Raw genomic sequence first — 72089 nt, forward strand, 5'->3', positions numbered from 1 at the left:
AAACGTGGGTAGTTAATATAATACACGAAATGAAATAAAACTACAACAAGTAAGGGCATTAGTGCTATGTAATCTGTGTGAAGTATACATGTTTGTAGTGTTGTAGGATTAGAGAAAACAAACAATTAAATTCATTTTAAATTAAAACTCGTTTATTCGCACTGTCCTCCTTGACATATAGACGGGACACCATATATCTATGTTTTAACAAGTGTTTGAAAGATAAAAACAAAAATAAATTAAAATGTGTTGCATTCATGAATTTTCCCCGTGGCTAATTCCGTTGGTGGCGTTGGTTCGCTGCCGTCGATTCGAATTTGCTAGAGGCACAAGGGGGTTTGACTCCTTTTGTTTTTGTACGTTCTTATGCGTCGTAAGTGTTTTGAGTTTTAAATTAGATAGATTATTTTATTGTTTTGCGTACAACAAAAGAACGCCCTTGTTTTGTTCGATGTATGGATTTACTTTTTCTCTCTTATATTCCACACGATTGTAAATAATGGCTACGTTTGAGTGGTTTACTGCATAAATTATGCTTATAATATGTAGCCATACAGTCGGCTCTACATAGACAAGATGCTAATATTACCTTTTTAAGTTATTTGAAGTAGTGCCCTGTGTATTGTTTTTCTTTGTTAATACAATTGAATGAACATTGTGTTATGTGTAAGGCATTCGTTCCTTTTGTTATGATTTTTCATTATTTTTTTTTAACAATTCAAAGACTATATAAAAATATTATCTTTCTTTCATGTTTTATGGTACTGCCAGGACTATGCACTACAAATGTATTTAAGGAAATACATTTTGAAAAGTCCGAATTTTGACATAAAAAGAATTTTAGAAATTCAAGCTTTTTGGTACTAGCAGTTAGCAACTAGTGAAACCATGCTAACCATTCACACAATACGCACTTCCATAGCGTTCGCTTTTGTCTGTTGGCTAACTGCCCCGTCTCGTAACCCGTCCATTAAAATTCAAAACGTAAAAAAAAGCAAACCACATATCTTTTCCCATTGCTATACAGTGCGCGGCAATCGATCTTTTATGATTAATACTTTTCTGTACGGCAAGGTATGCCAGTGCTGCCTTATCCTGCGTATTCCTACACCATGCGGTAAAAGCTAAAAAAAAAACCAGTCGATAAATCATACGTTTTTCAATACGCTGTGCGTTAATCATCAAAGTGTAGGTGTTATGTAGGTGTGTTTTATCAGCAGGAACAGGAACTATATTGTACAAAAAAAAAAAACGTAAGCAACCCTCTTACAAGGAGAGAAACACGGTTAGATATAAGTTACATAGTACGCTAGTGATGGGCAGGATTAGCTGCAGGCGATCCGTTTGAAGACGTGTGTAAAGATTTGTTTTGTAAGGTAGCAATAGTAAATAAGCTGTAAAGCGGGCGGCGCACTAAGGCGTAGCAAGTGCAGCGGTGGTAGTAATCATGATCTCCAGGAGGTACAGCAGGGTAACCGTGACGAAATCGAAATGGACGGCAGAGGAAAAATCAACAAAAGTCGCATCACATCGTCATCAACGAATGAACGAGGCGCGAACAATACATGACCAGTTGAGAAAATGACGAACCACAGCTTCGGTTGTAACTACATCGATCCGAAATTAGCTACGGAAAAAACATATTATTGAACATTACCATGCCATGAATCTCTATTAATTAATCTTAAATTGTACATGAATTTCATGATGTTACGCATTTCTTAGTTTCTGCAAAAAAACTTTGCATAACATTTAAAAATACTGAAAAATTATGCATCTGCTAAGTTTATGAATATTTAGATGAAGGTCAAGAGTCATGAATCTTCAAAATAGATAGGCTCATCCAATTTCATGGATCTGACTCAGATCTGCATCTGGTCAATCACTATCATGAATCATTATTAATGTTTCATTCGCTGGAGTCTCTGTTGATCGGCAGAAGAATAGCAACGTAATGAGATAACACCAATTCCCATCCGCCATTCCGACAGCTGTCCGCCATTAAAATTATTTCAACATTAAACACCTGTTGCTTATGAGCATCAAAACCATTTTATCAGTTGTTTCTCAAGCTGTTAGTAGCGAATTGTACTAATGGCCAATATTAGATGATCTTCTATCACAATGGCGGCAGATATTTTTGAAAAATACTATTTTCTTGAGGACTTTATCTCAACCAATGGTGATATGAATGACAGTTCCTTGCAACAGTATCGACCAATGTGATGTGTTTGGTAATAATATATTTTTAGTTATTTGCATTAGTAATTCATTAAGAGTCGAAATCAACGACTGAGGCAACGATGTGTGAGTTAGCGTATTGACGAAGTGAAACTTTCGCTAAACTTTCGAGTTCTTAAGCTAGTTCCGTACCATATAACACAATGAGCAAAATGGTCCCATTATAGCGATTATTATGGGGTAATTGAGGGTGAATAGGCATAGTAATTATTCCGCTTTAGTCCTCCAAAAGGTGATCCTCTGAGGGGCATAATGGCACTCTGTCCTGTGAAGTGCAGCATAGTAACGTTCAGCCGATCGCGAACCCCAGCGATTTTTGAATACAAAATCGGCGGCCATTCTCTTGAACGCTTGCAGTGCGTTTAGGATCTCGGAGTTCTATAGGACTCTAGGCTATCCTTTAAGGATCATCTTGAGCACGTTGTCGTCAGGGCCAATCGTCTGGTTGGCCTGATTGTCAATCTTACCCGTGAGCTCCGTGATCCTCTCTGCGCTAAGATACTATAATGCACTTTTGTCCACTCGGTGCTCGAGTACGTCAATGTCACTCGGCCACTCGCAGAACTTGAGTTCATCCTGCGGAAGTTTACTCGCTTCACTCTGCACTCCTGGAATCACCACCAGGATTATAGGACGAGATGTTTGCTGTTTGGAGCAACATCTCTCGAGGAAAGGGTACTTAACGAAAGGCGATTGTTCGTGGCGGGGCTTTTAAATGTTCACATAGAGTCTTCGGCACTACTCTCAGCCTTCAACTTTTACGTTCCTGTCCATAACCTGCGTGTGCGGTCCTCGCGGTGCATGATCGGCGAACTCCGTTTGGATCGCCCGACCCGTTCTTGCTTATGTGGCGGAACTTCCATGAGGTCTACATCGTGTTCTAGCCTGGTATGTCGAACTCGGTATTTGTCAACCACATAAATGTACTTCGTGCGTCGTCTTCAGAGATGTAAAGTTTCCTGTATGTCTGTTCGTTGTTCGCCAAAGGACTCGGGGAATACATGAATCTTTTTGAGAGTCGATTCTCGATTTGATTGACTCCTCACTAAAGAGTCTTCAGAAAGACTCTCCCCAAAAGATTGATTAAGCACAACACTAATGATAAAGTAAGGTAAAACAAGATATCAAAATAGTCAAAACGAAGTAACGCACCAAGTTCCAAAGGTTGGATTCAAAGACACACTGGAAGGAGTCTCACTATACAGGACAGTTTGGATTATAAATTCTTCAAGGTTTTAAGGAATAGTGGGTTTTCTCTTAAGCTTTTACTGCAGACCGTTTGCACCTGTAAGAAGAGGCAACCAAATGGCCGATGCCCTCCCGGGGTCAGAGGACGCTTCATTATGGAACAACATATTTTAAGATGTATCTGAATGCGCTGAAGGGAGCGATACATTATTGGGGGGAGTGTACCAGCGCGACGGAAGAATATAATTGGAAACATAATACAGTGATTGACACGCTAATGATTGGTTCAAGGTCTGGCAGCAGGGGGGGTGGAGGGAGGGGGCGTGAAGACATTGCCTTGAAACATGGTGCCCAGACCCGTAGACGCAATGACGTAGCAAAGGGAATTCGGTGCTCTGGTGATCGGTGTTTTGTTCCACATCCCGGCCAGCCGAAATGGGGACCGCACACCATGGGTTCGACAATTGCGACAGGCGTGGAAGCGGACGATATGGGTGGGGGTTTTTGGAGCTCCTCAACAGAGCGTAATCCGATACGGGGAGTCCCAAAACGACTGGGATGTCATCATTTGCTCGGTAGGAGGTGAGGAGTGAAGAAGCATTTTGCTCCTTGAGACGTAGCCGATTCCGTCTCGTAGTGTCCGTTCGTACGTCGGCGAGACACTCTATGGTGCTTTGATGTTAATGAACGATAGCTCATAAAGTAATTATTTAATAATTCCCTCCCAAAAAGTCTTTACTTGGGTGTTTGGAACGGTGTGATGGTACACAACAAGTAGCGGGCAGATTGACCGCGCCTAGCCTAGCACACCATTGAAGTATTTACTTTAAAAAAAAAACGATTATAGGGTAGTGTATTATACATCCACTAACCTAAAGTGAGATGAAAAAACGGATGTAGTTAGTGGTCCCTTTCGTTGCATGCTTCCCGTCCCATTTTGTTGGTTCCTTACTTAACCTCTTCTCATGTGTTTTTTCTTCTCTCTCTCTAGTCATTACACACCTTCTACTTACATGTTACATGCTTTTTTTTATCTCATTTTAGAACCCATCCGGCGCGTATGTTTGCCATGCTGCAATGATGAGAAGACAGGGCCAGGCCCAGAAACGACCGTGACCATGTGCGTGTTTTAATGAGCTTGGAATTATTTATGAACTGCCCCGTGCGCGGGAAGAGACGACCGTTGGCTCAACGACCGTTTGGCAAGCGTTCGGGCCCGTGCCGTCTCCCGGTGTAGGAGATTTACGAGTTCATCACAACCGTGCTGGACGTGTACGCTTAATGCACTTCGCTTCATTTTGCCGGTTTTGGGGAAATTGGAAAGCTTTCCATGAATGAAATTAATGTGTACCATCAACAGCTGCTAGCGCGGCGCCTGTCGGAGACAATCAACCGGGTCCGCAAAGTGAGTAATTAAATTTTATCAAAAGTGAGTAATCAAACTAAATGTTTAAATCAAAACTTTTCTTTGGATCAGCTCCGCAACTCAATGTCACAAACGCTCAACGATGGAACTAATTAATTACAGTAGCGCCACGTGTGAGGAATGTTTAATTTGTCCTTTTTGTTTTGATGTGTCGCCCCGTTGTGATTAATGCGATTGATAACCGGGCATCGATAAACGGCCACGATAATGAACTGTGGCACCCGGTTTAATGGTGCCGGGTAATGTATTTGTTAGTTTTTCTTTCATTGTTTTATGGGAACTACGTCCGTTTTCCAGAGCAAGCGCTTATTTCTCTGTTCGTGGAAAATTACTTGTGTAAATGTTTTGTTTTGGATGTTTTACATATTGCTCTCTGTTTGTTTTAATGTCATATTATTAGTATGTTTTGTTTATTATATTACGATTGTGTTTCTCTTTATCTTCGTTGTTTCAGTATTTCTCTCTATTCTTTAACTTTCATTTCTTTTATATTCTTTCTTCGAATTTATTACTATTTTTTGTCTTTTAGTTTTATTCATTTTGCGATGATTTTGCATATCATCGTTATTATGTTATTTATTTAGTTATTTTCATTACTTTCATTGGTTTTATTCCGTTCTTAGAATATTGTTTCAAATGTTTATTTTGTTTTTGTATTCTCTCTTTTGTTTACAAACTGTTACAATTTTTAACTCTTTTACTTTTAATATTTACATATTGTCGTGTTTGTTATTATTACTTATTAATATTATACTATTTTACTGTTATTATTATTCCTCGATTGACTTTCTTATTTTATTAAATACAATAATGCTTTACACGAAGAAATCAGTTATTTGTCTAACATTTGTTTCAGCGTCCTGCTCACCTGCCACGGCCTTTGCAAATAGGTGGCGATAACAAATAATTTAATATCAGTGCCCAAGCACAAAAACCCGTGTCAACCGTGTGGAACGCAACCCGGGTCAGAGGATTATCCGGAACAAATATAGATTCGAATGTCACTCCGGCTGACATCTCTCACCTGCATTCCCACGCGCACGTTCGGCTGAAGCTTAGGCCAGTGTGTGTGTGTGCGGGTGTATGTGTGTAACCGTTAGTACGGAAACCGACCCGGTTTTGCTGATAGTCTTAGCAAACTTGTCGGTACGTTTGAAAATGCCATTTTCACCGGATCACTTGCAGCAAATGTTTCATCTCTTTGTGGCGTAAGTTTTCCTTCTCTTCTGTGTGTGTGTGTGTATGGCTGTGTTTTGTTTCTAATGCTCTTTATTTCATTATTTCTATATCTTTTCATTTCCCCCCGGTCACTTGCTGCTTGCTGTCAATTGAGGTTGAAGGAGCGACACCGTTCGTGGTTGTTTTTTGTCGCAATCCAGCTGGTTTACAGTTCCTGGACATGTTGTTCACGCCGGTTTTTTTTGTACTATCCCAGCGTGAGTTTCGTTTCCACTGGGCCATCGGGCGATTAGGTTTGCTCTATGAACCTGCCACAGTTCCAGTTGACACTATCCCTGTGCCCTGCTGTAATGTTCAACCACTAATCGACACACCTACCCTGCTGGAAAAATACTTCAACAGCTGCACGTTTGAGGATAAAAGATTGCAAAAAAAAACCAACGAACACAGCAGGAGACCCTGCCAGTTCATACTAACCTGCTGAAGTGGTAAAATTGCCTTTGTTTTGTTCCGCTTTGCACCAACCAGCCGTTGCTGATCTTGGTGGCTGCTGGTGTTTTGGCTTTCATCTTGAAAAATGTCACAAAAAGATACACGCCACACGCGGAGAAGGAGGGAGGAGAGGGATGGAACTCAGCACGCGATCTGGTCAACACCAATGTAAAGCGTTTAGCACTGCAGAGAAAGGGAGAACTCGTGACGAGAGCCATCCGTCGTCACCGTTTTCGGGGTCGTGGTGCTCCCGACCGTATGACCACAGCACGTGACCATGGTGCATGAATGTGCTTAATGTTGTGCAGCAAAACGGAGAAACAGACCACCGGGGAGGGATAGTGCGTTATGTATAAATAGCTTAATTATTTTTTGCCGAAGCAAATTGTGGGCAGGAAGAAACGAATACTGCCGTGGTTGTAGCCGTGTTTAAGATGTTAGATGCCTGTCCCGGTTCGACCACCCTAGGATTCAATTAGGCGTTCCGAGCTTGGTTGGGGTTTGGTGCGTGTGCACTTTAAGGGAAGACTTCCACGTACAACTCAATTGAAAATCGCTCCAAGCGTGTGATGACGATGGCCGTATCCGACCAATCGGTTATTCGGTTTGCCAGTGTGTGCCAATGTTAGATTATTTTCTGCGGAACAAAGGATTTTCCTTCCGGGTGAGCGAATTAGAGACAATGCAAAGAGGCACCCTGTGTACATGCGATAGAGTTTAGAGTTGATAAAAAGCCTTGAAAAGGAGTAGATGGATGAAAAGGGATTCCTCTACCCGTGGATGTACCATTGAGTAAAATTACATTCGTTTGAGGCATTTTCCAGGTTTTAGCACACTTTGTTTTATAATTATATAATTGAAGAACATTTTACTTACGTCAGATGTGTAAAACAAAAACAAAAGACCAAAAAAAAAAACATTGTGATTTTGAGTCTTACATTATGAGGGATTTATGTGTACAAAGTTCCTATTGGGGTTTGTTCTAGTGTGGTGCAGTTGTTGAGGCTTTGTAGTGCCAACGAGGTTAAGTTCACTCAAGCCAAGTTTTGCGAAGTACGGTTCAGATCTGGGTGACTACTATTTTTATCCCCCGATATCTTAATTGCTCACATCGATTTATTCATAGGAATGCCATTTTTTCCGAATACTTTCCATCGGAAAATACCGTTAAATTGAAGGTACCTGAATGTTTACAACACTGCATGCAGCAAATCGAGATATTAAAGGGTGTTACGAGCTTTGCAAGTTATAAAAATGTGTTTTTTTTTTTGGTTAAACAATTCTTTGTCGTAGAGTGTCCATTTTATCCTTTACACCCTGTTCCAAAGCTACCGACCAAAAAGCGAAACAGAGTCGCAGCACCGAGTTTTGTAAGGTTGAAGGACATTCTAAGTCGTAAAAACGTTTCATTCAATTTGAACAAAACTTTAAAAGTTGATAATTCTAATGATCTTCGGTGGAAGCTTTTCTGTCCATTTTTCCTCATGAAAACCTGATTCTATTTTATAAAAACTTGTCATTTTTTTATTTTACTTTATATTACTGAAAAATTCTACGTATGATGATAGAAAATGTATCGTGCATTGAGTAAAAAATGTGGATTTTGTAGTTGCTTTCACGGTGCGACCTCTATCATGTCCGCCGATCTGCCGGTTTCCTGCAGAGGTATTACGATGCACCTGGTGTAGCGAACGAAACAGATTGCCCAATGCAGATAACAAAAAAAAACATTGATAATTACCAAACTCTCCATTAATTGAAGCCATTATGAATCAAAATATGAAAACAGTATTATTTTCATAATAATTTTACAACAATATTTTTGACACCAATGGTTAGTAGGAATCGCAACAGACTCGATCCTTTTTAAAGCTACAACGCATCCTTTCCACAACAGAAATAGGTTGATGCATCGTTAGCAGAAAGAAGAGCAGTAAAAGAAGTAAAATGCGAAAAAAAAACCATAAAATACTTGCAAGTATGCTCAGCCCTTTTGCTTTCTCAACCTTTTTACCGCCATAAGTATAGTGCATATCCTCTCGCGGATAATGGCACCGCATCATCATCTCGTATGTATAACACGATTAAAAATCTGCAAAGTTTTCTGCTTCCATCCGTTTCGTTCCTCAAGCGGTTCGGTAAGGTAACGTGGCTGTGACGTAGATTCTGTGCCGGCGAAAGTATGCAAACCATCCTGTGAGGCTGAGTTACGCCCGCGTCTATCACGGAAGCAACGGAAAGCCCACGATGCCATTCACAATTAGATTGATTGATGGAGTTGGGAAGTGTTTTATAGGCCGTATGCACTGCGCAAAGCGCAAGCACAAGATCCATCGAAAAAGGAAATGTTTGGCATAAGAATGAACATCTTCTCCATATGGATCACTATCAAAACGTATCGCTTCTCTGGAATCTTTCTAAGTTATAAATAATACCACCAAAATCGTGTCCGATCACGAACGAATAACGATCATCCGCAAATCAAGCACAGCCGAAGTTCTCACTTGTAGCGAGAGCCTTGCATTTGTGCAGCTCCCTTTAATAGGACGGCCACCTTAATGTGTTGCATGTGCAGGGCATCCAGGCTTATCAAACCGGTGCTCCCGAAAGGCCCGAAAGGCATTTTGAAGACGAACTGTTGCACGCCGCCATTCGGGCAACAAACGGATACTATGTGCGATACTTTATCGCTAACGTCCAGCCGAACCTGTCCCGGCCGTACTACCACGACCCCCATCCCAGCGTTGCGCGCCCAGGCATCCAGGATGGTGCTCGCAAAACGGACGGGGCAAGTGCTTTATGTGAACCGTATGGAACGGTTTCGTATGCGGTGCCTCCGATAAACGCCAAACCGTGCACTATGCTATCCGCATGTGTTTAATATACAAATTGTGCAAAAGGTTTACCAAATTACGTTCCAATGTCTGAACAAGATTGTTGGTTGCTTTCATTAAATGCATCTCATGGCCAGCCATGTTATTTTTTTTTTTTCGTTCTCCAAAGCATTTTGGTGTGTGCGTGTCCCTCTGAACCAGTAGTATCGTAGTAGGATGGGCGAAATAGAGGATGGAAAAAAGCACAGTATCAAAACACAGCCACTGCCCGGCTAGATACAGTGTAGTGTACCCGATAAACGCCATGCATAGTGTGAAAAGAACGCGCACGCGGTGCGTTATCTCGGGTGTTAGGCGTTCGGTTTTTGGCGTTCGGCTACAGTTCGGCTGCCTCCGGACCGACGGTTCGGTGCGGAAGATGAACGACCGGGATAGCGGGATGGCAACGGGATGACACAAGTGAGCGTGGCCGAGGTTGTACAAGTTCCGTCTCCACCCCCTCCAAAACTAGACCAGAGCGAGATGGGGCGCTTTGCAAATGGCAACGCGAACTCGTCGGCAAAGGGACGCCGCCCAGTTGTGCACGGGACGGTGCGATAGGCTATATATAAGAATGCCGCCACCGTGCTGATGTCCCATCATTTCGCACTCGGAAACGGTGGCATTCGGAAGTGGTTTTTGCTGGTGCTGCTGGTTTGGGTACGAACAACCCGAAAAACAGGTTCGCGACGACGACGAGCTGTTTTAAAGGCGGCGTGCAGCCTACTTGGGGTCCGTGTCCGTGTGTTTGGTGTAGTTTTTTTTTTAATATAAATTAACGGAAAATTCAAACGATCGAAGTGAGACGAAGCGACCGTATCAAAACCATAGCAAGCGGTGTGATTCAGACAGCCCGGAAGTCAGTAAAAGAGACGAACGGTGCGCCATTCAAAGCGGTGCTGCCGTACGTATACGTGCAGGAAAGGTGCGGTCGAAACCGGTTGCTAACTGATCGTACGGTCGCGTGCCGGTAAATACTGCTGGCGAAAGCAATCCAGTGCAGCGGTGGACGGCACAAGATGAACAAGTGTACGGTGGGAAGACTGTTGATCTGCCTGCTGGTTGCGTTCATTGCGGGAGCGCACGGTGCCAGCAACTATCTGTACGAGTCTGACGAGCGGTACCCGGTACCGTCCAACCTGCTCGAAGGTAAGTGATCCTCAACGCGCGTACGTGTTTCGTTGCCTCGTGAACGGTTTGCAGAACGGGACGCGACCGTACACGGAGCTCATTTATCTTGAAGAACTTCCCGTCCGACAGTGCACGGTTCCCCATTCCCTTACATTTTGGCCGTACCATATGGTGGCCTTTTTATGTGCAAAGTGGTGCGGTAAAATGAAAACCAACGAGAACGCGCTTTTGGGGGACCCGTCGGGGATCAAAAAAAAAAAAAACCTCCCCGGGAAAAAACGCCTGTTGCACACCTCTTTTGGCAGGTGCCCGACGATATTCCCCTATAAAGTCTTTGCCTTTCCATGGTGGTGGTGATGGTGGTGGTGTTTGTGTGTCACATTTTAGGAGCAAACTGTTGAATGCCTTCCAGGCATAGCGTGGTGGCAGAAGTAGCGTGTTCGCACACTCAACCAAAAAAGAAAAAAGAAAGAGCGGTCCTACAGGCAGGAAATTCTAATAAATGGGAGTGGTCGGGGTTGGAACGTTCGTGGGGTGGAGTGGGGTTGTGTGGAATGGTGGGCAACAATTTCCGGCCTGCTTTTCGCTTTTCGTGAAGGGGGCGAGTTTTTTTTGTTGCGTTGTGTCAGATGTTTCAGATTGGTTTTGTTAGCTTGCCATGAACGATAATTTGTTTCGGGGAGTTCTTTACACGGGAAATTTGCGTCAAAAGTGTATTTCACGTGCTCATCGGAATATTGAAGATCCTTCTCTAGTACAGATACTCATCCATCCGCACTAAATTGTGGTTTAAAACTCACCAAGCGTCGAGTAATTACGCCTTCACGCCGCTTCACGATATGGCAGTACACAACCATCAACGATAAGCTGCATGATACCACTAAACAAGCTAAATGATTTTCAACACTTCCCTCTCCACTGCTCGTTATCGGTCGACAACATGCAGCCAGACAGGCGCAAATGCTTTGCGTGCATCGTTCACGCTCGATGAAATCTGATGGAGGCGCCTGGTCACCGACGGCCGCAATGGAGGCGCCTGGTCCGTTGTAAAATCTCAGCGTACCGTGTGTGTGCGGCGCACCACGCGCTGCATGCGATGGAATTTTATGAATGGCATTAATGTTGTGGAAGGTACATCACATGCTGCCTGTTGGCGCTGGAATGCTGCGGCTGTACTATATCTATACAGTTTGCCTAACGATGAGAGTATGAATTGGTAAATGGTGTAGCGCCATCCCTTGAAGGGCGCGGGGGTTGGAGGCGCAGTACACCGAGCAGTGCAGTGGTACATTTCGCGCAAATATTTATCCTTTTCACCGAAGGAACACGTGTGTCTGTGTCGCTCAAACTAAGCGGAACGTCTCCAAGGCAAGCACCACGGTTAAGCTGCATGTACACGAACAGCGTTTGCATGAGTTAAAGTGTTAAAGTGGTTTCGGTTGGATGGCGCGTGTATGCGGAGCGTGCCCGAATTTAAGCACCCAAAACGCAAACGTGTTTTGCGTGTTAAGGTTGAAGGGAAATGGTTTGGTACTCGCCAAGAAAAAAACACATTTCTACAAATTGGGAATATTGAAACTGATGCCATCAGAAGCAACGTTTTGTATTGAGTTAAAGTTCCGTGTGCAATTTGCATATTGTATATCGATCGTTTCTATCAGCTTTTATAGGACTTTTTTCAAATATAACAAGTATGTGGTATACCAGTGGGCGGATAAGTAGACGAGAAAAGGAAGAATCTCGTATTGAAATTTAAATCCATTCAATAACACAATCCATTGCGGTAGAATGTTGCAAGTAGAGCTTATTCCACCTCATTTACTTCTCTTTTCATTTGTTCTTTAACTTGCTTTAAAAACAAATTTGGTGGCTGCTGGTCACCACAATTCAGCGCGTATGCAGCAGTACCAGAAGCTTCACTCAGTGGTTCTATTCTGAAACAGTTGCACAAAAGTTTGTGAACAATTGTGGTTTGTGGAAAGTTTGAATGAAATATTCGTGCTCGGGGGTGTCAGGGAAGGCAAGCTACTCGAAAGCTTCCGGTTCCGTTCGTTCCAACAAATGGTCTCCCTACATCCGCCACCCTTTCTCAACCATTCGTTTATCGATTATATTAACTGTGAAACAAACCCAGACCAGACCCAGGCAGACGAAAAAAAAAAGTATCTAAAACATTGATGTAAAATTTATTGTCGATGGGGTGTGACTGGAGATGGGAAAAGTTTGTGCCCCAGTTCCTCGGTTTGCAACCAGCTCAAGAAGATGTGTCTTCACCCGAAGGAGCCTTAATGGAAGTAATGGAAAGTGATGGTGACACAAAAGAAACAAAAAAAAAACCCCTCGTGACAGTCAAACAAGACAGATAGCAAGACAGTCGCAGAGCCGTGCTCCGTGCGAAGACAATCGGATAATGTCTCAAGTCAATGTTTGACTTGTCAGCAGAACGGGCATGCGGGTGAAAGTTATAATGCGAACAAATTACACGAATTCGGAAAAGCTTGTTTGTACAGCCACGGGGAAGGGGTGCGCTAGAAGGTGCCGGCTGCCGCAAACTGTCGACGTCCTTCCGTTGGCGCCAAATATCCTGAAGCATTGTAAATTTGTTGAATCCGTAGTAAAACGGTGAGCGATGAATGGATGGGCGGTTGTGCATGGTTTGCAGCAATTGATACCGGGTGGATGTGGGACCGTACGTAGCCTGATTTGCTGTAGCGAATTTCTCATTATTTTCGCTTTTCACCCAGCATTCCAGCTGTTTGTAATGTCAAATGACAAATAATTCACGCATGCCCTCACTTTGTGCGGCTACGATCAGCTTTGTACGGCAGCAATCCTTAAAGCAACACTGTTTCACCCTCAAAAATGATGATCTCAAATAAGATTGCGATTAATCATTGGGTAGTCCGATCTCTTCTCGCGGACACGACGGAATTGTAATGCGATCTGCTGCTGACTCATCTTATTAGCAAATTGTGCACTCCAACTGTCTCTCCATACCCGTGATCATTCATTTTTAATTGAGTTTTTTTTGGTTTTGCGAACATAGACTCTCAACGCCGTAGACAGGTATCCTTACCACAGCCACCATCGTGTTAATTAATGTTTGACAGAAGTGTTCGGATTGGACTCTGTTTTACCAGTAGTGTGGGACAGCGTATAAGGTAGCGTTCAACCTTCGTCAAAAAACTTTTTCAACAAAAAGAAGGAAAAAAAAAACATTCCAAAACTTCCCGTACACAGCAGACAAAGCAGTGAAGGCAAGCGGAGCACAAGCGTTCATACGTCAAAGCAAATGTCAATGTGAAGAATTTGTGTTCCTCTCTGCTGGAACCGGGATTCGTCTGGTACTGAACGGTGCCGCAGCGTAAAATAATGCGCCCGCACGTCGTGCTGCGCTCGTTTACCCACAAAATTCCTCGTGAAACAATTTCATCACCTTTAAACTGATTCGCATTCGGGGCAACAGTGAAGCGAACTTCATCATCGAACGGACGGACCACAAAAATGCCAATGACATGCCCTATTAAAAGGATGAAGTTTCGCTGGATTGTGGTGGCTGTCGTCTCGTGTGATTGTGCGAAGGAGAATGAAAACACACACAAAAAAAAATAAATGGGAGAACAATTTTATGCAATCCGTTCCGTTGTAAAGTGGGGCTTCATTTCTTGGGCGGCGGAGGGTTGGGTTTTATGGTGGACGAAGTGGTTTATAACCAGGTTTGATATAGTGGCGTTTTCCCATTTTCCACAACACAAAGGATTTGCGTTACGTATGGTCACATGGCACGTGGCGGAGCAAAAGTTAAGTAACGGTTTAGATTAAAGCAAACAATTGTTAACTTATTCCAAGAAATTCCTTCACAATTACTTCAATTGCAAATATGTTTAGTTCGTCTTCAACCATTCCAATACATTAATCAAATCCTTCTCACTGTGTGGGGTTTATTATAATGGGCACACACATTCGAGTAATGTTACATTAACATTTTAAAGCAGTTCACAGAACCGTCTTCGAAATTGGCATGTGTACGATGGTAACGAATCACGAACATAACACATTCATTGAAATGTTTTCCCGTGTTTTTTTTTTGCTTGCTTGCCATCATTTGTAAGTGTGTTGCCAAGCCATCATTTACTTGCCCGAAAGGATGTTCCAGACACACGGCCACACAACGATGCCTGGGTGGAAATTTCAAACGACATTGAATGATTACACCATTTTTCATATCTTTGCCACTTTCGCACGATTACCCATCGGGGAAAAGCCCTTGTAAGCCCCGTTGACCTCCACCCATGCCTTCACCTTCCCCGAACCGGGGCTTGACGTTTTTAAGAACATTTCCCATTTGTGTAGCGCTAGAACAAAATGGCAACAAACGCACACACACACACAAATACGTACATTTATTGCTTGCTCGGCAAACGGCCGGGGGGGTGGCACGAAAATGCTTCGGACAGCAATTGAACGATTATGAATTATCGTTCTTCGTTGTTTCGTGTGTGCCTTTCCGGGAGAAGAACGGGAGATCCTTTCACCGGAACGGATAAATGGGGGCGCCCACTCAGCAGTTTGGCCCATTGTTTCGTTGAACGGAGTTTTCCACGCGCCAATGATTCGTCATACTGAAAACCCGGGACGAATTAAAACCGCCGCAAAGGAAGCAAATGGCAACAATCGCACAAGCAAACGCTGCCCGAGCCCGGAAAGAAGACATTCATTTGTCAGACGTACACGGTACACGGGCCCGGTTTGTTGCCGTCCTTCCTGCCTGTTGGAATCATTTTTATCTCCACCATCCACCATGGAGTGTGGGCACACTTTGGGCGGCACACACACGTTTTTGGTGGTGCGGAACGCTTCGTCATCGTTTCATTTCATGACAGACGCATGAGTCAGTAGATGACTTCCTAAAATGAGCTTTTGGGACGAAGAAATTGGACAGCTCAACTGTGTATCCGATGTTTTCCTACAGCGCTGTGGCGATTGGAAAGTGAAAAGAAAAGCAATTTTCTTCAAGTGTCCAATATCGAAATGCAAGTTATCCGCTCAATGATCGGCCAGTATATCTTATTTTTTCTTCCGTTACGATAATATTGTTGATAATATTGTGCATTAAAGAAGTCCTTACCGAGGCATAACCACATCGTTGTCGCTTGAGCAGGTGCTGTTGCGATTAAGCTAGGCGAAAGCGTCCTTCTCGCAAGTCTCCGACCCGAAGCGACTTCGTCGAAGCCGATTGAATATCTCTCTTCGATATCTCTCCGTGCCTTTATCCGCCTACGGACACGGAACAACGCGCGGTCGACGGTTTCGGGGTTGACACTAAGTTGACGTAAATCTGCCTGAAGCAACTGATGGACAGCACGGAGTGATCGATTGAACTTCCTGGTGCTTTGATGAACCAATTTCTGCATCCGTGTGCTGGGCGCGCGTAAACCAAAAACCCATTTTCGAGCGGCAAATGATTGACGGTTCATTTAAGGGAATGGCGAAGGCGGTCGCTTGTTCGACGGTTCGTGGAAACAGGAGGATAAATTATGCGCCAGCGAGTGGGGGAATTCGGTGGATGATTAAAACATAATGATGGCGTTGTGGTAGGGGTTATACAAGATGCTAAATTTGTTGCTAAAGCGATCAAATTAAATGTGCCGGAAGTTTGGGGCAATGTCTGATGAGGAGCAAGTAGCAACAAAAATACAAAGGTAGAGTTTACTTACTTTGCTAAATTTATTAACATATTTTAATTTGTTACCTTGTACTTTAATGAACACCGTAATAACACCTTAATAACGCTAGATAATTGGAAATACAACCAACTAACGTAGAAGATCTGCCAAACCAAGTGATTGGTACTATCTGCAAGGGATATTAATAGCCATATATCCATCACTGGTCATGAGGTCATAGAATCTCTCAGATTCAGTATCTTGGAGTTATACTGGATGCTGGGCTAAGCTTGCTACCTCATGATGAAGTCCCACCTCACACCCCTACAATCCTCGGTAAACTACAACTGTTTTGCTAGAAAAGTGGTTTTATCGGAGTGTCTCAATCTCAAAGCCAACAACTCTCACATTCCACAGTGTCTCTTTAGTTCACTACTTCAAAAACGTAGTTCGTGTACAGTATTATCTAGCTTCCTGGAGGCTACTGGCTATACCTTCAGGTATATCTAGTGGATACCGGATCACCACTTCCAATCACGCCTCTGGTCGAGATCTGACCAGTTTCCCTGTTTTCCAATAATTCCAAATCAGTGTTCTGAGTTGCAGTATCATCAATCCTCTAGTGCCCTGGAGGACTAGTTGTACCTACAAGTATATCTAATAGATACTGGATCACTACTTCCCATCACGCCACTGCTAAAGATCTGATCAGTTTCCCTAAGTTTCAATCACTGACATCAATTTACTGAGTTGCAGTCTAAGAGAACGCAATGTATTTGTATCATGTAGACGAAGTCTTCGCCAAAGTGACCAAAAACTTCTGAGTGATAAGTAGAATACCAAACTATACTATCGTTAACGCTAGAAGTTGCCTGTTCTTGTACGGATTTAGACATTATGAGTACCTTGATCTCGAATATTGAGACCCAGCGAACTTGACCAGTGGAATTGACCGGAACTAATATCAATTATCGATGCTAAGGATACCAAAAAGGCTTTAGAGAATTAGTGATACTAACGATCTGGGAGTTCTTGGGAATCATTTAGATATCATTACTTTTTTAAATAAACGAATGTTAACTAATGTCTGAAAGGCTCTCAAACCAATGATCCCAAACCAGGTATGTGGTAAGATTCAGTGAGCTAGATAATCCAAACTAACGAGCGCTTATGAAAGTTGAGGATTATATGGTTGAAAACCTAGAATATAACGCTCTCTAGAAGGTTCAAAATTCACTCGATTTAGATGGCAAGCTTAAAAAATGTAAATAAAAAAAGTAATGAAATGAACGATTTTCCATTGAACTCAGATCACACCGAAGTGCACGTGGCACTCGTCAGCACATTGGCCAGAGACCATGAAATAATTGGCATCACCACCGTTTTGCTTTTGATACGGATTCCTTTTCATACCGCACTGGTACGATCTCACCTAAAGTTCACGTTGTTGTTTGTGCTGTCGGTGGGCTTCATTGGTGTGGCCTCATCTCCTGCTGGCAAATGTGTTCACCCCACTGCGATAAAACGAGGTGACTATTTTAACACTTCCATTGTGCGTCCATTGAGCGTTGGTTTCGGTTGTCTCTAGAAAACAATTAGCTCACGTTTAAGGATCGTTAGGGAAAGCATTACCCGAGTACCGGGAAAAGGTAGATGCTGTCAATAATGGTCGCATAACGGGTGCTGAAGTACGCAAAGTGCACCATTTGAAGCTACACCGTCAAACCGGCTCTTCGGTTTTTGGGGGGAAAAAAGGAAGTAAAGCGTTTCAGGGGTGAGGAATCGATTTTTCAACAAAATAATAAAAAGTAACGCAAACAATCACCCATTAGTATTCCATCCACCGCTGAAGGTTTTCTTCCAATAAATCAATTTTCTTACGCTAGCGAGACAAAATTTGCTCTTCTCTTTTGCGTTCGACCGTATGGAGCGCAGAGCTCCAAGATGTGTTGGCCTGACAAAGCGGACAGTCGCAGGGGGGAAGAACAATAAAAATCGAACAGCAGGACACTGGGCGTATAATGTGCAAATGAATATCCGCTTCCCAATTGTTGTCGTGTCTTCGTTTTGAGAAGCGAAAAAACGTTTGCTGCAAACTAAAACCACACTTAGCGCAAACGGCACCGTTGCGGAACAGGGACGGTGAATTTGAAAAATGACCATCCCGAACGAACGGCACCCTGGGTTTCACCAGACGAGATGCTCGGTTTGGCATAATGATGAATTTATTGGTCAGCAGCACCGTCAGTGCGTGGGGAGTGAAGGAAACCAAACAAAAACACCGTGTGCCTTCCGTTGCCCGGGCAACCGGGGATCAACCAAAGATGTAAAATCGAAAAATAGATTAACTTTTAAGCTTTTTGGCCGTGGGTGGGCTAGAGATGAATCGGTCCAACCAACGGTGTGCTTGGATGTATTTTTTTTTTCTTCTGATCATTATACAGCATAGATTGAGCAGTTCGGGACCGCCATCGTATGAAATCGGCTTACGAAGAAGTTTAGCTGAAGTGTTCGAGAAGGATGCTTTTACTGAGCAGACCTTTTCAAGCAGGTTGTTGCTACTTTTATCTGTTTAAGCTTACGAGTAATCTTATTTCGATTCATTACTGTCAAGTTTGTTTTCAGTTAAAATGTTGTTAACGTTTTTTTGCCAACGAATTTCATTCATTTCGATCACTGTTTATCTATATTTCCATGGAATTCCATGGTTAGTTAGGATCTCTTTTTTGACACCGTGTCTTCGTTAAAATTATGTTTGTTCGTCGCAAGAGTTTCAGAGTTTGCTAGCTATTTATTTCTATATTTAACTTCGTTTGCCGCTCTGCTACGCACATTGGCCAGCCCGCCGCATGTTCATATCAATATATATCTATTTTCATATGTACTCAACCATCGAAATGGATATTTCATGTTGTGCATTGAAGCACATCGTTACCTGTCAGTCGTCTACTTCTCGGTTCTGTCTGCGCTGAAATGCTGCTAAACTTTATGACCGGGGGAAAGCGCTGTAAGCGTCCTTTTCTCCTAATTGTACGCAGTGTTAGGTGTAAGGAAATCGTATCATTTACTGGTTTCTGCAAATTCCACCATAGCAAATTGGATGCCACAAAGGTTGCATGCCGGTTCATTATTACCCATTCGCTACGGCGCACTTCAAACAGGTGCCAACGACTAACGACAGACTAATGGCTTTAGCATCATCGGCACCTGCACACGAAGAGTCATTTATCAGGGTTAACCCCCGGTATCTTGTAGGCGTTGGGAGTTGCAAGATGCGTACCGTGATTAACGTGGCACGAGAATCGCACGAGCGCGTTAGATGTAAAAATTAGCAAAATTGCATATTTCTGCAAAGGGAGAGTTTATCCCATGAATGGTCGTTCCGCCAACTACGGCGGGCATGGCGTGAATAGTTTAGCACTTCCCCAGTCCGTTGGGCACACGGCACGCAACGATGATGATGATGGGGAGCAGTAGGATCCGGATACATAAAAAAACACACTAGAACCCAACCCCGGTAGCCCGACAAACTAGCGAAACGTACCAGCAACACTTCTGAAGAAGCCACTTATCTGGGACACCGATAACTAGGTGTACCGGTGCTGCCGCACCGGGGGCCAGTCCTTTTCGCTACGACTTTCTTGGGCACATTTCTCTAGGCGAAAGTTGGGCACCGTACACTCCCGGGGATGATAAAGGCAGATAAACCATTTTGCAACTTCCGGTGTGCATTGTTGCGTGCGTTGTTACCATGCGCTGGTGTCTCCGTTGTGCGACCGAACCGCTGCTGATACTGCAAGGCGCCAAAGAGTGCACGACTTTGGTGATTAAATTTATCATTTGTCCGTGTGCGCTCTGGGAGCTTTCCCGAGGCCGGGATGCTATTGTTGCAGTAAAAAAGTAATTTTTATGGAGTGTATTATACTAAAAGCAAATAAAATAACCAGTACCATTGTTGCAAATTGTTCGAGAGGTTTTGAGCGATATGAAACAATAGAAATAGTTTATAGCAAACTTGCCTTATGAGCTACTGCATGATTACGCCGTAAAGTATGCAAACTGCGTAACAAAACTAATTTGTACAGCTTTTTCTAATGTAAAGAATGACACACAGTCTTTCAGTAGTTTATTGTAGTGCCTAGTAAACTAGTAAATTGAATAGTTGCTATTAAAGTTCGAAGGAATTCGAAATATTAAAAACATGATAAATAATAATAAAAACATGATTCAAATTTACTCAACTGATTAGTCAAACTCCAAGGATTTTCTAATCTTCAAGGTTATAGATTTTTTTTAGGTTCTAAATGATCTTGATGTATTTTTAACATATATGAACCACACAGTATTCTTTCTTCAGTTTATCTTTCTTATCTTTCTTCATAACATAACTTAAGGAATAAAAGGAAACAAGTGAAAGTCATTAATATTTCTTAAGAATTCATGAACCTGCACAATTGAGATCCAGAATAACGCTTTCAGTTCATTTTATTTATTTATAGTTTATTTATCTATATCCCTTCGCTCGTTTAAAGCCTACCAGTACAAAGCTAAATTTTCCATTAAACCGTAAATTAAAGTGCCCTGAAGATGGTACGAACGCAGCCAGTCATGCACCGACCACTCGGGCATCACACGGTCTTCACGCTCTATCGTCCTTGCCCGCAGGCTCATCCCTACCGTACCGGATAAGCAGAAAGATAAATAACACTTGACGACCGCTGCTTTCGTAACTTCTCACACGCCACGGATCGGCCCCAGCAGGGGCACGACCAGTTCGTGTGTAACGTTGTGCGAGTGCTAATTTCTAGCCGACTTTCGCTCCTGTTAAAGTAGGTCTCGTTTGTTTTTTTTTTGCGAAAGCGATGCAATCCAGTGCGATCCAACTTTACACCACCGGCCAGCTGACTTCAGTGCATGTATAAAACGGTGGTAAATTAGCTCGTGCCGGTGCCGTAAATTGAGCGTAAATATGAGCTAAAAGTGCATAAATAAAGCGGATTGATTGAAACCCAGCTGGTTTCCGGATATTGTAAAAGCGAAATATCGCTCATCATTTGTCGTTTCGATGAATTGTTTACCTGAGTGGGAGTATGAGCCTTTCCCCAGCACCAGTTGCACGCTGTTAACATTTTCCATTCTGTGGCGCTTCCGGTGCAAGGGAGGGCCCATACGCCATTACATTTTCCCAGCACAACTATGTCAACTTTCAGCGTTTACAACAGTACAGCAAAGAGAGAAAGCGAGAGAGCAAATAGGGCGCAGCATTGTTTTGCAAACATAAATAAAAAATGGGAATGAAACCTATTCCTTTCACGATTGCTTGGTCGAATTGACTTACCTGAAGGGAAATGGAGAAAAATAGCTGTGTGTCAGTCAGGTTTATGGTCAGCCATGTTTTCCTGGTGTTCTGCGCGCATGGAACAAGCGTACGTAGTACACCAATGCTGGTGGTTTTGTTTCGAAACTTTTGACCTCGCTGCTGTCGGGTGTCCGAATGGACAACTTTTTGTGGATTTACCTGTGTGTGAAACAAAAAAAAAACATAATTTAAACTTTGCTGGCTTCGTCCTGTTTCCGGTGCGCTTGGACGGTATTAGCGCTAGGGAACTTTCCCCTTTGCTTTGTTGGCGTTTCTGTCGTTAGGCCAGGTTAGCTTATTTCACGATAATTGTGAAGGTAATTGTAGGATTGCAAATAAGAGAATCTATAACTGAACCCTTGGATCAGTGCCGAACGCGTTCGGTTTTGGGAGTGGTGTTACGGTCCAAACAGACACTATGAATAATTTATAACCTTTGATGCAAATAGCGTTGAGCGGTACTGTCGCCTGTAAATAGTTCCGGGAAAGCCGTAAATTGACCTTTCGAATGGACGCCTGGTGGCATGTCTGGATGGCAGAGATTACGCTCAATTTTGCGCTTTTGCGGGTTTAACCCGGTGGAATCGGCAAAGAGATACACCGTGCCGTTGAGATGAGTGGCTATTTTAATGGAGTTTATTTTTAGTGACGGTTGTCTGCACCGAACCGTGTCCTGTTTGGATGCAGCTTAGAAGGAAAATGGACTCTGTAACGTTATTCTCGTCTATTTTGAGGGGACATTAAAGGAATGTTTTAATTTGGGCTTATAAATAGAAAATGTTGGTGTTGAAAGGATAATTATTCGAGTTTAGTAAAACGCAAATGGTCAAATGGTTTGAAGCAGAAATGCAGGGATTGGATCGCAACAATACATCTTTTTCAAACACAACTAGCTTTGTAAAGGATGTGTATGTTGAAGAAAATGACAAAAGTTTTTTAAAACTTGAAGAAATTCGCTACAAAACCCTTAAAAAAAGGAAATTAACACACCATGAAAATGAATAAATGTATAAATGATCATGAAATAAACAAATAAGAGAATATAAAATTAATAAATATCTACATAAAATCAATTATAAAACTAAAGAATTGAATAAATAAACAACGAAATGAGTAAATATTAAATGAATTATTTAAACACAAACAATAAATGAAAATCAAACCTCAATAAATAACACACAAAACAGATGAATAAACAAATGCAACAACAAATAAATGAATCAATGAAAAGTTCAATGAACAAATGAACAAATACAGCGTAATTAAGAATAATTTCTGCAGAACGTTTTAAGATCTAAACTCAACCATATGGTGACCTAATATCATGACTGGAAATGCTGAACTAATTCCATTACATCCCTATCCCAGCTGTTTATCTCAATAACGAACGAACAACACAGCCCTTGCCCGGAACCGCATCCCACCGCATTGCACATTGCACCGCGCCAGGTTACTGCAGAGAAATATTTATGGTACCTCCGAGTCCTGGCCCCGTTAAAAAACACTACCTCACACCACTGCCTTCGTTTGCCGAGCTGCCAACGGCCAAAGCTTCGCCGGAGCAGAGAAAACCCATTGCCGTAGGGTTGTAATATATTCATCGCCTTCACGTTCGCTCACCCACCGCGTGAGAAATGGCTGCATAAATTATAATGAAACGTTACACCTCGACGCAACCCGGCCCGTCCTACCGGCTAGTTTATGATACGTAAATAAATAGTTACAAAAGAAATAGTAGTGCACGCGTTCCATTTCACGGTGGCAAGGCTTGCGCCGGAAACCTAATAACGGAAAGGGTTACAACTACACTGTAGCAAGGGTTTTGTCTTCCGGACCGCCGGGACGAACATTGTTTAATTACGTATGCAGCAAGTCGTCGTGTTGATGACGATGGTAATTCGATTAGCCTCACGAAAGCAACAGGAAAACACTTTGTACGCATGGGAGAAACAGGAAACTTGCTGCTGCATTGCTTATCCGATATCGTATCGGCGCTTACTTCAAGGGGATTTTCTTAAGCGAAGGAAAATCAAACGAAGGAAGATGAGGAGGGGAGGGGGGGGGAGAGGAGGAAAGGATTGCTTGCATCGTACAAAGATTGTCATCGATATCCCGTTTCCAGCCGGGACCGGGTGGATGAAGTTATTATAAGTTTCGATTTAAGGTACGCGGAGCAACAACTTGCCCCGGCGTGCGCTCCACACCGGTGTTGGTGCGCTTTCTGCGAAGGAGTTTGATTGAGTTACCTAAGGCCCGTGTCATCTTTGTCGCTGCCAGGTGATGGAGGTGAATGCTAGTGCGGGCTTCGACAGCGTGACTTGAAAATCGATCATTCATTTCCCCAATGGGGTAGGCAGCCGAATTGGATTGCTTTCCGGGCGCGGAGGTGTTTGCCATTATCGCCTACCGCTCGCGGTGTGGGCCACGGTGTAGACAGTTTGGACAATCGGCCCGTCGTATCGGTGGACGTTTTTATTGAATTTAGAAGCAAAAGGGAAAGTGTTGGATGTTCGGGCGAAAATTGGACACGTCGATAGACGAAGCCACTTCCGGTGAAATGTGATATCGTTTACTGTCTCCCGGCGGAGTGTTTACAAAGCGATGTTAAGTGCTTTTACGATTTGTATCTTATGTTTTTAGAAGAACGTTTCTATAATGTATTAAAAGAATGAAGTGATTTACGAGGTCCATTGGAACATTAAAAAAGATAATTAAATGCAGCAAACGTTGCTAGAATCCTTTGTTTGCTAAGGCTTTTAGAAAAATTTTTCTACACTTGATACTGAACTGCGCTGCGCCATCTGGCGGGACCCTTCGCAAGCAAATAAACATACATTGTAGCTTTCCGCAATGTTTTAATGTGTGTTTTTAACCTTGTCGATTAATTGATTCTCCACTTTGGGTTCCAATTCATTGGATTAGATCCTTCGATTTGAAGTTTGTGCATGAAAGTTATGATGATCGTAATTGAGGCCCATCATGCCCACGTCAATCCGAAAGTTCGCATATACTTTTGCGTGAGACTCACTGATGAAATCAACAACATCAGGAAGATACATTGTGTCTACATCCTAAACCCTGAGGATAAGAACATTTCCTTTTCGTTGAATGTTTATAGCGCAAGAACCTTATTGAGGAACGGGATGTTGGAACCGTCAATGTTTATCTTCTTCATGGAGGACATAAAATACGCGACCTTCACGGCTGTGATTGTCGTTTATAGTTAAATAAAACTCATCATTGATCAAGAAGCTATAGTCAGGATTTTTCTAGAGAGTTTTGCATCATTACCTCAAACCTTTGGGAAAATCCGAATGAGGTCTGGATGCGGATTGCTTCTAGTAACTTTTTCGCATAAAATTGGCCATAATTGAGTCTTAATTTCTTGATTGTTATTTCGTAATGGCTATTACAAAATATCGGATAATGTTATCAAATTTTAACTCTACTACAAAAGACGATACCTTGTTGGATGCATCCTCTATAGGCAAAGAACCCGTGAATAAACAGTTCCGGAATAAGTATTCTTCCATACAGGAAATGTTATCGCAAGAGGCACGTCTGCAATTCTATTGGCAAAACAACTGCTCGCACTTTGTTATGCAAATAGCTAGACAGCTAGAAAAAAAAAGAAATCATTACAGAGCGATCAAAATAAATCTCTCGTCCATTCTCGTCCCGCATCGTCACGCTTGGCACTCACGCACACATGTCATTCCGATGAGCTATCCAGCCAATCCTAGAATAATGGTGGTCACGAGAGGACAAAAAAGCACTCATTCACGGATCAGTGATTAGCGACAATGGATGGCGGTCGGGTCTGCCATGATGTATTGTGCAGGTGCTGGTTACGAACTTCCGGCGGGAGATTTTCCGTTGCGAAAAGCAAACGGAAATGGGTGGATAAAAAGAAAATCTCCGTAGCGCTACGATTGGTTTACAGGATGGGTGAAGAATTAAACCTTTTAAAGTGTGCTGGGAGATTGGTGCTAAACCTTTGTGTTACATCCTGGGCTTGGGGTTTGTTTGATAAAAGCGATGATTGCGATCAAGCGTTTTTTCCTCATATTTTGCTGTTTTCAGAGAGAAATTGTATATTAAAGTTCTAGAGTTTTAACTTAATCGTAAGAACCGTCTAAAAGAAAGAAAAAAGATGTTTTTTAAAATAAAAATTGCACCCAGCGTTCACGGTGAAGCCTGGGTTTCTTATGATCTAATCAACTTTATGTCCCACTGCCCAAGCTGCCCTACTGGCGCGGGATTTTTTAAGGCATCAGATTTTAAAACAGATTGGATCATGGCGACACACTGCTGCCCCATCCGGCCAACCGTCTCGCCTGCCCGCCCGCCGGAAATGGCTGCAATGTTCTCAATTAATGGTTACCATTTTGGATCTGCTTTGTATTAAGCCAGCGCATAGCCACAGGGTTTCGACCCTTCCCTTGGGTCGTTACCAGTGCAACAATAAATGGAGTTTCGAGCTAAAGAAACCACAGCCGGGCAATGGCTGTGGCAATGGATCGAAACCCAGATGGTGTTTCGGTTCTTTGTGTCAGTGTGCTGTGCACGGTATGGTCTTAGTCCCGGGTCCAGGAAGTTCGAGGAAATTGAAATTGCACACTGAATCAACACAATCTACGGAAGGAGCGTTCTATTGTAGGTAGCGTACGTTGGGTGCCTTTAGTAGAAGAAGCCCGCTTGGGTACGGGGAAAAGAAAAGTGCACCAGTAATGCCATCCACAAGACGACACCACAATTTTAAGGTGCTCCGACTCAGGTTTGTGGTGCGATGTGTTTATGGCAGTTTATGGCAAAATTAAACTATTTTGCATTAGCCGCGAGATTAAGATTAATTGAATGTTTTATGACTTACAAAATAAGATACAATCTAAACAAAGAATCTCTAAAGCGAATTGAATAAAAGTTTTCTATCGTAAAACTCCATTTAACTCCATAATTTCTATTTTTTTCCTGGAGAAATTCAATTGTTATCCCTTTTTTTATATTACCGCAAAGGTATCGCTGCCAGTTTATCAATTATATTCTAAAAACACATTCCTAGAGCCATGTTTTCTCCTACCGTTCGTTGCACTTCTGTCCCAAAAGGTGGCAAATATAGCCCCTGTGAGTTGAGGCAATGCAAGCGGATGTTAAATTAAGTTACATTAAAAATATCATTACCACACAACACCTTCCATTACGATACTTTCCCCCGCAAAAAAAAACGTGAAAAACCATAACTTGAGTGAGCAATTTTCCCATTACACGCAGTAAAGCGCACGCGACCCTTGGCGTATGATGGTTGTTGCTTCCCTCGTAACGTATGTTCGAAGTAGATTTCCACTGCGAGGCATAAAATGTGCGAATATTTTGTTTGCTTCACGCTTACGGAGCACCCTCGAACAGATGATGTAAAAATATAAAAATGGATCACCATCATCTTCATGAAGTTATTCGACGAGATTCGTAAGATCTCGAACATGACACAGATACGGGAAGACGGAATTGTAGCTTTTGCCACGATACGCTCCATTCCATCCAGCACGGATTGAGATGACGTTGGACACGAGATCGTGCAAAAGGCAGAAGAAATCGAGAAAAATCATACCGGTTCCGTGCCGGAAAGTGTTTTCCAAGAAGCTGTTCCTCGTCGTTCCATCCATCGCAGGGGAAAATTCAACACCGTCGTTAAATCAACAAGCATTATTATTATGCTGCCGTCAACGGAATGATGCTTCGGTAAGGGCTTTTCCCTTTAAAGTGCATGAAAGCCCGTACCATATGGGTATGAGTCGGACGCAGGTTTAACGTTTGCGATAGTTCCGACACTAGCTGCCACGCTACGCCGAGCTTAATTTATTTCAACCAAACTTTTGCCATTGAACGACTTAACGTGCGGTCCCAATTTTGCGGTAAGTAAGTCGAATCTATTTCCGTTGATGGTTGAATATGTGCTAATATAATAAGGATATGGGAAGGCCACCGTAATAAAGAATGGCTTGTGTGGGACGGACAACATTTACGGTGATGAGGGAAAAGGGGAAAGTTTAATGTTGTTGTATGTCTGTTTTTATTGACGTTATCTTCACGATATGTTTTTACTGTCTTTTTGATAAAAATACTTTTAGTACTTAGCTGTGCTTAGTCTTTTCACGTAGTTATTAATTGTCTAAAATTGAGCATGTATTTCATAACAATAAAATGATTGTTCCAATACAGAATCATAAAGCCAATGTAAGCGCATAATTGACACAAGAAATGTTGAATAAAAGAACTCAAAAATGAACTCAACATGATGTACATTCAACAAGAATAGAAGAAAGAGGGACCTTTCCATACATATTCTATTCCAGTAACAAAAGCGTTCGTTTTTACAAGCACCGTTTACCGTTTAAGTTCGTCCAAACTTACAATGCCTTTTTAAAACGTTACACCAGATGTACCTGCTACCTTGTCTTTCTTTTATACTTCGACTAGGATTACCACCGAGACAAGGAGAATTAGCACAGGTTTTTGTTTGACATGCTCTTCCTTCCATCCGTAGGTTTTTCATTCATAGATTTATAGACAACAGAAAAATAAGCTTTCCATGTAGCGGCAGGTCTAACATGATGCTCCTCGTTTTCCAGACAGTTCTTCGCAATTGATATAAATCTCACATTAAGATGCTAACATAAGGCCCTTCGAGAGGGCTTGATTTCCAACCCGGGGAAGTTTTTTCTGGAATTGGACCCCCGCTGGTTGACTGGCGATGAGCCTTGTTTGGTAGGCTGCTCGTGATAACACCTAGACGTATAAGAGGAGCTCTCATTACATGCCACTTATTTGGAGATGGCAAATTGATATCTCTGCTTCACGAGGTTTTTCGATAGGAGGGCATGTTGTTCGGCACGATCGTTTTTACATCGAGGAAGAAAGCACCTTGGGAAAGTGTTGTATTAAAGCAGTTCTCTTTAGCTCGCGAGCTGATACGAGTTCTAGTAGTTGTATATCTTGTGAAAATATATTTGGGCCACAACAGAGCATATCCGGGTGATTGCGAAATACAAGGAGCAAAGAGATTGATTAGCAAAATAATAAATTGAATACATAACACTGCACAGAATTCGATAATCTCGCAAGAAACTGAAAAATTCTACCAACACCATACTCCTATCGTGATCGGAGAGCTAGCACTATTGACTATAAGTATCCCATATACTTATATGCAAACTTGACATTAAAAACTTACTCAACTTACCCTTACTTACCCTTAACTTACTTTTGTCACCGGTGCTACTTAAATAGATTCTCGTGTGTTTAATGATATCAGATACTAATAGTCAATAGAGGAATATCTCTAGTGTATTCAACAGAAAATTAAGCAATTATATTTGTAGTGTAGGTTTTCACGGGTTTTCTCAAACAGCACTATGTTTAACGAAAGTTTAAACCTCGTGGTCTTCTGGATTGTTCGCAAATGATCTTTTATTTTTCATGTAACTGTTAGCCCGTTGGCTCTCAACCCGTTTACGTCATGCGATCGACGAGTTTGACGTATGCGTTTGCACTGACCGATCCAAAGCGTAATAATTTACACAACAATATTATTGATCTTACTATTCCAATATAAGAATGCAATTATTACAGGGGTTGTCGAACATTATATTGACAAGTTCAGTAAGATGTTGTTTAGTTCTGGCATATAATTGACTTGTTCGGCAGCAATCTCAATTGGTTGAGCAATCTTCGAATTATGTTGCTGGCAACACTGCTCCTAGCATAGTGGACCGCGAATAGCAACGCTGATTCGGTCAAATCTATAGCAACCGCGACGCCAACAACAATATTTTATGCTTACTCAATTGCTCTATTAAACATGTCAACGCCATTTTATGTTCAGTTCAATAACTTGCTGATCAACGAGTCAATTATATGCCCAAACAAAAAATATCTCGCTGAACTTGTCAATATAATGGTCGAAAACCCTGTAAACTTTGCGAGAATATTGTCTCAACCCATGGTTTAATTTCAACGAATAGAAAGCAATCAGCATTCGACGGCACCATCCTGCCGACCACAGTGCTATGTTCGATGATATATGGAATAAATAACACGAAACATAAAACCAAAATTCTACCCCCTTCCGGAATCGAAACTCATAACTTTACGAGCGAGTCGGACGTGTGCGTGTGCGAGTTCGTAAATAAAGGCAACATGTTTTTTCATAACCCAATGCAAAGGATGTCCTGCTAAGATGTATCAATCATGTCTTGCAATCAGTGTTAACAGCTGTGCGTTAGCTTAGCACATCTGCCCACGTTTAGTCAAACCAACCCCATTGATTCGGTTCGATTTCGATAAACTTACCATGAAACGAACAGAAAAAAACACCAATATATGGTGCTTGGGCCGTTGTAGCGGGCGATTTATCTTCTATTATTCGTCCTTTTTTTGTCTCAATTTCTATCGCAACATGGTGGTACACTGCGGTGGTTCAACTTCCCATTCAGCAACGTTCTTCCCCCGTTCGGTGCTTTGTAACCAACTTAATGCTCAATTACATCGCACTTTTCATACGGTTGCACGTAGCCCCATCTGTGCCATCGTTGTTGACTGCTTCGCTTATCGATAAGCCAATGAAAAGAGGAAGCATGTATGTGTGTGTGTGTGTGTGATGTTGTAGAAAAAATACAACCAATAAATACAATCAATCCATATGACTAACCCTAACAAAATGGTTCACTCGGTTTTGTGGCCAAAAGCTTCACACGCTCTCTACGCCTACTAGATCGAATAAAGAGTAGCCGAGCAAAAGAGACCCATCCCCCCCTACCCCATGTGAGCAGGCGAGCGTGACAGCCCACAAACGTCAACCACACTACCACGCGCACGACTTCTGATCGAAAATGGAGGGAGAATCGAGTGGGATGTGGGCACCATCCGGCGACGTGTGATTTCGCAATGGATCAATATTGGGTTGCTTCGGCATGATGGAAGGGAGGCGATGGGTTGTGATCATGTGCGCTTAAGTGGATGTTAACTTGGTCCGCTACAAATTTATGCTATCGCATCCATCCACACACCAGCACCAGTGGACTAAACGTGGGACAGGCAGGAACCTCCACCGTGGGTGACCACGGCTTGTTGGAGGGAACAAATTTCCCCCTACCCATGTGCGGGTGATGTTGTGCGATAATTTCCGGCATATGGAATTTGTTTTCCTATTTGCTTGTCGTCTTTTTGGGAGAAATTTAATGGAAAAGTTCCGAACTACCAGGGCAGCGTGTTCGCAGGAAGGATTAGATGTGATTTAACGGGTGATAATTGAAGGATCCCATTAGGGAGCGTTCAAGCCCAGCAAGGAAATGTCAAGGACAAGGGACTTAATTTGTGAAAATTGTACTCCATAATTCCGTTAGTTACCATAAAACTCAACAAAGCCAGCACGTGAAGTTCATCACGAAGAAACTTTAGTGATTAATGAAGTATTTATTTACATGCTTTTTTTTATTGCAGATGACGTCGAGGACAGTGATCGGGCGAGTCTTACGGATGACGGGCTGTTAGAAAACTACCTGGAAGGTGGAGCCTCAAAGTAAGTTTTGCATGTAAATAACGCATGGTTCAATATTTGGTTGTGGTTCAAACACGTGCCCCTGTAATGAACCATCCCAACCACATTCTAAAACATGAGATTTGCATTCCTTTCGATACCGTTTTTTGGTCCATAGAAATCCCAAACTTTAGATTAAAATAAAACACCCGAGAAAGTTAACTTGACTTGCCCTAAATCGATCAACTCTGCCAGATTTGCCCCCGCAGAAGTCCGTTGATGGTTTGGGAAAAAAGTTTTTCAATTTACCTCACCCCGATTGAGTGTGGTGCCTCGGTTTGTTTCTATTTGGTTCCGTACTTTGTCATGAATGATCGATTAGAAGCCGATATGAAAATTAAATAACTTTCAAGTGGGTTCCACCAACAATTCGGAATGTGTCGTTGTTGCTTGTTGCTGTGCCGCAAGTGCCTTTTTGACAGTAAAAAACCATATCGGTTCTTTCAATTACCAGGTCGGCAAATGTTGCTGTTTTTTTTTTTTGGGGGGGGGTTGTTGCTCACCATATGGGCAGCGGTAATAAACAATTTGCCATAAAAATGAACCAACTCCGGTAGAATATCCGACCGGAGCATTGATAGCCGTGATGTGTTTTCCCGGTGCATAACATTACAACCAATCCGGAACGTGATGAAAATTCCATTTCCTCAACAACATTACAGACAGACAACAACGTCTGTTTGTTCGAACACTAAGAATGGGTGAGAAAGTACAGTGAAAAGGATGAATGAAATGTTTTGCCGCTACGTCATAGCACCGCAAAATGTGTGGAAAAGCACCAAAGAACCTTTCGTTCAAACAAACGAAACGAAACCGAAGACAATGAACAGTGTAGATAAAAAAAAACACAATACAACGCTGCACAAGATAAGGAACAGTGGTGTGATAATATATGTTTTAGTACAAGGAATGGAGGAAACCAACAAAGAAATAAATGAAACAGCTTGACCATGAGAGCCAAACCAAGCAAACGACAATCTGGAGAAGTATCAAGGACGTTTTTTCTCACTTCCAAATTCCTTATCAAGCGTGCGTGCGTGGGTGTGTGTGTGTTATTATTATTTTTTGTCCGCGTGACAGTGAAAGCTCCAGCTGTCAAGAGATTGTTTTTTTTTTTTCGTTCGTTCCCACGTCAACCTCACCCGGAGGGCATTTTGTCAGCCCTAGGGTTGGTGGTGGTGGATGTTTTTCGCCTCCCGCTCCACATGTTACACCATCTTACGCTCGCGATTTCACAACAGCGTGTTATCGGTGTGGTAAGTTCCAAAATTCCTGGCCAAGAGGAGCGTGGACATCAGCGGAGAGTAGACAGCATGAAGCAAAAAAAAGACACGAAATTGTACATCACTGCACAAGCCAGCTCACCCAAACTGCCCACGTTTTTTGCCCATTATCGGTTGAGCTTTTAAGCTTTCCGCTTTGATGGTTTACTTAATCTGCCGCGTCTGCGGAGGACTGGCTGGCCCGTACCCGTATCCAACGCGAATGAAGTGAACAGCAAACTGCTGCGTTGTGCGTAACACATGATCAAAAGCAGCAAACACTGCTACGACACATACGACATAGTGGGAAAATTGATTGGAAGTGACACACATTTTGACACTTTCCCTCCCCCGGTGCTTATCGCTCGTCATGCTCGTAATTTTTTTATTTTTATTTTATTTTCGTTATGTGGCTACTCAAAAGGCACATCGGCTCGAGAGCTTTATTTACAATCGCACACCACAAACGACCGACAATCTGGCCCACAGTTTGACCTTGCGTTAGTGGGGTGGATTAACGATTTTCCACCCCTTGTTCCGTTGGTTGTAACTTCTTTGCATTCGGTGTGCGTTTTGCACTTTTGCACGCTCTCACCATGCCCTGGACGCTTGGGGCGCATGCTGTTGGCCTTTTAAGAAGCATGACATACTTTCAACCGCTCCGCTCGAAGGTCACACGAAAGATGAGCGGATATGATGGCGCTTTAATGTTGGAAAATCGAAGATAAGGGTCGCTTTTGCGCGAACGATACATCCTGCTTTGGCTCCTGTCACTTGCGACGCGGCCACTGATATGAGCCGTCAGTGATTGAGTGATTAATGGCCGTTTCGCTGGCAGCCATTGGGGTGGGAGTTTTGTTTCGAGGATAATTAACGGGCAGTTACTGCATGTTGTGCATCCATTTGTAGTAGCTAATTAACTGTACAGATTTACTGTCATTAGTTGTTTACAATGTATCATATTAGTATGATCATCAAAAAGTTAATGATCAAGCGCAGGACATTAAATAAAGGAACTAAGTGGGGTTTGGCTTGCTTATCCAACTAGTGTTGTACTTAAAGGTTCCTCCAAGAGGCATCATTCATTTAAAGTTTTTCACCCAACAACTCTCCACAAGATGCATAAATTCCAAAGATTCTCTCTTCTCTTCTCCAAAGATTCAGCTATCTCAAGGTTTTGCCCTAACGAAATTTTCTTAGTGGTTCTTTAGTAATGTCATGAAGAAGAATTCACGATCTTTAAAAAATGCCAAAAGCTATGCTAATTTATTGGATTGTTTTATTAATAGCTCTCTACATCATGTAGTACCGAGGTGCCCTTTCACTGTTTGGCGAAGGAAATGTCTCCAAAGTGTTGTGAATTGTACCATAGATTAAGATTCCAATAGCTATAGGCAGTAAGCAGTTCTTCGTGAATATAAAAAAAATGTCTGTAGAACTTAATATTGATCATCTCTTTATCTACATTTTTTACTTCAAAATTAGTAATTAGCTCGAGCGACTACAAAATAAATATAATTGCATTCATCATTGACCATTCAGCAAATTCTGGAGATGCATTGAATAGTACGGTGATACGTTCGGTTGAAGGATTCATTCAAATCCATGAATTTAATACATCTTATAAACCTGATTTGACGTTCCGTTGCCACATTGCGATCAATCGTCTAATGGTGTTGTGTATTTATTTTTTTTCACTAACTTTGCAGACGATCATCCCTGATCCAGGTCTACCGAAGGGGATGCATTCCGCGGGGTGGCAACTGTGACCATCGGTCTAACGACTGCTGCCACAACAGCTCCTGTCGGTGCAATCTCTGGGGCTCGAACTGTCGCTGTCAACGTATGGGTCTGTTCCAGAAATGGGGATGAGCGCTGAACGAGTTGGAACACTAAGCACTTACACCCTTTCCCGTTCACTTTCGTTTGTTTACTTATCTGATCTTGTTGTACTCCTTTTTGGAGGAACTCTTTGTTGGGTTTCATTTGCAAGTAACATGGAGTAATGGTTTAATTTGGTTGAATCTACAGTTGTTTCATCTATGATTTTTACATCTTGGCTCTTTAGTTTACTGGTTAATTCATCCAAGTTATAATAATTTACGTCTTCTACGTAAATAACGCAACCAGAACCCTGCAATCGATATACCGGCAAAGCGCAACAACTATCACGGAACACGGAACACGAAAAGCAAATCTCTGATCACGAACAACGGAACCTAAACCTTTACGATGCATTGTATGTAACGCGCAACGTTTATTGCTAAAAAAAAAAACACACACCCACACAAATTACTTCCTAGCTGCTCTGATGGTGAAATTAAGGATTTTATATAAAGAAAGCAAACAAATACATTTATATATATACAACAAAATATATACATATTATATATATATACACGTACATAAAGCATACAGTTACGCATACACATTTTACGGATTAACGCTAGTAGCTCCCCACGCGGATATGTGTGTGTGTGAGGGGGCACAGGGTGTTGGGGCGCACTCCGAAGTGGTGGTCTCCTTGGTGGCAGAGGGACCAGCACCTGCGTTTGAGTGAACTCGAATAGTGTGTTCCCTGCAGACGTTTCCCGGGGGGATTTAAAGCAACGCAAAAACACCCCGTTTGGCAACACTGCAAACGCTGCCCAACGTCCAGTACGAAGAAGTGTCCACTGGTTCAACTGGTTCAAGAACAAAAACAAAACATAAACCCATATCGCTTTGGTTCTTCGCTGTCTGTTCTCCACAACTCCGAACATTCAGAGACAGATCTGACTGATGGTGTGGTGACTGGTGACTGGCGAGATCGGGGAATGACGAAGCACTGTTACTGTATTAAACGGAGGTACGGGGTGATACATTAAACCACCGTCGAAATTACATTTCCCCTCTACCAAAGTATGATAATGATAAATGTAAAAAAAAAAACAAACAAACCAAAAAAAAAACAAATCTTAAGCTCTAAGCTTCTCGATGTGCATCAAATGCCAGAACTGTGCATTCGGTGGTAGTATAAATGACCATAATATACATCTTGCGCGAGCAATTATTTAACGTTTCTTCATGGAATTATTTTTCCTGTATGAACATTTTATTTTATCTCCTCGGAGAAGATGGATTCTAGTAATTTTAAGATTTTTTTTGTTCGTTTCTTAATTAAAAACGAACGTTGAAAAACAAACAAAGCACTGTTTTTATAAATTCCATGTGTACATCTGTTATTTTTTAAGTTGAATTATAAAATTCTCCGTGAAAAGTTCGTTTAGAAACCCATTTTAAAATGAAAACACCCAAGTACCCAAGTAGAGACATCCACCAGTGCAAAGAACTAATGCAAAAAAATCTGTCCAGAAAAAGAAAAGCAGCGAGGGAGAGAGAAAAGGAGAGAGGAAGATATAAAAAAAGAGATGCACTAACAAAATATGCACTGGTTGAGCAGAGTTGGACATATGAAACTAGCACAATGGATGGAAAATTGTAGAACAAAATAGTCCTATGATGTGAAGCAGTTATGGTAAACAATTCTTGAGGTACAGATGCATTTAAGAACAGTTAAGGAGATCCCTTTTCTTATAATTGGATTAAAAAAAAACACATATATTAAACCATCACCACATACCACCACAATATAGAACTCCTGCTTAATGTGGACTCCTGTGAGAGCGTCATGGTGCCCAGCCACACAACAGCACACAATCGCAGGTTAGGACACGTTAGGAGACGTCAGACCCAATTCCGCAACTACCGATCAATACAACAATCTATTGTCAATCTCTGAGTACAACACCCAGGTACTCCACAGTGTCAGTGTCAAGTACGTAATGCTAGCTCATTTGGAACCCCACATGGACCGCTTAGTTATGCGAAAGCAAGCGACGAAAAGACTCGCACAGAAGGGTGGGGCGATATTTGGCTTTGCCGTTGCAGCAGTTGGTTGTTATTGTTCTCCCGGCAAATGCTGGTGCTGGGCTTATATCAGTGCCGCCCAACAACTATTGCAAGCGATTGCATCCTATCGCACCAACGACATCCGGCGTGCACACGGGCGATGTCGAGCGGTGGACCGTTTCCCAGCCTTTCAAACAAAACGATAGTTAAAATTCACCGCTCGTCATCGTTCGGAAACGGTCGCCCACATATAGTGTGTTGTGTGCGGTCAGCTCTGAATGAAGCACTACCACCGCGCGGGGCCGGGCCGGGCATAACTTCCCAACCCTTGACGGTGAAGCGCCTTTTGACCCCCCTTTTTGCCGAGAGCCTTTTCGTCGTAGTGAGTTCTATAGCCATTTACCATTCATACCTACCGGTAAGCATCTAGCATCTAGCACGTAGTTCGATGGACGTATTGTAATTATCCCGAGTTCCCATCCCTTTCCATCCCCTAACTAGATCAAACCATCAACCAACCAAGATCGAGTGTCGTTTGAAGTCGTTTCTGTACTTAACCGTAAGAGATCTAATTGTGACCACCTAATGAGAAAAAGAAAACAAACAAACTGAATCATAATAAGATAAAGCTTCAAAAAAGACTCCACGAGACAGCTGTATCGAGTGTTGTGACTGATGTAATGTAGTCACGTGTTTACTTCTTTTTTATTTCATTCTTCTGTTCTTGATTTGTTTTAATGCCCGTTCCGCGTGGCTGCCGTCGTGCGGTCCGTGCGGGACATAAAAAAAAACAAACCGTTTAGGGAAAGAGAACCGAGGCGTACGTTTGAAGATAATAAAAAAAAACACACACACAATGAATGATGAGAAAGGAACTGGAAACACATGGTACAGAGACAGGGACATGTGGAGTGCGGAAGGGTGGGAGTGAAAGAAAGCATGAATGCAAGGATGAACAAATAAAACAATATACAAACAAACCAATGCAAAGTTAATCACACTGTTAGACACTGTTGCAAAATCATAAACCACCACCACCTTTTTCAATTGCCATTACGTTGGAATGCTTCTAACGGGACCATCCATACCTGCCCCTTTTGTTGATGGATCACCCGTAGAAAAGTCATTTCCTTGCGAAAGAAATTATTTCCGTTTTTTAAGCCGAATTTCTTAATTTCACTAACTGCCAGGGATTGGAAAGGTAAGATGCATTGCAGGGTTTTACAATAGATGGGAAGTGACGAACCCAACTTACTGAAGCGCAAACATCTGGATATGGAATCGTGTGCACAATTTAGTGATTGCCAACTCGGGCAGGTTGTTTGCATATTGCGATATTAAATTCAGAATTGTATGACATTTCATACAAATGACAACACAGGAGTTAACGAAGATGTTTAATCAAAATAAGTATTTGTACTTAGTTTGCAATTAGTTTAATTCTTAAAAAAAATAATTTTATATCTCAACTCTTGAACCCACCGGTATGTAAACCGATATTCCATTTACTGAATTGTGTACGCGATTCCATATCAAATTTAAACGGTTTAGTTAAGTTTTCTTTAGTTTTTACTACCAATTCCCGTTTATCTTATTCGTTTGCGCGATTAAGTTAGTTGTGCTAGCGATATCATATCTATTGTATAGCCCCAAAATTGTATCACAATGTTACAACCATCATGTTTTGTCACTTTTTTTAAGCCAACTCCGAGACTGCAGTCTTGAAACAAATTATTGTTTACAATTATTTCACCCAATTGCCTGCTAGTACACCGTGAATTTCTATTACCGTTGAGTGCTATCGTTTGTTGCACTTTTCAATGGCGGTTGCAAAAAGTTAGCGTAGAAAAACTTTGGTCTTAACGATAACCATTGCCGGTGTTCGTAATGGATCTTGAGCGAAAGTGTTGGCTGGATAATCTGAATTAGGAAAAGTTTTCCTAGCAGCACGCTGAAGAGCTTTCCCGGAATATTTAAAAGCGTCTCACCGAGCAGAAACAACCATCGCGTTGAAGCATGGTTAATGTATGATTCTAGAAGAAAATTTTGGTTTGTTTTATCAAGAATTATGTGCTAATGTACAATGTGCTTAAATAGTTTAGAGAAATATGAAGCCGAAGCGGAAGAGGCCGATCAAAATTTAAAAGTTTCACATAGTTTATAGAACGTACGCAGCCAAAAAATCACAAGACGCAGCCATTTAAGTGTTTGTATATTGCATACCTGCAGGCGGTTAAAATATGAATGCAGTGGAGACGAATGGTTGTTTGATTCATTATGGAAATCCTTATTATTCTTTATTAGAATACCACATATTTTGCATAATCAAATTCAGTTGTTTATTGCTACTTCTTTATTTTCCAAGAATCTGTCACATTGGCTACGAAACAATGGAAAATTGAAATTATTTTCTCAAAAACTCAATCGTCATCACAGCAAATTGACACCATTGATTTGATTTTTGTGAATTAAATTTATCAATCATACGTTTATTGGCGAACGCTTCCAAACAAATCGATCGAATGGAGTCATCGAAAATACAATCTTCATACGTAACGGCTTCGGTCGGTGGATGCAATAGGAAGGTTCTTTTTACTCTGTTGTTGTTGAAGCTCTCTGCCACATCAACCGTGACGGGCCAATCGACGGCATATGACGGCTACAGGATAACAGGATTGCTGCTATCATGTCGCCCGCGCACGGTGCGTTGTTTACGAGCACACCGTGGTGCCAACGCGCGCGTCAAAATACGTGCCATCGCTTGCGGGTTGATTGGTAGAATCGGATTTCATTTCACGGTGTGCCATCAAAACAGGACGCGTTCCGCGCCGCACTGTAAAGCCACTTTGTATCGCCCAAATATCGATTACATTTTGGGAACCGTTGGGCCGGAAGTGTTTCGCGAGAAAGCTTTCTGTGTATGTGTGTGTGTGTGTAATTAATATACCACACGTGACATTAGCTGTCACATGTTTCCATTTATCGACGTTGATGAGTGTGGTGTGTCGGATGTTGTAAGAATTCATCCTTTTTTTTTAGGTTCAAAAGGAAAAATACGGTCGAAGCGGCAAATTATGCATGTACAGAGAACCCCTTTTTTGGATGGTGGATTGGTGTGTTCGAAACATTCATCCTATTGACAACCTGGTTCCATGTAAATTCCAATTCTGGGAAGCAAATAAAGCAAATGCTTTCACTCGCCATGCTGCGCAGCATATGTTTGAGGTTAGCAACCGCAGCACAAACATTTACTTATTGCTTATTGGAAAACATGCTTTCTTTCCTTGACGCTCCAGAACTCTCCAGGTTTCTCTTCCTTTGATTGAACCGAAGTCCTTTTTTCGATTAGCGGAAAAGACGCATTACCGAACTGTGGGAAGATTTAATAGCGCAACGAAACGGAGAAAGGATCCTGCAGCATAAGTCAAACACCAAATGTTAAATGGAAGATGGATGCCATCGGTTAAGGGTATAAAGTTGCATAACACATTCGGAGTACATTGCTCCATCGGAATGAATACCGAAAGCACCACCAGAATAATCTCACGAAATTTGTTCGCTATTGTTGTACTGCCCTGGTGGCAGTGGTGAAACGCTTAATTTATGCTCTTTTGTTAGAAGACAAAATGGGCAGGAAGAATAATACAGCTCGCAAGGGGGGGAAAAAAGCTCCGTTTTGCAGACCCACAATGCGGTTGCGGAAGATAATTTGTTCTAACACAATAGACGATGCAGCACAGCGATAACGATGCGATTTTTTTTTTCTGTTCCTTTCGGTACGATTTGCCGAAGCAGAGATACAAGCATGGGAGCAAAAATTAAGTGCAATTAACTATTGCCGGGCATCCTGTTTTCTAAAATATGCGATGTTTCCCTGTGAAGTCAGGCCGTTTTGCATAACAGGGAAATTTGGTTCATTTCTTCTTTGCTGTTCTACCATTGCGAATGCGACGATGGGAATTTTTAAACTGTTATTTCAATGTAGCGTATCGGTTCAGTGAACTTTAGATCGCTGGAAATGATGGGTGGAATTGCATTTCATTTTCTAATGCGTATTATACAAGCAGGGAACATGAAAATGTAACAAATGCATTTGTGTTGATAAAATCCGGAAAGATTTTCAATCAGGAAAGACACTCCATTTGGTCGACATTTTGCGCAACAACATCATAACGGGGGAGATGGGTCAGATTTGATCGGGTTCTTGATGGAAGCGATATGATTGTACTAAAAATAAACAATACGCTGGGAGTGTAAAACACTGCACCATATAGTTCAGCTGGCACTTTTAAAAACGACGTGACGTCAACAACGTCTGCTTGCAGACCAATATGATGATAACACGCTCCTCTGTCAAACGACCCGACGGAAATTGATATGTAATCTAGTGTCATTGACTGCGCTCGGTTTACTTTCCCTGCCCCATTGCTTCAAGCGCACAGCACATGCTTCTTGTGCTTTCCCCCATCGTAAAAGCTCTTCCCACTCTTTTATATCCTTTCGACACGGTACACAGGGGCTGAGCGTTAGTAGGCGTTGGTTTGACGAAAGCTTGTCACACAACGTGTATCGATATGTTTGCGAAGATATCTGCAGAAAAGTGTGCATACATCGTGGTGTAGTTTCCCTCCTCCAGACGCGATGTCTGAGATATTGCAACATCGGAATATAATAAAGGGAAATAAAAAAAAAACACGATAGGGAAGCCGTCAACTGGTACAAATCGAACTTTCCGCTACCATGCATGGCCAGACTCGCGTTGGAACGCACTCTAGAGAGTAGGGAAATCGTGAAGAGCATCACAAACAAATCACGAATAAGGTCCGCCTGTTGGGACGGGTGAAACAACGTTGCAAGGAGACCCACTTTTCCTTTCCACTGTCCAATGTTCCGTGTTGCGTTCGAATTCGCGTCGAAAGCCACATTGGATGCGCCGCGGTGTTTGTTTGGAGGAAAGCTCTGCGAAAAGCCGATGGGGAAATATTGATTCCTGCGATCCGCGTGACCGTACGGTGGCAGGATGTTGAAATAGTTCACGTAATCTGCCATAACAACAGCACATCCGATTGGTTCGGAACACAAGTTCCTCAGGAGTTTGTGTTACTTTTTTTTACAATAACCTCGCTGGGAATGCCTTAAACATGTTGAAGATAATATTGGGCGAGACTAGGAACTTATTGTAACACACAATTTCTTTCTTTTGGCATAGTCCATATTGGGTAAGCTTTAAGTTATATTGACTTTAAAATTCCTTCTTCAAGGATTTTTTACTTGGATTGGTCTGGAACACAAGTCTGAGAGTTCCTCAGGAGTTTGTGTGACTTTTTCTACAATAACTTCGCTTGAAATGCCTTAAACATATTGAAGATAATCTTGGGCGAGAATAGGAACTTATTGTAAACAAAATTTCTTCCTTTTGACATAGTCCATATTGGGCAAGCTTCGAGTTACATTGACTTTAAAATTCCTTCCTCAAAGATTTTTGACTTCGTTGTCCAGATATTGAACGTACTTGAGACAGTTATTGTTGAGAGCGTTAATAGGATCTAAAGGATTAAAGTCGAAAGTACAATCACTGTGTTTCCAACAACTACAAGTATCCTTCTTTCCGAACATATACACAAATCACCGAGCGCTCCCAACGGAATCGTTTCGAACATTCTGCTCTGCCTCTCCAGCATTTGTTACATTCCAAACCAAATCTACAGAAGGAGAGTAGAAATTGCTCAATCTTGCTTCCCAAGACACACGGTGCAGTTCAAACAACTCTTCTACCCGCTAGAAGTGTTATTGAAATTCCTCGCATTTTCTTCAACCGTCAAGCTTCCACGGAATGACGCGTCTAAAAACAGAACGGTCGACCCGCGCCGTCCAACGAGTGGACAGCGGCAAAAGCGGAACAACAAAACATCCGATCGTACTTCCGCCCAAACTGTGGCTGTCTTACTTCCGAAAACCCCTCTCCCCCATCCCCACTCATTCCATGGGAACGCGCGAGGAACCATACCATAGAGGAACCATAGCCGCGCCGAAACTTTATCGGACGATTGCGTAGGGTGCAATAATGAAGGCTCCAGGCTGCGTTGAAGCACTGGCGCTCGCGTTCTCATGTAGACTTTGGTGTGTGCGCTTTAAGCGAAGTTTTAAAACTCATACCGTACATCCCACTGGATAGAACTGGACACAAACAAACGTCAGAATCAATATCCGGAACTCCGGTGCTCGGAGCGTAAACTGTTGAACGTGCTGAAACGCGGTCAATACCAGCGGTGCTCATTGCGCTTCGGAATTCGCCGGTATGTGGAATATCGATCGTGAGGTGCGAGTTTTGTTACTTATCTGCCGGATATGATGCTGATTGAACGTTACAGCAAACCCGGTGGGAACGATGCGAACCTGTTACGGATGTGGGAGCTTTTTTTCAATTAAGTGTACCGAAAGGCCCACGGCCCACGGTTAGCTAATTTCGGTACAAGGGCCGCCATATCGCAAATGTGTTATTAACCAAGATGGGAAATTAAAATTGGCGATTTAGAGTGTGAATTTCGGGACGGGACACATTAACTCAGTCGGTTCTTCATTAGATAAACATAAATCCAGTTAGAATTCAAATGTTAAACCTTTGACGTTTTGAGTCAAAAACTACAGTAGAACGTCGATTATTCGGGGCCTGATTAACCGGCGGGCGGATTATCCGTGAGCTAAAAAATGACAGCTAGTAGAATAGTTTTGACTTTTGCAACCGTTTAGCCGTTTGGCCCGAGAGGAATGTAAGGTTTTTGTATAAAAATTTTATCAAGGTCAACTCTAATTTAATTAACTAATTTTATTAGGGTTAATTTAAGCTTTTAAATAGCTGTTTTAAGCTGTTAAATTTCGGCAAACTATGTCGATCATACGGCCTTTGGCCGTCATAATGGAAATAAATAAAAAATAAAAATAATTTAAGCTTTTAGTGAATGTGGTGATCTATCCAACTGACGTTGGGTAAAAACAAAAAAAAAACACTTTTCACGAGGATTTTCTTTACTTTTCATATTTCTTTATTTTTATCCACTAAAAACTGTTCACTCACACGCCTGTTATACAATAATACAATAACGTTCGACTCCAGTTTCCATCCAAAACGCTTAGGACTAGAGCACTGCTAACTTGTACGGTCTTGCTACACGATCACTCACGCTGGAACTTATTTCTGTGAAGTTCAACAATATCACTGGTACAATTAATAGTTTTACTTTTATACAATTTTTGAGATTTCATGGTGCCCAACAATCGAGAGTTGCCTTCATGCATTACGCATATCCAATGTCTAAAAACCCATCATCTAGCGATTCTTCATCCCGCAGCAATATCTGGCTCGCGTTATCGTTCAGATGTCCATGTTCGCTGCTGCTGTTATTGTTCGTATCGTTGGACCCCCTGGAGTCGAGACTATCGAACAGGCTGTAGGTTGTGGCATCGGCGCCCCGCTCCAGCAGATCGCTCAACGCGTTAATGTACGTTTGGGCCATTTGAAGCGTTTCGTACTTGGACAGCTTGTGGTCTGGTCCGAGCGAGGGTACGATTTCTCGCAACCGATCGAACGCCACGTTCAGACTGTTCATGCGCTTCCGTTCCCGTGCATTCGCTGCCAGGCGTCGTTTTTTCATCACCGTCGGACTCGGAGGCGTACAATCCTTCTTGCGATCCTTGCCCCCCAATGCGGAGATAGATTTACGCGCCTTGTACAGACGGCGCGTGTTGGTATTGCAACTGACGGGGGTAGATATAAGCGTGGAGCAAGCGCTGAACTCATTAGCACCGCTTGGCACATCCGGGGTGTAGAGGGAGCTGGATAGATTATGGCTGGAGCAATCCGTAGGTTCGGTGGTGTTGTGAGTCCCAGCAGCACTGAAGATTTGCAGATCAGACGAGTCTATCTGGACGAACGATTCCCCGTCGAACATGACATCCGCGAAGGACAGTCCGAAGTTGTGGCTGTGGCTTAGATCCGGTCCCGAAACCGACGGGCTCGTCCCGGGCGACGATGCACTGTAGCTACTTCGACACAGCGAGGTATCAGGTGTTGGATAATGGGACAGATACGTAGCACCTCCGGTAGCATCCATGGTGCTGTATGAGCTTATCCTGTCTATACCGAGCGTGTAGTGCTCCATCTCGATGGTTGATATTCTCCACAGCACACGCGCACCCAATTAACCCACCACTTGCGTACACACTTCGAAGCTTTGATCTGCACAGAACGAGGGACGCGAGTGAACTGCGTCGGTATGTTGACCCGACCCACTATCTTTGCCCCCGACACAGCACAAAGCGTGAGGATCGTGTCCCTGTGGAAGGATCGCTTCCCGATCATCCCCGTACGCGTTCGTGTGTCTGTATGTGCTATCACATTGCTAGATGGGGGATCAGTTTGAAAGTGCAAAGGCCCGCTAGCAAAGGCACCCCAAATGGTGTTTGACTCGTAGGATGTACCCTACACACGTGTACCATTTGATCACGAAGCCAAACCGGGTGGTTGGAAAGAGAGGGCACGATCGGAATTCCTTCCGGGTAAGGTGAAGCGTGTGGAAGCGGAAGCGAACATTGATGGCAGCACGTGCCGGTGTCGAGGAGGGTAAAGGACAGCGGACGGTGGAGAAAAGGACATGGAAGTAAAGGAAATAAAGGACACGATAAAATGGAATAAAACATAAGCAAACCCGAACGGAGTACATCGGCAGCTAAAGGGATGTTTTAACGAAATAGATTAATTTGATTGCGAAAGAAATCCTGGAAAGAGTCATCAAGTCATCAAAGAGTGCCTTTGTTGGTGCGTCAATTGTTGCAAACTTTACAGTAACGTTAACATTAAATCAGTCGCACGCAATTTCGCGCCAACTCTTTGTCTGCATCAAAGTTGGCGCCGCATTAGCATTCCCGCAGCGTACTTTGATCAGAAAGAAGTCCCCCCCCCCCCACGGTTGTGTCCCGGATCATAAACGGATTATTAACGGGCGCCGTTGCATCGTGGCACACTTTCCATCCCCTGTTTCCGTGCCTAATTGGTTTAGCCGTTTCGCTCATTAATGAACCGTAACGTGCACAACACAATCCACGTGCCGCATTTTCCGCACGGCCAAATTTTGCACCCCGCCCGGACGAAATTTTAATCTCGGACATTAACTTTTGCACGTCCTGATGGCGAGGACCGGCGGATGGACGATGGGGAAAATGGTCGACGGTGTGACCGTTGGCAGCTGCGTGGGTGAAATAAACTTTCCACCAGCGGGCGAGGACACCGGCAATGGGGACATTCAACAGATAATCGCATTATGTCTGTGTTGCTCAAGACGTACGTCTTTTAGAGATCGATTCATTCATTCTGCGGTGTGTTTGTGTGGAGCATTGGGGGAAAGCCCCAATGGCTGATAGCAGTGACGCGAAACGAAACTTTCCGTTGCGGTGGTGATTTCGGTGGGAGTGGGACAGTGTGCTACAAACGTTCCAGCGAGGTGAGTTAAGATCGAAACAAACAGCAGCAAAGCTCCACGGTGAAGACCAGGAAAGCAAGCGGAGACAAGCGTGCTGACAGCAGCAGGACAGATTGAACGGTGAACATAATCCGTGCGCGGCTTAGGGCGCTGATTTCCGTTCGGATATTGACAGCGAATGATGAGTACAATGAGCAGGAGGAGGAAAATTAATACGGCATTCGGACAACAATCGCTTATCGATGACCCGGCACTTCCTGTGATTGAATGTCCTTACGGTGGAAAGGCGAATTGTTGGGCGAGCTTTTCCATTACCCAAACCCAGAAATGAATCGACCTGGCTAGTGCTTTTTTATCCCGAAAAAGTGGGAAAGAAATTCCTTTTTTATGTAAAAAACTACAAATAAACTCGAATATCTGATGACGAATCGGAAGACATAAGCTCCGAAACGAGGACAAAACAATGAGAGTAGATACATACGCAATGAATTATTTAAAGTATCTCTTAGTAGCTTCAAGACGTCTATTCTTCAAGATTCTTCCACAGAACGGCCCGTGATCTAGTCGAAATCCTCAAGGATCTCTTGCGCGTTTCTTCCCTCCAAGTCTTTATCTTACTCCACGATCAACGAGGGTCGAACGGCATACAGAAGACACCGAAAGGACCTTTGCGTTCTTCACGGTGTTCGCTTGGTCAGTTCGCTCAACTCCCTTCCGCGTGCGTTTCCCCTTCTGCACGACGTGTGGAGCACTCCACGCGTAAGGATTCTCCAAACACCCTGGAACATCTGTCTTGCAAGTTCTCGGCCGTCCCAAGCACGGGTGCAGTTTGTTTTGCGTTCTTCCCCTTTCGACCTTACGGAAAGATAAAGAAAAAACCAAACGAGTAAAACTAAATTACGCTACATTCTTACGCGTGGACACACGGTGCGTACACGTGTACAAGAGGAGGGCGAAGGGACGCAAGGTAGAAATTGTTTCGAACTGTTTGGGATCGTGCCGTTAGACGGTAGGTGTTAACTGCCACTATGCGAGTATGTTTTAAAAGGGGAAAAATGAAGTGTAAGGAACAAAAGAAAGAGAGAGGAACAAAGTATGTTTTATGTTGCCGTACCAAGAAGGAGGAAATTGTTCGTGCGATGGAATAACAATCCTTCGCGGGCAAGGATCTTATACCATTTTTTACTAACTTCAATGTATCATGAAAAAAAAATCAAACAAAAATTAGAAAAAAAACTTTGTTTCAAAAGCATGCAAACGGACCTTTGTCTTATTGATCAGTCTTTTGTTCGAGTGTTTTTTTTCTTGTCCCGTTATTTCTTTATTGCATAAATTATGCATGTTGCATAATAATTTATGCAAGCTCTTCAATGTTTTCATTTTTAATTAACCATTAAAGGATTTTTGTTGTAGTTACAGTAAAGTTTTATATTTTTTTATCGCATTTTACTAAATTTTTTTGGGTTTTTTTTTTGGTTTCCATCAATGAAACCAAAACATTCCCAATATCAGGCGCGATGTCGAAAAAGGTCATCAATTTTACAACGACATCATTAAGTGTTTCGGTGTGGCCCGCCCCATCCCTACCCGGCGTTGATTAGCCCAACGTGACTGGACAGATTTTCACCTACACCGAACGCGTACATCGCGGCTTATCGATGTGGGTGCAGAGGACCTGCTGACGCACAGCACAACGCCAATAAAACTCTCCAACCCAAAAACCCGTAAACCACTTTACGGGTTTCGGCATCGGCACCGTGATCCGGTAAGGACTCCGGCAACAACATCCACGACCGCGTCCAATTGATTTCACCTCCGTCAAGGATTAGCCATATTATTACGAGTGTGTTATTAGCTTGTTTACATTCGATACGGTAATTCGTTGATCGGTTTCGAGCGGGGACGATCCGATGACGTTACGCGTTTTTTTTTCCTCTTGTTTTGCCCTTTTTTTCTCATGATGTTGGGCGTCTATAGCTTCCAGTGTTTTGTAGCGACCCCCTGCCTGGAAAGCGTTCGATACGTCACACGAGACAACTGTTCACCGAAACTGCGTGGGGGGGAGGGGGGAGGGGGGGAGGTCACACAAACCCGTGCGGGATCATAAATTTTCAATTTTTATGACGGCAAATTCAATTATCGACGACAGTTTTACAATCAATCAATACAATCAGCCCCGCTCCGGTTGAATTGTGGCTCGTCGTCCGGGGCACGGGATTGATGACAGGTAATGAACCATATCAAACAGACGGTGGTGTCGACCGGATAGGATTCACCCTCCGCCACAGGATCTTTATGCACGCGTGCCGTTGGACAGTTGGCAGAGCCGTACCGTTTTTCTTTTCTTCCCACTTTTTGTTGTTGGTCGTTGCTGATACCAAATACCCTATGATTTTGTTTCTAACCGACTGGTCCGTCCGACCGACCTACATGCAAAGGGACCGTGCCGTTTGGTAAACTGTTCAAGGGATCACGATCACCGATCGATCTGGAGGTACGTGTGCTGACCAACTGTCGTCCTTTCGAGTGAACGAGTCCAGAAGGGGCGCAATGGTCTAGCGTGTTAGGGTCGTAATTAGGGCACCCTTTGGAAAGGTATCGCTCCAGTAAGCGAGGCGCATAGTGCACCATCAACCATAACGATCGTGATCCTACGTGGGATGGCACCGGACGGGACGGAAGTCATCCTTATTACGGGCGCCCCTGTTCGGTTTGGTTGAGTCCTGTTTTTTTTTTTTGTGTAAGGAAGTTTTTGTTTAATGTGGAGTGACTGTTTTCATTTTTGTACGAATCGCCCGAAGATTTTACAAGCGAAGCAAACGTATCCATCCGTTTCAGCCGGGAAACGGCGGTGCTGAAGAAGGTCCTTTCGAAGATGGGGTCTCTTTAATGGTGCTTAAATTAAGAAAAGCAAAGACGGCAGCTGCCGTGCCGTATTTGTGTTGTGCGATATTTATAACAATTGAATATTCATGACACTGAAGAGGCTTCGAACGTTCCGGTAGGTTATGGTTCGATGGGTTTTCTAACGTTCACATTTCGAACGCTCGCGTTCCTATAAACTATTTTTTAATATGAGTTCTGTATGTGGTTTGCCTTATAATATTGATCTTAAAGTTGACCAATAACCAGTACTGCAACCGACAGACGGTTGTTCAACGTTTGCACTGTGATATTAAGCTCCTTTCAGTGCGGCAAGGGGCAGTTCCGTGACAGTGCCAGACATTTGCCACTAAGACCGATGAGGCAAATTGAATTCCAATCCGATTACATCGAGTGATTTTACCTTCCAACGCAATGAAATCACGCCAAACGATCACCTCATGGGGGTTGGGGGTGGAAAAATCGTGAATAGCTGTCAAGTGGCATCTCGGCCCTCCCGCGAACACCGTTTTCCTGCCTTCTCCTGTGCCAACTCCTTACAACTTTCTTACCACCCTTTCATTTTGTGGACTGGAAAAGCGTCACCATTGGAATGTATCCCACCTACGTCCGCCGGTGGGTTTTTGGCATGACAGTTTGACGAGTCAAGCGACTTGCAGCTCGCAGCTCGTCCGAAAATCGAAATTCATGAATAATTGAACGATTTCCCAACCGCAACAAGCTACAGCTGTGGCTTCTCGTTGCCAACAATTCTTGCTCGCCCCGGTCCTTGAGGGTTGTGCGTTGCGGGATTATTCTTGGAAGAGGAAAAATTGTGCACGGATTATCTGTTTGAAGCCACCATCTAACAAACGAATAACTTTACACCCGCATCACAGACAGCCCGGAAAGGGGTTTGGTAAAATGTATCATTACTGTTTGTACGCAAATTGTTCGTGGAAAAGTTCAAACGGTGTCACACAACGTTTGCCAAAAGGTGGGGGAGTATGTTGACACCCGTAAGCGTGCGTACGTTTAGGAAGGATTAAATTCCTAGCATGGAATTGATGTTGAAAAAAATGGACATTTTGGTCTAACAACGGGAATCGAAATTAACCAGATCGAATTGCACGATAAACACGATCCAAATTGATCTCCGTGCATACACTGACCGGCAGGGGACCCTATCTCATGGAGCTCCTTCATTCTAGCCCTGTGTGCAAATCAGTCGACCAGAACCGGACGAACAGAAAAGGGACAGAGGCGGTATTTCCTCGCACTCTGTCGCTACATTTTCCCCTGACGTACCTTCGACGCGTGCCACCGTTTTAAGGGTCGCAACTCGTCAGGATTCCTTTGTGCTAAGGGGGAAAGAAGGATGCTTTCGGTGTTTAGCAGTGCGTATAATTTATGACCATCGGAAGGATACGTTCATAAAAGCAAGGGTAGCGTCCGGTTGTTGCATTGTGTAAAAAACAACGAAATCTTTGATCTGTCCGAGTTATATAAGGCACGCCAATGTAGTATAAGCTATTTCGTACGGAACCAGCAGCAGATTATAAAGAATCGACAGCAATTGGGAAGATATTCTGTTCATCAATTTATCGTAGTTTGAACACCTTCGAATGCTCCTCTATTCACACGTAAAAGGAATATGAAAATTATCATTCGATCAATACACTCTACGCCGGTGGTAAGGGTATGGGCGGCCTTTTTTTGAACTCGTACCCCAACCCGAAATGCGGTTGCATGGGAAACAAATATTGGTAGATGAACACGACCAGCGCGGACATCCATCGCTGGTCCGCGGGGGCAAAAGGCAACCTCGGTACAGCTTCATCAATACGGTGCGATTCGATTAAGATCTCATTGAACACCAATAGATTTTGATTAATTCTTCACAAAAATCAGGTTCGCGTCCGTGTGGTGATGAGAGAAAAACCCCATCCACCGCGTTGGAAGCACCCGGGAAACAAACCCAATAATAGATAAACGAGTCGATAAGCGGTCGCAAGCCCGAAATTCCGTAAGTCACCTCGGTGCCGGCATTGTTTGTGGAAGGGCGAATGCCGCAACTTTTCCCGTGGTTGCTTGCGTACAGCTGACCACCTTGGGCGGCAATTGTACACTGCGCGAACCTGGTGCCGGAAACCGTACCTCCTGCCACTGCAGTAGGTACCCACCGGCGGTGATGAAGCATCGCGGCATCGATCGACCATCGGATAAGGAACCGTTGGGTGCATACGGCCCGGTCTCGTCTAAGATCAAAGGCGCGAAGGCGCGTATTATGTGGCGTTAAATTGTTGATAGTTCCGACGAGATTATCGCCCCTAATGAACCGATGAACAATTGGAAACATGATAGCTAATGGTACCGCGCTCATATGCTGATGTAGGAAGTGAGGAAGATGCCCTCCGAAAGGCTTACCGAAGCGTGTGTTTGGTCTATTGGTCGGGGTGTTGTTGTTTACATGCCAATAGCTTCGATAAACATAATGGGGACAATGCTTCGCTGACAAGAGGGCCTAAACAAGAAGAGAACATTTTGACAACTTTATTGCACGTTCGGAGCGACCTTGTACCACAAAAGTGGCTTTTTATTGCTTACTTTGTCTGTGCCATGTCTGTAGAAGAGGCATTGCCCATCAGTTTGGGGTCGTGTCAGCGTTAATTAATTGGGTCAGGTTGATCTAGGTTGAAGGGAATCTCTTGTTAATAGTAAATCTCTCAAAAATAACGTGATGGTTTTATTTATATCTGTCTGTTATTTCTCTGAATAATTATTTTTAAAATGAAAAAAAAAATACATAAAATATGTATTAAAATTAATTACTAAACGAGCTTAACAATTTTGCGCAACCTGTCAAGCTTAGGTATGCGCTACAGAACCACACTAATCCATCAATAGTTCGCAAATGATTGCATTTGTAGTTTTGTGTTGGTATTGGTGCAATCAAGAAACGGGACACGATGCGCCGTCCTGGCGACATCAGGGACATTGCTTCGTCGGCATTCACGGGAGCAAACCAGCTTGTTTAGTAGTTGAACTATTTTTAAGCACCTTTCTTTTTAACTTTGTTTCAACTAATTTAAGTCACCTGCCGCTCTCGCTTCGTATCCATTTCGTTTTCTTTTCACCGCATTCCGTGTGATTGTCACCAGAGCTCTGATCGATTGTTCTCGCGTAATCGAGTCGAATAAATGTACCGTGAGTGAGATTGTATCGGGCACAGTTTTTTTTTTACATCCATCGTCCCATCCCGTACTGTGTGAAGTGTTCTGTACGTTTTGCTTTTATTGCGACAAATGTAAAGCGTTGTTTTTTTTTGCTAATAAGATTGGTTTTAAACCTGTGTACTGTTTATGTATAGCGTCCCACTTGCTTGTTTGTATCAGGAACCAAAGTAATTTAAGGTTTTATTGCGTGTGTTTCACAAGTCTTTAGAGACTTCAGCGTTTAGTGGTGGTGTGTTAGTGCGCTTGTACGGACCAAGCGTATTCTAAAGCCATTAATTCTACTAGCGGAAGGTGCGTAATTTACGGCTCTTCAGGGAAACAAACGCTTGTGAAAAGATTTACTAGTACATTTGAGCTAACTTAGGTAAGTTCTTCGTTGAGCTTTTATGTCCCTGTGAAAGCATCCAAAATGGAGTCTCATTCAGCGGGGTTTCACACTTCATAGTTCCTCCATATTGCAGTATCCGAATCTTGGCAATCTACAGCCGCCAGTTATCCTGTGACCATGAATAATAGCATCGCCAATACGTACTACGACATGCGATCCTTCCCGGATCTGGTCGCAAACTTGGCAGCGGAAAACACTAAGATGTACAACACTAGGCAGTCCTACAACGGGCAGGGAGTATATAATATGAAGTTTTACAACTATTACCAGGTACGTACCAGACGCCACCGGAAGCCATCTTATGGCACCTTTCGGCGGACAGTTATTTAACCATGTTCGATTGTTTTCCAACACATGCTAGCAGCAATCTACCCCGTATGTGCCGCAAATGTATGGCAATTGTTTTCCGAAGCAACGTTACACTCCGTACCCAAATCGTAACTGTGGAGGTGTTAGCGTTGGTCCTAGCAACTACAATGTAACAACGAATCATAGTAACCTGCCTCCGCCGCTGCAGACTCCACAGCAAAATCATCATCAGCAGCAGCAGCATTCGTTTTCATCGTTGTCACTTCAGTCAGCCAGTACCAGCTTCTGCCAGGCGCCAATTAATAAATCCCTTAACTCATCGCTAAATAGCAGCAGCTATTCCGATTCGGGTAAGAATTCAACATTCTACAGCAGTAATCAGAGTGGCTGTAGCAGTCCGCACCAGAGCAATTACTCCACCGACAGTGGAAGCATGGCCAGTAGCGGTGCGATAAACACCAGCGGCGGCCTTGGAACCTGTTCCAGTTCGTCGAGCTCGTCGGTGTCACCGATACCGCAGGCTCAGCAGCCACCATCGGTTCAGCCTCTGGCTACAGTTCTGCTCGGCCCGACAGTGGAACCGCCCGATCAGGAGATGGTGGTGCTTCAAATCAGCAATTTGGATTCGTCGATCGAGGAGCATAAAATGCACCAATTTTTAATGTGTCAACTTAAACCCATTACTCCCGTTATTTCACTGACTATTGAAAGTCCTTCGCTGGCGAAGGTAAAAGTACCCACGGCACAGGTTAGTTTGGAAGCGGACGAATATTTAGTAGCAGATCGATAATTTTTGTATGCTCTTTCGAACAGTGTGCGAAACAAGTGGTGGCCAATCTGCATCGTAAAAAGATCGGCCACAAGCGTATGGTTGTTTCGTATATTAAGGATCCGTCGTCAGCCGAATCGTCGGCCCTGCGTTGCCAGGTGGCTGGTTTACTAAAGGACGTGCCCTTCTGTAGCCTGCCCATAAATCGTTTCCGTGAGCTGTTTCAATCGCGCTTCAAATCATCGATCAGTGTGCTGGATCTGTATCGCATGCAGGATGTGTGCGTGATAACGCTAGACAAGAACGAAGAGAAGCACATCTCGCTACAGCCGGCCTTGATTGATACACTGAAGAACAGTTCGCTCGTGGAGACGTCGCAGCATAGCGTCCCTTACTGCATGCACCATTTTAAGCAGGAGAAGGAAAAGGGTTGGGCAGAGCAGGAGATCGAACCGTTGCCAAACGTTATGATGACCATTAACCAGTTGCAGTTGCTGGTGTATTCGCTTCTGAAGTCGCACAAAAATGACATTCCCGTTGCAAGCGTTTTATATTGCATCGAGCACGAGCTGCAGGTGAAGATACTCCCGAACGATAACGGTGTGCCGCTGGAACACTTGTTGTGCTGCATCCGAGGTGTGCAAATTGCGAACAATAGTTTCGGAATAAAAGTACTCTCCTGGATGGATCACGAGCAAAACTCCGCCAAGGATAATGATGGTAAGTTTCAGGGGATGGAAAGCGGTTCCAGTGCATGCTTCATCTCCCACTACTTTCTTCTCGCGCAGATGTTTGGTCCGTAAATCTTCGCTACATGCCCAAGAGTCCGTCGAACGAGTTTCTGCAGCAGATTTCGCGTGAAGTAGTCGAGCTGATCAAGATGTCGCCTAAATCGACGATGAAGTTTACCCGATTCATTCCCGCCTATCATAACCATTTTGGGAAACAGTGCCGGGTAGCGGACTATGGATACACGCGGCTAATCGAGCTGTTTGAAGCGCTGTCGCCGGTGGTGCAAGTGATGGGTGATGGTGAAAATCGCCATATCACACTGACGCATCGAACTCAGATACGTCGTTTTACGAGCGATCTTCTCAAGATTCTACGTAACCGGGCGAATAAATCGATTCTATTGTCCCAGCTGCCGATGGCATTTACGCATGCCCAAAACCGACCCTTTGATGTTTCCGATTACGGAGTGTGCAATCTGTACGACATTGTGGATGGTCTTGTGTACAGCAACTCCATCACGACGAAGGTGCAGAACGATAACGATGTGTTGATCTCGATCGTCAAGCGCAAGCAAACTGTAACTGAGCTGGAAAAAACGAGCGTTTTTGCAGGCGAAGTGGTGGAGTTGTTTCGTAAAGCACCTCAGTTTTCTATACTGTTCAAGAAATTTGTCCGCTCGTATCATTACCACTTCGGTTACCAGTGCCGTCTGAGTGATTATGGACTGTTGAAGTTGTCGGATCTGTTGGAAGCAATAAGCGGTATTGTGGAGGTTAGTTGCAGGAGGCAGGATCATTGAGTAGGGAAATATGTTTAATTATCTTGCGTTTCAGATGGAACAAACCAACGATGAGGATCGCAAAATCTATCTCAACTACCAGGTAGCACTACGCATCTTTGCGGAGCAAGTGCAGGATATCATTAAAGTTGGCACAGGAAAACCGTGTACTGTAGTGCGCCTGAGTGCTATTCTCAGCATCCACAAGAACCAATACGGATACCAGCTGCAGCCAAGCTGTCTGGGATTCAGCAACATGTATGACGCAATGAAGGCTCTACCTTATACGGAAGTATTTGAAGCTGGAGGCGAGTACATGGTGATCTCTCATTTGGAAGATTCGACCTTTCGCATGCACACATACGCAGCCTGCATGGTGCTGACGGAGTTCCGTAAAGACCGTGTTACCCTGTCGGAGCTTATGCGTAGCTATCAGTTACGCTTTAAGGAGTTCTTGAGCGAAAAGAACATTAGCAATATGAACCATGCGCTGACGGTAAGCAGAAGATCCCGAAGTCACATTTGCATTCAATAACTGTGTTAAAAATGCGCCCGTACTTGTGTATGCGTTACATTGATGCAACGATTACTGTCATTTAATGCTTTCGTTCGGTTTTGTTTTGCATGCGCTCGCGGAAGATCGAAATGGATAAGGGCTTACAAACGGTGACATTGACGGCGTTGATGAAGTTTGTCATGCGAATGGTACAAGTGGTCAAACAGCGCACGTCGATCAGTGTATATGACCTAAAACTGGCATTGAATGTTTCTTTGGGAACGTGCTTCGAATTTGGTAAGTACTGCGTGCGATTTTTTAAATCTATAACTGATTGTTTTTTAGTAATATAGAGATGCATATCAATCTGCTGTTAAATATAACATTCTTTTTTTCGCTGTGCAGGATATCCCAATCTAGTTGCAGTGCTGAATGCATTTTCGGATGTGTTCGTGGCAGCCAATGCTACCTACATTAATGATAAAAGTGATATCGAACTTAATCGTGACTGTATTTGTAAGTATAATAAGTATAATCTTAACCTTATGAATGGGCTATTCATTTAAGATTTTTATTGCAGTATCTAAGGGATTTAATGCTTCGGAAGATGGGTTATCTCTTAAGCATTCATCCCAGGGAAATTTGATGTCCAATATCAAACAGCCATCGAACGATATCCGCTATTCGTCTGCTCCAGCACCTTCAGGAGGATGTTATGCTAAAGATACTGCACCATTCCGTAATACAGCCAATGCTCAGTATCAGCAACAACGTCATTCCCTCGGAAACGATTACACTACACCACTGCTTAAAGCTCTGCAGCAACCGTATGGTCCTCAACCGCTGCAAGCTTCTAATCCTTGCTTCGGTAACAATCATACACAGAACATATTGATGTCTAATAATTACGGTAACCGAAACACTGCCAACTCTTCGATGGTTCCCGCAATGGGATACGGAGCTTCGAATGGGTATCAAAAAAGTAACATGGGTCTTCAAATGGACAAGGAAAATATGAAACCAATGCAAAATAGTTACGGAGGTCACGACCTAGTGGGCACCAACTATAACAAGTTTTCGCCGAACATTGCACAAGATCAGGTAACAAATGGTTTCCAGTTGAATTGTGGACCTAAAATATCTGATTGTAAAGGGTTGTGGGATCAGGCAGCGGTGCAATCAACGAACCAACCGTTGATACCTAACAGAAATGTTCAAACCCAATCAAACTGCTGGAAGAAGAAGGGTGAAAATTTAACGGAAATGTTTAACTCTCGCAATTCCGTTATGGATGTGGTTTCTGCCTACTGGGAACCACCAAAACCGGATACACCGACCGACATGGTAGGAGGAAATTTAATGATATTATTCATAAGATCGTTTTATTGTTCTACTGTCTAACAATATTAATTACTTCTACAGAATCTTCCGTTCTGGTTGGATCCCATCTGGAGCGATTCTTTACAAAACCTGGACAGCATTTCTTTGTGTTCTGATCCCGGTAAATTGGTGTGTATTCTAAAAATGTCAGCCGACTCGATTAACCCTCCTTTGTTAAGTAAATGAGCTAAGTCAGTAATATCTTCTTCATTGCAGCTTAACATTCCAATTCCGGAGCTGAAAACAATTAACAATCTACCGCCTCTAAATACGCCGTTGGAATTTCTCTCCGAGCAGTTATCGATCTTTTCTTTCGATCAAGATAAATAACGGTCATGTTCGTTATCCTGACAGCTAGTCAATTGCACCAACCACAAGCTGTCGGGGAAGGATGGGTACAAACGAGAGCTCTTATAGCGCTAGATATCCTTTCCCAAAGATTGATCGAACCCTAAGGATGGTGATTTTGGCCCGAAAATGCTTCCTTCAGCCAATGTTAATATGTGTTGAAGGCTTCCTAAAAGAAGATCGTTCACCGAAATGGATCTTTACGGTTGAATTGTTCGTGGAAACGTTAGGACAACCATTTGCCTGAGGTGCCATCAACCGTCAGCTCCATAACGTATAAAGCATCGCAAAGTACCTTTCAATCCGTTAATGAACCAGTTAGAATTTAAGTTTAAATTGATCGTAACTTTTAACTTATTATATTTAGATAGCGAGAAAAGACTGTGCCAAAAAAGTGAACTTTACCGAACCCCGATTGTACCAACGTATGCTCACTAAAACTCGTATTGTAGATGTGTTGTGACTATTGAAGGGAAAGCACGCGAAGGATACGAAACCATGAGGGAGTGAGACATTGTATAAAAAGTATTACTCGGAACGTAGAAACAATCTTGATTCCGGATTGCTTTTCTGGCCAAAAGCGAACCTCAATGCCGGAGGACTAAGATACTAACTGTGAGCGAAATATGTCATTGCTGGTGCGACAAAAGCAAGCAAAATCACGATTGGGAAAGGTGCATTTACATGCAGGGAAAAAGCAGCGAAAACATTCAGTTTGTACTCCCGTGTGCTCTGAAGCCGTCGTTCACGTCGGGGAATAATTTTAGCTTATTGTGTAACAATTTTAACCGTCACAATTAATAATTTATTCTTCATCAGTTACTGCCATCGGTTATTTTTTTACGGTGGTGTTCGTTTTTGCATGTTATCGATTTTAAAATTGTTGTTCCTATCCGTAGTAATTTTATTAATCTGTTACATCGTTACGGGTATTATCGCAATCAGCTTTAAAAGAGGATAATTTTCATTTAAAAAAACGTCTTAATTTCGTTAACCGTACTAGGAAAATTCGTAAATTATTGATTGCATGGATAAAATTGTAAAGTTTAAGGTGAAAACGGATTGCCGCTCGTGGATAGATCATCCTTTGCTCTTATAGAATAAGCAATCAAAGCGTTTGCCACTAATTCTAACCTAATGTTAAGTGTCGTTATTGTAGGGATATTGAATAAAATAATCTAGCTCTGTACACTTTCCGCTTCTACCCATGCGTCACGTGTATTGAAGAGGGTCCGTCATCTCCCTGAAACAAGATGTTAGATTCAAAACTCGTATAAAATGTGAACCAATGAATCGTTGAAATATGTTGCGCCCATTACCATTTTTTTCGCAAATTTGTTTTGATGTTATCATCATTACTTCGAGACTAATAAAAGCTTCTCCGAGTTCTAGCTCAAACAACAATGAGTTGTAGTTTCGCTGAATGACCACTCCATTAAAGGAGAAGGATGTTTTTTATTCCCACCACTCAACACTAAACCGTTAACTGTTGTCTCTAAATATGCCGGTTTTTTTTAGTTTTGCGACTCGATGCACATCATAAATTATCAGTTGCACCTTCAACCGACAGGCGTTGTTGTCCCGTTTGGAAAACCTCATGTTTCATTTCATCATGTCCCGGGCGCGAAAGTGTGTGATCGAACCGAGAGAGACACAGTTCGAACACGAACCGATCACTGCCATGATTTAACTTCTCAATCGTGCAAACGTGTGCGCACCCATGGGTGCGGTATGTCCCTACGCGATCCCAAGGGATCTTCGGCGAGAAGATGGTCGAATATATGCGCCGGATCGGTCGCCCAGTCGATCTGTCATTTTTATGTCAAGCAGTGCATCTTTCTTCCCTCTTTACGTTCGGGCCTCGTCAGTACACCCAACATTAGGCTCGACCGCAGACGTGACGGTATCGAGTAATACACACACATCGCGCTCGAACTCGAACCGATACGACGAGACGCCAACCGGAGACCCATTCCCTTTTGGTTACCATAGAAGGAAACACAAACGCGCGCGCGCCCGCGTACCCCGAAAGCCCAACATTCCGCTCGTCCGAAGGCGATGGGTGAACGATCGTCATCTTCGAGCCGAAGGTTAATTAAAAATCAAAATTATTTAAATTGCGTTCTTATGAGTTATTAATTTCATTCCTTTTCCGTGTTTGGGACGCAGCGCGTTCCGTGTGGGACCTCCTTTAAGCGTCATTCGTTTCGCTTCCTATCGCCGACCACGCACACGGTAATCGGCGCGCGTTGATCAGAGATCCTCGTCCGCGTTGGTTTCCTCGCCCGAAAACGTTATGGTCACGAACGGATCAAGTTATTTCGAGACATTTTCCTGCCAAAAACAGTCTCCTTGATTGTCTCCGTCTCCGTGTGCGATTTCGGGGGTTTTTTTTGCTGTGCCATTGGCCCATTGGCCGTTTTACATGCACCCAGGGCGAAGGTATGCTTCGGTGCTGCACATTTTCTACGTTTGTCTGGCGAATGCGCACGAATGTAGAGAGTGGAAAAGAGAGAACAAAAAATGTGTGCGAAACATTCCATCGTTTCGCAAAACCGTTTGCCGTTATGCATTTATTAACTCGGTCGGTCAGGCGTTTTGGTTTTATCGGAGCCGTAGTTTCAGGACAATCATTTCAGTAGCGTAGCGTGGCGAAGAAATACGATCAAAAGAGGGTGCATTATGGATTTGAGATAAAAATATGCATAAAGATGCAATGTTTTTTTTATTGTTTATGTTTTAGGTTTTTGTGTTATTTGTTACCTCTTTAATATATTTATTATAATTACAGGAAAAAAATCATCCAGGCAAAATGTTAATTTTTGTGCTCGAATATACGAATCAAAAACACGCTTATTATCTTTTGCCAAAAAAAAAAGTTACAATACGTCATTGGAACGGACGATGTTCACCCAGACGTCCCCGTATGCATATTCACGACCATCCCCAAAATGGAGCTGTCGGAAGACGGAGTGAACTATCGATTATGGATGAAAATGGGTACATAAATATTCACCCAAGTCCGGCACCGTACGCCCATCCCCGACAACCCCGCAATAGGACGATGCTGGCACCGGGATGGTGTTCCTGAGAACCACCGTAAGTGGAAATTTTCTAACGTATCTAACGGTAGCGAAAGGACGAGTAAGGAAAAAACAAGACCAACATAATCCCTCAAGCGAATTAATGCGAACGAAGCGGCTGCAATCTACGGAGCACAAAACCGCAAACACAAACACATACGATGCAGTGCACGAGAATTAATATTTGACGAACTAATGGTACGGAATCGGTAAATACATAATGTGGTACGCGCGCGCGCGCGCCTATCACATTCCTCCTCCTGTCAACATTGTCCGGGAAAACTGTGGAATCTCGAACCGGGTTCCTAATCAATATGCATCCACATGATGCAAGTGTTAAGGTTGAGCGATGGAGTGGATGTTAAAAGCAGCGGGCGTTTTACTCCCGTTCCGTGATTAGTTCCGTTGATAACAGAAAAGCCACTCATAGATAAGACATTTGAATGGATCATAAGACAAAGCATACAAAAAACAACATTAATGTGACCGAGATTGTCCAACAAATGGTTAGGTCTCGTCGATTAGACAACTAGTTGTGCATGTTTTTCCATCAAACCCCGCAAAGGGAATTCGGAGAATTTTGCTTCCTGCCTACGCCACAATGTCCATGATTTCTGGTCCCCTTGATTTAGGGTTTGATGATTTATTTTGCAGCTCGTCCGAAAGTCACCGAGTGCTTTTAAGGACCGGCCACTAAAGACCATCCTTTTCGATGAGCAGAATCCGTTTATTTGATGGCTTCGGTTGCTGCCTACAGTCCCCGTTACACCGATCCGTCATCGGCCGGTGGGTTTTGCGCGGAATCCAATAACGGGCCAGCCAAAAATTCGTCCAACCTTCACAACAGCGTGCTCTGCGCTCGCAAGGCCAAAAGCGGAGCTGGTTGATTTTTCATTCGATTTTCCATTCCAAGCCGGTCAAAAACCCAACCAGTGCTCGATTACAGATTGATGAGTTTATGTGATTTATTAGATCGCAGATCCGCCCTATATCCCTCGTTTTTTTCCCATTCCGTAACCCGAAGGAGTGGGAACCGGAGGATTACACTTTGCTTGCACTCCATCACAGCAGTAATAGTGCGGATGGAAGGTTCTTTTTTTGTGGAATCCACAGTCGCTTTCAATCGCTACCGAGTGTGGGAAGGATGCAGCAAGATCGATATGTCCACAGGCGGCAGACCAGTTTGAGTGTGAAAACTATAAACTCACTCCACATTACATTTGCATAACCGTCCCCAGACGCTAGGGAATTAGTGATTTTTATTGGACAATTTTATTACTTCCATTCCTCCATCTCCATGCGGAAGCTGGAAGCAAACGGCTGTGGTGACAATTTGTGAATATTTTATCATTTTTATACGTGCACTCAGCGTTTCACACTATTGGTCTACAGTTTAACTTGCTTGTGGAATTCGTTTCGATGCAAAATGGTGCCAGGAAAGCATGTCTGTGGACGAATCGAGTATGATTTGTGTCAACACGAACGAAGCAACTCTGCCACAATCGATCCCACATTTGGAACTCATCCACTCACTTGCTTTGCCCCGGTACAAACTTAAATCCCATCACGGCAGAATCAATTATGTAAAGCAATCCTTTAATTAGCAAACATTTACCGAACTTCCCGCAAACACGTAGTTGTGGGATGTTTTATGTCTAACTCACTCACCAGTCTTCCCCACCAGACCTCAATTTTGTACGTCAAATTATCCTACCAAAAAAAAAACCCGCGTGACGGGAAAGTTAGTGGCATGCTTCGATTTATTGTAGGCGTAAATAGTAGGCAAGTCGTTCCAGTCGTGATGTGAAGCATTAGGAAAAGATTTAATGTACGTGCAGCGCCGATTAACTCCGTAACGTTCCTTCGACGCCTTGGAGAGGGAAGTCGTACGGTGGGAAGCCATAAGGATTTCCAAGGAATTAAAGACACCTCGGCCGCCCTAATTACGTAATGAACGACGCTGTGTGCCGTACGGGCAAATAAACCGATCGGTAACAACGTTTTACATCGGGGGTGTCGCGCGTTTATCGGGCGTCGAACATCTTGCGCTTCCGTCTGGAGGCACACTGTGATGAGGCAGAAGGAGGAATGTGGAAAGAAATGCCATAGAAAAGGAAAGCCGCATCTGCCGAAAGGCCCGATTGACACTGGTTTAGCTGATGTTGACTGATCGGGTCTTTTTCTTTTGGACATTTGAGTTTTTATTCCTGCTCCCTTTCCATCCTTGGTGATTTCTGTTCGTTGTGGACCGTCTTCGGTTCCTTCAGCTCCCTGTGCCTGTCTGTCATTATGTCTTGATCGTGACAGAGTGAAGTGCGACAAGCGAAGACAAACAGCTTCGATGGTGTAAATAGCTTAAACGGTAACATACACACTAAAGCTCGTAAATTAGCCTTCCCGGGTTACAAGGTAAGCAATTGAGATACCGATCAGGTGTGAAGATAAGCCAAGTCTAAGTCACACCCGTCCGAAAACGCTCCGGCGCTAGTTACCGGACGCCCAATGTTTATGAGAGCTTACTGTGAGACGGATCCATGTCGTCCAACGGTGGAAGGATCTACCGGTTCGGTAAAGCAATTTAGATACCGAAGGAACCCCCGGGTACGATTCCGGGATTCCGGGGTGCTGTCAGGGATGCAGCTCAGCAGCTCATCAAACAGCGCCAACGCGAGGACACCGAAGACATTGTTTAAGACGTACCGTGATGGCTTACGGGCGCGTAACATCTGGATAGTGGTACCGGGTCGACTGCTGACGGTCGGTGGCAGCGTTCCAGTGATGGGCTTTACGACACAATTAACTTTACACCGAAACGGGCAGGACACGCGAACAAAAGCTGCAAATAACGACGCCATGAAATTGAATCAACGAACAAAAGCGTTAAGCTTTAATGGCATGTGCGGCTGTGTGTAATGGTGGTGACACCTGTGCCGGGTACGTACATCGAATCGCGATTAACTTGTGCAAATTGTGTCGTTTATTGGGTGTGTAATTTATATTGAAGCTAATCATTTTCCAACACACTTTATAATTGCAGCAACTGTTGCTGTTATACTTTGCATTGTTTTGAGGGATGTTTTCTCCACTATACAACCAACCGATGGTGGCGTTTTGTCTTGTAACTCCAGGCGAGTTTCTTCAGAGCAATGAAGGAAAGCTCCATCAGAAACACAACCACTGCCAGCGCATTGCCGATCCCGAGTACCGTCCACACCATCGTCAGATCACCGAAGCTAATAATAGTGTTCTCCACGAATTCTAACCTCTGCTCGTACTGCCGCTGCCGATCTTGCTCCGTTTGCCAATGTGCCATCAGGCCGCTTTCGAATATTTGCGACAGATACGCCCGAAACCTCGGATACAGTGCGAATGTGCGGGAAAACGTGTACGAAGCCGGCAGCCGAAGAATCTTCTCGCGCACAATGTGCACCTGCGGACGTACGTTGTGCCCGTGCCGGTCGTACTGCTGATTGATCCACCGCACGTACATATCCCATGCGAAGGGACACGGCATCAACGTGCCGTAGGACTGTTCACCGTCAAACGAGAACCAGTAATCCGTCACATTCCGGACGTGCCTTCCGATACCCGGACGGAACGAAACGACGGTAGCGGTTGCTTCGCCCACGTACAACAGGGTGTCAGTCTGCAGGAACTCGGCCACCGTTTTCGGATCGGGTGGATACCGGCAGGAGCTCATTAACGCCAACAGCTTCGCCTGGTACGCTTCGGACAGGATGAAAAACATAAGCAAGCTAGCGAACAGAACCGTCCGCTCCGTACGCGTGACACCCGGTGCGTTAAGGTCCACACTGAAGATGAGCGCCGCCAGCAGACTGTTCTTAAAGCAGCGGTTGGCCAGAAAGGCTCCAACCAGCAGGACAACGATCAGCGCAATCCAAGTCGTCGAGAGGAGCGGCCTCATCAGATGCTGCAGTATCTCGTACTTTTTCGTTTTCGGAATCACCAGACACACACCGTTCATTTCCGGCAAAACGTGCGATATCGAGTTGAAGTCCGCCCGAAAGCTGCGATCGATGAAGATGTGTATGTTACCGGTGGCTAGCTGACGGTTGAACCACCGCATCAGCTTCACGGTTGGTTCCGTGGTGTAAATTTGCACCTCCCAGCGCAGCTTCATGTGTTTCAGTATCGTCAGAAACGCATGCCAATCATAACCGGGCGGTTTACCATCCGTGTCCAGCCGGGTAGCCGCGAGAAATCCGTAACCACGCACCTGCACCATCGGGTACCGATCCGGCCGGAAGCGATCGGAAAACATTTGTCCCATGGACGCTTGGTGGGGTACGATCACCAGCTTCAGCTCGTAATCGGTACCGATCAGCAGCGGTGATTCGAACTGTCTGCCGGGCGGTACAGCCACTATGAAGTTGATGGACGAGAAATAATCATACAGCAGTAAGATGATTCTAGAGTTTAGGTGGCGAATATCGGACAGGAGTAGTACAATGTAGATATCGCGATTGTTCGCCGCGTAGTAGTTTGCATGGTGATGTGTGAACACCTTCACTATTGCGGCCTGCGGATAAACAAACGAGGTGCATTAGGCAAGATATCGATATCCCGGCATCCCTCACACTTACCATGATCGTATCGATTTCGTCGGCACTCACTACAATCAGCTGTCTTCTGGTGACATACAACGGTACGGCGTTGTTAAACACCGGTGCCATCAGTACGTTGCATCTCCCCGCAAGACCATCAATCACGTCCCGAAAGAATAACTCGTCCGTTGCCACCAAGGTGTACGTTTCGATCCCCATCGAATTGGCTTCCAGTAGGATACGGTTGATCAGTGAAACGATGGATACCAACTTAAAATCATCTGCCATCGGTTGTACTTTCGAGTGGACAGCAGTGCTTAGGATGATGCACCCAAGTGCTGCAAACAACGCTGCCCTGTGCAGCATGTCGTCTGTACCTGTGTTGCTTGGTCGGCAGAAACACAACTGACCGCAGACTAATGGGACATATCTGAACAGGAAGCGCTAGTCATTTCCCAGTGGAGAAATAATTGACACGAGCAAACATAGAAAGAGAACAGTTATTAAAGGATAATTTTAATTGCAAACCTGATAACCTCATGATTGTTGTCTCTGCAAGAACAAAGCCAACTTCAAGTTCTGGGCTTCTTGCAATGTGCCACTGTTTATCGATTGAGTACTGAAGTACCGGAGGATTAATTATTGCAGCCTTTCATTACTTATTTGCTTTACCACCTGAAGCACAGTCGCGGGTCGTCGACAACCCATCATTTAGATCGATCAGAACAGATGCATTCAACGCCAAACGCTAGATTTCGAATTGCCTTTACTTGTGGATGACCTGAAACGTGTGCAAGAACTTGATTGTCCGGTGTCATTTAAATGACATTATCTGCCCTAATATTTCTTTAGAAGTCTGAGGAGTCTTCTTCTTTTTTTTATCGGCACAACAACCTCAAGAGGACTGGGCATTTCTGGTAGCTGGATAATCAGTCCTGAGTACAGGGGATTGGGTCCAGATGGGATTTTAGTCCGGTCCTTTCGTGTGAAGACCGGCGTCGCTACCATCAATGCCACCGTGTCGCACACGTCTGAGGAGTCTAATCCGTCAATATTACATCGACTTCTTCATTGTCTCTCCACACATATGGAACGATTACTTAGTCTATTAAAATACTCGGACCCTTCATTAATGGATCCTTTAGTTAGAGGACTTTTGTATCTTTTCTTCTGCTTTATCGGGCCACAACAACCTCGAGCGGTCTAGAGAGACTTGCCATTTCTGACCTTCTTTGACCTCGTTTACCCTCCATAGCGGTACAGTCGAATTCTGAGTCTGAACCGGAGATGGGTCCGGATGAGATTTTGAACCGGTCCTGTCGTGTGAAGACCGACGCCGCTTCCAATACACCACCGGGCCTCTCCCAACGGACGTTTGCAGCAGATCGATCATCCTCAACATTATTCATCCAAACCAGTCAGTTCCGTTGTTACCCCAACATGGACAAGAATTCCAATCTTTTAATGAAAAAAACGAACAGAATAAATTCTGCGGCGTGAAATATACTTAACATAGGATCATCAATTTCACCACTCGCAGTTATTAAAATGCAATCGCTTACGCTACTCACCGCGACGGGAAGAATAGAAGAACGCAACGATAACTCCCGAAGAGCCACCAGAAAAAAAACTCCCTTTCGATCAATGCTTTGCTCAATGCCGCCGTTCACCGGCACCGATGAGATGATGAGCCCGCGCGGGCTTGAGAAATTAATTATCCCCGGGGCCCGAGCTGGAGCGCCGTGGTGGGCGCCGCACTAAGATTCTCTGCGCAGTGATTCTTGCACCGCGGAGAAATTTTTCGGTCAATTTAGTTCGCGCACCGCATAGAACCGGGACCGTACGATGACGATTTTGTGGGAACAACGGCGGGGCAACGATGACGTACGGCGGGCCCAGGTACGCCGACGGTCTTGCGGGTGTGTCCCGTGTCCCACGATGATCATCGAGGGGAAAAACGATTATCGAGCAAACGTCCGGAAGTGATCTCGTTCTCATCATGGGAACCGGATCGGGTGATGCCGATAGATCGTCTCGGGAACGGCTTTGCTGCTAACCGTTGGCCGGAAGAAGCGGATAAACGAAGGGTGCCCGCGCACGCATTGGATTGCGAGATGAGTTGTCATGAAAATATGTTGATGATCGATTTATTTCATTGGCGATTATGGTTTACACCATTGAAACCCACAGCGCTGTAAAATACCGTGCAATGAATCCTGTGATTTTCAGTTTGTAAATTTGAAGGAGCTCTGGAACTTTCGAAAGAGACAGTTTCTCAAAGTCGACTTCTTGACGTAAATAACTGAACAAGTCAACATGGATAAACAACATGAAACGATTCACGATCAACAATGATCGTACGCTTCCTCCTTCCCATTGGCATCTAAAGACACCGCGTAGAATTGCAGCATCAGCGTAAACCTCGCTGGCAACAAAGCGTCCGAAATGCCTTCCGGCCTCTGCGTTGGGTTGCGTTTAACTCCTCGTATACCGAGCGATGAAGATAATTAATAAATATGCTCGATCGGGGATGTTTTTTTTTTTTTGCTGTTGTGGCTCTGCTCCGTGCTGTTCCCCGTTCCCGGTGAATAGTTTTACAATTTTTCAGTCTCAATTATGGGCTATTACTGGGGTTGGCGAGTAACGCCGGCCGAAGTTACGTAAGTTACCGATCGGTATCGGAAAAATGTGAATCCCGGCGGAAGTTCTGGAGCACAAAAACTGTTCTTCGATGCTTCGATGCAGCAAAGGCAACGCCCCATCAAACGTCGCACACCAGTGGTAGCGATCGATGAGACACAGAAATGTCATTATTGCTTATTAAATTGTTCACCATGCGTGTAGCAAGCCCATGAAGAGGAACTCGGATCTAGGCATCGGGAACTGCTTCACTGCGGACGCTCCGCGAGAGCCCCGATAGATTCACGATTGTGCCAAGAGGTAATCGAATTTACCAACAATTCACCTTGGAGACGACCATGGTTGATCTAATTGGCGATCGATCGAGATAGAGATCTTGGTTTGTTGGAGCCAACCGGCGAGCAAACGGGGAAAATGCGACAACAATGCGACTCGTTTCCGATTGATACCGCAGAAGGTTCACAGGAAGAATGACCTCCGTGGCCGTCGGCCTGCGTGAAAGCGAAACTCTAGCGCAATGCGTGATTACACCAAGGGACCGGGCTGATAATCGCCGATAATTAGCCGACCGTGTTCTGGTTAGTGCCGTAGTGGAGTTATTTTGATTTTTCGAGAATTCGATCGTTCAACTCGCTCGGGAGGCAAGGCTTATTTAAACGGTTCCATACGAACGACAAGATGGTCAGGGCAAGTACACCTGTTCAAATGATCATGAGCCCTCAAGAACTCCCTAGCTCAGGGCTTAGACATTCGTTGAAGTCTCCGTTGCTTGTAGTAAAACTCTCCAGCCCAGAGGGGGTTTTAATTTCTGGTACTAAGAGATCATCTCCAAAATTCCAAAACTTCTCATTTTGAAATTCTAGAAATGTCTCATTTTCACATATTATCAAAAATCATGTTAAGTGATCTCTCACTATTCCACTGCGTCTAGTGGGCTAGCACATCACCCTGATACACGGCACTCAAATGAGCTCCCAAGTTAGCTTAATTAGAACCCTTCTACGAAAACACATTCGCCTAACTAACTTTAATGAGTTATTTGACGGAATACTTGCTGAGATTGTACTGATGCACTTCTAGACATCATTCTCTAAGGTACGATGTGCCGATTCTTCGCAGCGACCCCGAAGCGTTCCGAAATTCGGCAACCGGATAATCACATCCCTCCCGCCGCTTACAAACCCCTGCAGACTTTTCCTGGCGATTTTCGAACTTCACAAAAGTTGTCCATCGCGTGCCACACTCCCAAAGGCTACAAACTTGTGCCGCGCTCGTAAATGACAATTTACCTTCCCGCGCTCAGTAATCAAACTGCATGCAATCGTTTTCCAACAAGCGTTCCCCGGGCTACGGGTGGATCTCTTACGCCGGTGCAAGGATGCCGCTTGTTAGACATCATTTACAGCTTAACACCTCGGAGGCAGTTGAACGCCGCTGTGTGAGCGGTGACGATCGAACACACTTCACAGCAGGGTCGGCAACAGGTTCTTCTGCGAAACGTGTTGAAATGTGGCATAACAGCTAAAGTGCTCATTTCCGCACGCGACACGTTACGCCTTGGGCCGTTGTGTGCGTGCTGATTGTGTGGTTTCCAATATTCTACTGGTTAAAATTCGAATTGTTATCGCACAATCTGGATCCACCAGAAACGGTTTTAGCCGTGTGGCACACATGTGAGTAGAGTTATTGAAGGGGTCTTCAGCGCGATCTCGACTTTCCCCGCATTAGCATAGGTGTGATGGTCACCTTCTTTATGCTGACGATATTAAGATTTTTCGCCCCATTTCTTCTCAATTTGATTGCAATTCCCTTCAATCTGTACTTGATTCTTTTTATTCTAGATGTTCTTGAAGTCTGTTATGTCTTTGTACTGATCATTAGGTTCTCTCGCTCTCACCACCCTCTTATCCATACTTATTCCATCCTGAATGTCCTGAATGATTTATTTTATCCTGAATTGATCGTGTTGATCGCATTAAGGATCTTGGGATCCTTCTCGATAGGAAATTCTCTTTAGCTCCTCAGATTGACCACGTCATCAGTAGCGCTAGCCGATCGCTTGGGCTATCGATTCGCACCACCTGCGAATTCAACGACCTTCGCTGTCTGAGGGTGCTAAACTTTTCTTTAACTCGCTTTGTCCTCGAAATTGGGTGCTGCAATTTGTAACCCGAGCACATCAATAGTCTTGAACGAATTCAATAACATTTCACGAGAGTTATGTTTCGCCACCATTTCCGGCACTCCCCTTCCCCAATCCCTTCTTACCCTGCTCGATGCCAATTACTAGCCGTGGACACCTTGGCCTCTCGCCAAGCTTGCTTCGAAGCCAGCCTCCTTCGTGGGGGAATAGGCTAATCTGGCCTCCTGTCCCTTGCCGCACCCTGGATGGTCTGAACGATCCCTTGCTTGGTTATTTCAAGAACTTCAATGACGTCTCCGGATCTTTCGTTTTAAATGTTTTTCTTTTTTCTTTTCGCTCTGTTCTCTTTCTATCTTTTTTCCTCCTAACAGTCCTTTTTCCTTATTTTTGTTTCCTGTTGTTCCTTCTTTTTCTTTTTCTTTTACTTTCTTCTTATTTTTTTTATTCTCTGCTGTTTCTTCATTTTTCTTTTTTCCTCACACAGGAATAACTCTACTTCTCTACTTTATTGTTGCCAGTTGTCTGTAAAGTTCGTTTAGATATAAGTTTTTACATTAATTGTCAAACCCTCGAGGCACACAATCAAACATATATGAAATGAAATATTTCATGCAAAATAAGGAGGATGACATCTCTCACTACGGGAGAAACCATTAATCAGCTAAGGATTCGTCGCACTGCTCATAAAACACCCGTACGGGACGTTCTTCCGGCAAAAAGTTTATGATCTTCCCTTGCAAGATCGGGTCATACACTTTGTTCCTATACCATTACGGTATGTTCAAAGCGGGATACACTTAGGAAAACGGAACAAAATGAGAGAAAAAACATAGTCGAAACACTCACACACAAAAAAAACGCATGTGTGCGCGAGCTTAGGCCGAAATCCTGCCATTCCCCGGGTGTGTAACCCATAGGGTACCCATGGCGAATGAACCGTGGCGCGACGTACCATCCTAAAGTCCCGTACGTACCGATCAGTGGCCAGCGCGCACAGTGGTTCGGTAATTGTCCAGCACCAAACAACAACAGCCAAAATAGAGAAAAAAAACCCCCTCCTAACACGAAAAACATGAAGATCATAATTTGAATTTAATTAATAAGCGTAAACAATCCCTTCCAACGGACACCGTACGGTGGTGGATATGTAGATGAGTGTACGGAGCGCTAGAAAGAGCTTAGACCGTGGGTCCCCATTAACCGTTTTGGTTGGCGGTTGAAGCAAACACACAGGTCACCACCGCCGTCACGGTAATCGGGAATCCCGTGGGACACACGAGCGCATCATCAGCGGCATCCGCCTTTGTACGAGCTTTTCTCGACAAACAATTTTGCTACCGTTTTTACCTCTTCGGGATCCTCACGCTCACAGGAACGATTAGCGCGATCCTTGGTTTGTGACGGACCGTGTGATGCTTCTTGTTCTTGTGCGCACTAATTACACAGATTTTTGTGGGGAGTATTGCACACACCCTGCCCCCGGTTGGGGAGTATTCGCTTGCCAACGTGGTCCGCAGGGTACATTCCTCCCATCGCGGGATGGAATTTCTCAGTCTTATCGATCGCTAATTGATGTCTTTCGCAGCTTTCCAGTGGCTGGGAACGGTTTTGCCCAAATCCACTACATCTAGATCCCACCGATGACCCCTCGTGGGCCGAACAAGTAACAACCAAAAATAAAAAAGAAAAGCTGCTCGAGAGGGTGGAGATGTTTATGATAAATTGTAACACCCGAAGCCGTGGGAACCGGCTGCTACGGGATGCCGGATTTGATTACCCACGCTTGGACACAGTGGCCGATCGATGTTGCCGGTGTGTGCTACCTGTTGAAATACGCCTTCCTTTGCTGCTTCGTACCGACATTCGCAACAGACCCTAAGCGCCCAAACTTCCTTGTGGGTCAAGACCATGCGTGCGGTTTACGGGGTGTAATTTCTATTCCCAATTGTTAACATTTCCCTCACCCCCGTTACAGTGGGAATACATTGGCAAATGGAACCGTTTAGGTGCGTAGGTAGTGATCTGTGTGATGCAAACTGTGAGATTTCATCTTCATGGCACTTGATCGATATTCGGGAGTGAGGAGTTCGGTACACGTACATTGCAACGGAACTGCATACTTCCAATCCAATCAAACGATGGAACTTCATTTATTCCATTTATGTTTCTTGTTTCGCTTTAATTAGTTGCGAATTTGTACGATAAATAGCTGGCGAAAAGGGTCTTTTATGCCAAATTAATGTTGGGGCAACATCACATATATTGAAGGCTACTCCTTTCAATTCTGATTATAGCGATTTAATTTCACATTGGTAATGACATTAGGCAGCGTTAGAATATGAATTTCGTACTAACCGATCGTTTCGTTTATGCTCTCTAGCGCTTCAAAACTAAAACGTACCATCGTTTCATCTCCGCTAACGTTGCTTCTCTTCATTGTAACCAAAACATTGGCACGAATTCCGCAAACCATTCTCGATGGGTTTGGCTTTTTTGCATACGCCAATTCGTGCGTTACCGGTTATTAGGGTTGATTATTTGAATAATGATCAGCTACCGAGGGCCAATCAGTACGATACCG

At 43.7% G+C, this 72089-nt stretch overlaps 4 protein-coding genes across 4 annotated transcripts; 2 read left to right on the plus strand and 2 right to left on the minus strand.

Moving 5' to 3' along the window:
* The first annotated feature begins 10418 nt into the window (after positions 1-10418).
* Positions 10419-34284, plus strand: LOC128710767 (uncharacterized). Its single transcript, XM_053805619.1, has 4 exons — positions 10419-10548; positions 25397-25402; positions 31054-31132; positions 34122-34284. Exons 1-4 carry the CDS (start codon positions 10419-10421, stop codon positions 34282-34284), a joined length of 378 nt encoding a protein of 125 aa, XP_053661594.1.
* A 9314-nt stretch (positions 34285-43598) lies between these two features.
* Positions 43599-44462, minus strand: LOC128713613 (protein dimmed-like). Its single transcript, XM_053808473.1, has one exon. The coding sequence runs from the start codon at positions 44460-44462 to the stop codon at positions 43599-43601; it is 864 nt and encodes a 287-aa protein (XP_053664448.1).
* Positions 44463-52382: 7920 nt separating this feature from the next.
* Positions 52383-57059, plus strand: LOC128712123 (meiosis regulator and mRNA stability factor 1). Its single transcript, XM_053807019.1, has 10 exons — positions 52383-52535; positions 52630-53322; positions 53388-54063; positions 54132-54847; positions 54909-55349; positions 55493-55646; positions 55755-55865; positions 55930-56693; positions 56772-56858; positions 56946-57059. Exons 1-10 carry the CDS (start codon positions 52383-52385, stop codon positions 57057-57059), a joined length of 3909 nt encoding a protein of 1302 aa, XP_053662994.1.
* A 6186-nt stretch (positions 57060-63245) lies between these two features.
* On the minus strand, positions 63246-64451 carry LOC128712049 (uncharacterized). Its single transcript, XM_053806944.1, has one exon. It carries the CDS (start codon positions 64449-64451, stop codon positions 63246-63248), a length of 1206 nt encoding a protein of 401 aa, XP_053662919.1.
* Between the last annotated feature and the right edge of the window lie 7638 nt (positions 64452-72089).

The sequence above is a fragment of the Anopheles marshallii genome, chromosome 3 (assembly GCF_943734725.1).
Source record: "Anopheles marshallii chromosome 3, idAnoMarsDA_429_01, whole genome shotgun sequence".
NCBI lineage: Eukaryota > Metazoa > Arthropoda > Insecta > Diptera > Culicidae > Anopheles > Anopheles marshallii.

Excerpts from the sequence above, each read along its gene's own strand:
- LOC128710767 (XM_053805619.1), top strand. The coding sequence starts at position 10,419 with ATGAACAAGTGTACGGTGGGAAGACTGTTGATCTGCCTGCTGGTTGCG. Across the intron at positions 31,133-34,121 it reads CTGGAAGGTGGAGCCTCAAA|ACGATCATCCCTGATCCAGG; the intron begins GTAAGTTTTGCA and ends CTAACTTTGCAG.
- LOC128713613 (XM_053808473.1), bottom strand. The coding sequence starts at position 44,462 with ATGGAGCACTACACGCTCGGTATAGACAGGATAAGCTCATACAGCACC.
- LOC128712123 (XM_053807019.1), top strand. The coding sequence starts at position 52,383 with ATGAATAATAGCATCGCCAATACGTACTACGACATGCGATCCTTCCCG. Across the intron at positions 52,536-52,629 it reads AGTTTTACAACTATTACCAG|CAATCTACCCCGTATGTGCC; the intron begins GTACGTACCAGA and ends ACATGCTAGCAG. Across the intron at positions 56,859-56,945 it reads GTTCTGATCCCGGTAAATTG|CTTAACATTCCAATTCCGGA; the intron begins GTGTGTATTCTA and ends TCTTCATTGCAG.
- LOC128712049 (XM_053806944.1), bottom strand. The coding sequence starts at position 64,451 with ATGGGACAAATGTTTTCCGATCGCTTCCGGCCGGATCGGTACCCGATG.